Raw genomic sequence first — 72,089 nt, 5'->3', positions numbered from 1 at the left:
AGCCATACACTTACTCCAAAAACCAATGTAACAACAACCTGTCTCAAAACAAACGTGAGCCCTTACCACAATGATAAGACTCCTACAATCCATCTCTAAATCTAAGGGTGACACTACAAGTGACACTAACAATGCAATGCTCTCTCTACCCGAAGCATCTATCAATCGACTTAACCCCAAAAGCATCATCGCGCAAGGAGAACTCAAAGAAAATGGCAACTCTAGCTATACAATCAGACAACCAAATCGATCACTACGACTAATCCCCAAAACAACCATCATCATTATCGATCAAAAGGACTACACCTATCGGAACAAAACCTAACGCTGATTCCATCTGAACTGATCTCGTAGCTTGCCAGTACGGTAGCATGACAGTGCCATGCACCCGCCCATAACGTACCAGCCAGCGAAAATTGCAATCTCAGAGGAACCTTCCAAAACAACCAAGGATCCCAAAAGGTCCAAAACCTAACCATGGCCTAAAATCAACAAATCCAGTACTACGGTTGTGCCTAATGGCTCACCCCACGAGAGCCTAAACAAAAGGTGTCTCTCCACCTACCTTAAAACTAACTCTAGGTCAACAACAACCAAAACTACAATATAACCGTGACTACAATCACCATCAACCTCAACTCGAGCCTCAATGACCAATCTCGTGTCATGCCAAATATGCAACACAGTTATGCATATACAAATCTGATCTAGAATACATCATATGTCATGCTCTTTACATAATAATTAAATCATGTTAAACAAACGATATACCACATGTAGCACGTAAGCACATAAACATGTTATCAAATCAAAACATGTTATTATGAAGCATATAAACACATAGAGCAGGGCAACATAAGCATGATATGCACCCAAAACCCGTCGTCCAAGGTATTCAAACCTAGGAGCTCAGATACCACCTGTAACGACCCAGATTTCTCAACCCGGTGCGTTAGTGATGAACCGGAAGTTGACCCGATAACGGACCCGAAATGCGGAAGCGAAAGAAGCCAAATGACCTCAAGAGATGTACATCATCCCTAAGGCCCCAAAATGACTCTCCATGAAGCCACGGAACTCAAATGAGCTAAGCAAATGAAGCAAGAATGCCTAACCCAAAAAGAGATGAACTAAGGGCAAAATGGTCATTTCTCACTGAAAAGTGTGCCACCGTGCACACCATTAGAAGGACAACGAAAAATGAACAAAATTAGACTCAAGAATCGTCTGATTCTGAGTCCGAGCAGAAAAGATATGAAATTCCAACACCCGATGCGAAAGTTATGAAGCAATGACTTAACATTTTTCAATATTTTCATAATAAACTTTGAAAACAAAAGTGCATAGAAAACGAGATACATGTCATTAGTCTCCGGCCTCATCTCATACATGTTAAATACATTGAAAAGAGTGCACTTACGTACACTTTACATATACGAATCAACGAATACAAGTTTAAACAAATAGGGCTACAACGAGGCATCTTATGCTAACACTTGCATAAAATAAAAACATAGAAACTGTAAGCCATCCAAGGAGCAATGGAATCTTCAAATCCTGAGTCCTGTACCTGAAATATGCCCCAGTATCGTAGGGGTGAGTAACATAAAGCTACTCGTAGGAGATAAGCATGCATCGACCTAGCATTTTACAATTTTATCACCTTATGGTGAAACATGTTAAAGGGGCTTATGCCACCTAATGTCTATGTCAAGATGAGACCCAGGGAGCATCCTAAGCTACCTAGATCATTTCTCTCATAATCACATTGTTCATGTAATTCAAACAACATGGAAACATGTTATACAAGGCAACAAGATATAGATTCTCAAAGTCTTCAACTTGAAATCCAAAATACGAAAACAACAAGTGTGGGTTATGCCACCTAACGTCTATGTTCAAAATGAATCTATAAGGTCATTCCTAAACTACATTTGAACATCAAAACACAAATTATGATATCGATGCAATTTAACCAACAATAGAATTTTCAATACAACGCATGAAGCATGCTGTCACAAAGCTACATCTTAAGCTCAAAATAAGAAATCAAATAAGGAACAACAAGTTACGATATCATCTAGTTATCAACTTGAAATGAAATACAAAATTAAACAAAGTAGATACTCGGACGTCACACCGGATCAGACCGACAACATAATTACTTTAGGGTTACTAGCCCATGGGTAACCTCCTTATGTGCGCATTAGACTGTATAGAGGGACAATCCCCCGTACTAGAACCAAGTCCTAGCCGTAGCCAAACAACGACATCCCCAAGTTTCCAAAATCAACATATTGTGCAACAACGTATATATATTAACATGTATATACAAGATATCAACTATTTACCAAGTATAATCCAAATTTTGGAAACTTATATAATACATGCCCAAAATTCACAAGTACTATGGCATGTAAGATGTCAAATACAAAGTATGCAATTCCTTACACATAGCAACAATATATTCAATAAGGAAAAACATATTCTCATGAATATAAAAGTAACAACTATGTTATCCAATGCTCAAAAGTAATCAAGTGAACATACATCAAATCCAAATCCATGATTTAAATATAGAAACAACTTTCAAAATGCAATTAAATCCATGGAGTAATAAAGTAGAATTTAATTAAACATAAATAGTTAAATTCTCTAAATTCCAAGTTAATCGAAATAACCTCAATTTAATATATATTGAAAGACATGTCATGGTCATCATACATATAACATCAAATGACAAGTTAAGTGATTAAAACACTTGAAACAAAATTAATCAAGCTAATTAATTAATTTCCTCTAGATTTTTAAACAATTCCAAATGCCCTCAATTTAATCTATGTTAGAGAACATGCCAAGGCCTATTTAAATACCACATTACAACTTGATTTAATGCTTGATACAACCATGTGAATTAAACTTTCAGTAAAAATAAATATTAAATAAAAGTTGTAATTCTTAATCAAATGATCCAAATTTAATATATGTTAACCAACATATCTAAGCATAATTTTCTAGTATGTTACAATTCAAATCAAAGTTATACATCATCATAAATTTTAAATCTTATACAAAGAAATAAAAATTACTAGCATTCTAGATTTGATACAAGGCATACATATATGTTGTATAATCATGGCAAACACACAATACAACACACAAATAATCCTAAAACATTCCCTACCTCTATTGGAATGAAAATCCCAATTACCACCGAAATGAAATCGCCCCAAATTTTCGGTCCGCAAAACAGATTTTTCAGCTTGCTACCTTCAACTTGTAAAATTCATAAAAAATTCAATTCTAAACCAAATTGAATGAATCCAAAGCCCAATGAAAGTTTAAACACTGTAATTTGATAATATCAATTTAGTTTAATAAAATATTTTCCCAATTGAAACAGTTTTGAACCACAACTTTGAAACAAATTTTGCCCAGAAAACACATTTTCAACCTGTAGCTTCCAACTTTGAAAATTCATGAAAAATTCATTTGACATCCAAATTGGGCAAACCTAATTTATTTTGGAAGTAAACATATGAGAGTGTAAAACTAAAAATTTAAGCCATGATCCAATGTCAATAGTGTCAAAAAAACAAAAAATATGGAAATGACTGGGTCCTCAAAGGAAGTTGTCAATCCAAAGGAAAGAGTCTCAGAAACCATTTTCGAGCACTCGATACGACACTAAGAGGCGGGAAATTGAATCCGAAAAGGAAAAGACAATGAAAAAAATTTATTCGCAAAATTTGAAGAAAGGGAAAGAATTGAAAATGACCGGGTCATTTACATTGAGTGAATTTAGTAATGATGTTCAATTGATCTTCAATAATTAAGTTTAGTGAATCATTTTCAGAAATGAGTTTACTAGGATCCTTGTGAGAGATAGATTCTATTTTCTTTTTGAGAGAATTATTTTCATTTCTAGGTTTTTCAAGATTGTTTGAAAGAATAAAGTTTTCTCTTTTGAAAGAAGCACATTTCAAAACCATTTTTCCTAGTTCTTTATGGAGTTCTTGAAAAGCATCTTGTAACCCATTATATTGATCAAGTAAGTCATCAAAGGAGATGTCTTGCTCAAAAGAAGAGTTGGAGGAAGAACTTACCTCATCGTCATTTGCCATAAGGCAAAGATTAGCTAGGTTGTTTGTGTCAAGATCATTATCACTTCCGGAGGTGAGAGAGTCATCATCTTCCCACGAGGCATTCATGGATTTCTTCTTAGATTTTTCCTCCTTTTCCTTTTTATAGAGGAAGCAATCAGCTTTGAAGTGCCCTGGTTTTCCACAATGAAAGCATGTGGATTGCTCCTTTTGAGAGGAGTCACGTGATGATGATGATGATGAACTCTTTCTGAGATTGCCTCTTTTATTGTATTTCTTCTTTTGAAGATATCTTTTGTAAGAGAGTGTGGCAAGGGCAATTTCTTCATCATCTTCAATGGTATCTTTAGATACCTCTTCATTTATGGAGGCTTGGAGGGCGGTCGTCTTGGATTGAAGGGCTTCTTTTGCTGATTGGTCCTTCATGGTGATTTCATATGAAATGAGAGACCTAAGAAGCTCATCTAGAGGTAGCTTCTCAATGTCTTTGGCTTCTTGAATAGCAGTAACCTTCGAGTTCCATCCTTTTGAAAGTGCCTATAAGATCTTTCTAACATGATCGGAAGAAGGATATATCCTACCAAGATTCGTCAAAGGGTTAATGATGTTAGTAAAACGAGAAAACATTTCACTAATTGATTCATTTTCATTCATGCTAAAAAGTTCATATTGATGCACAAGTCTATGAATTTTGGTATTCTTAACTTGACTAGTTCCTTCTTAGGTGACAATGAGTTTATCCCAAATTTCTTTGGCCGTATCACAATCACAAATTCTATTGTACTCATCTTTACTTAATGCGCAATAGAGATTATTTTTGGCCTTGGAGTTGCATTGAACTAGTTTATGGTCATTTGCATCCCATTTGGATTTTGGTTTGGGAACTTCATTCCCTTCTACTATTTTAGTGGGAACATTGCTTCCAAATTCAATGACATCCCAAACTTCAATGTCAACATTTTCAAGAAAGACTCTCATTCTATTTTTCCAATAGTTAAAATTGTTACCATCAAATAAGGGAGGTCAATTGTTGGACTGACCTTCTAAGGAAGACAATGATCCAATGTTGGACATGATCGTATTATAAGACGGTTAAGTCGTATAGAGAGAATTTAGGCTCTGATACCACTTGTTGCCCAATAATGGACTCTAGAGGGGGGGGGGGGAATAGAGTCCTTGTCCAAAAATAGCTGATTGAAAGTTTTATGAAAATGTGATTTAAAACTAACTCTAACTACTTGAGCTGATATGCAATAATGAGTTAACAAATTCAAGTTAAACAAATCAGCAGATAAACATAAACTGTAATGTAAAGAGAAGAGTAAGAGAGATTGCAAACATAGACATAGCGATTTTATCGAGGTTCGGAAACTCCTACTCCTCGGCTCAAGACCCCTCTTGAGACTTCCCAATCTAATATGGCTCCTCCTTACGGGTGGAGAGCAAACCTTAAAAGAAAGAGTTCCTTCCTTCTTCTAGCTAACAGACACCCTCTCTTAGTCTTAGGGGCAAACCAGCCCTTACAATACCTTGGCTAAGAGAATTCCTTCTCCTAGTCTTACAAAGGAATATATAAGTGAATTACAAAGATCTCTCTCTCTCTCACAACTTGAAATTACAGTTTACACTCTCTAGAGAATCAAATGATATAAATGAAGCTCACTCTCTCTAAATGAAGTAAGTGTGTGTGAGAGAAGAAATATTTAAAGTTTATCTTAGAGAATCAAGGAATGGAGGATAGCCAAACTTTTTACTCAGCAAGATTGTATGAATAACACGCAGTAAACTAAGGCTCAAACAGACCCTTCAACAAACTTATCATATGATATTTATAGAGCTCTTCCAGAGTCAATAGCCGTTGTAAACCCTTGTCTTAGCCGTTGAAACACCTTCTCTTGATTAAGACATGACATAGTAACATTTGGCAGAGAAGCTTCTTATGACAGAGATACCTTGTATGACGGAGATGTTCAGTGCATACGGTAGATATCAGATTTGGAATCATGTGTATGGCTCTTTTATGGATACTGTGGCTGTTGACTTCAAGACAAGTATATTAATGCTGCTAGAAGACAGTCAACATGTCAGTACGCACATGTGAATCAAACTGCAACTGAATCACGGGTTGAAAGATAAGGGATCTATTTTGCAGATCTGTTTGACCAATAGAGAAGTCGGCTAAGTTAAGAACTGAGTTAGCTCAGTTTAAGAATAAGTCGGCTTGGTTAGTAACTGAGTCGACTGAGTTGTGCATTTTCAAGATTCTGAAAGTGAAGAGCCTCAGCCTGATTGAGTCAGCTGAGTTAAGAAGAGAGTCGGCTGAGTTGAGAAGGGAGTCAGCTGAATTATCAATTTAGCCGGCCGAGTTGCATTTTGATTTTGATGAGCCTCGGCCTAATTGAGTCGGCTGAGTTAAGAAGAGAGTCGGCTGAGTTTCAGACTAAATCTGAGTTTCATACTGAGTCGACTGAGTTAACTAAGTCTATTTTCTTGATGCTCTTTGATGTCTCAGAATGTGTATGTAATGGTTTGAAGTGTATGAATGATATACGACCTTAGAGTGAGCTTCAAATGATCACAGACTCTTTACATTTTGCTCCTAAGCCTCTCACCAACCTGTCTACCCCATAGATAGGTTTTTTCTGATCTTTTAAGTTACATGGACTACCTTGTGCCAATTGTGTTTTGCCTTGGTGAGATATTGACGTATGATTTCAACTGCAATGGCTTTGGAAGAGATCTTGTTTTTAAGATATCCTTCCTTCCTCACAATGTTCCTCTTAATCTAGAATTAAGCTCAATGTAGACATTAGTACATTGAACATCATTAATGGTTTGTTATCATCAAAAGTACTAGATTGCCTTTGAGGGAAATCCGTAAGGTTAACAATCTCCCCCTTTTTGATGATGACCAAACATTGATGTGTTCTTGGCTGAATTAGCTTATTTTGGAGATAGGCACCTAAAAAAGACAATAACACGAAATTAGTCCAAAACAGGAAAGTAAGATAGATAAAGGTCCTAAAATACCAAAGCTTAAGGGGTTTAAATGCACACTTTTCAGCGCTCATCACACCCCAAACTTAAATATTGCTAGTCCCTAGCAATGAACTACAAAGTAAAGGAATGAAATGAACAACTATACAAGTATGAAACTAGAAAGTATTAAATGGATAACGCCACTTTCGTAGGGAACACGATTGCATTTAGCATATGCAACAAGCCTTTTAAATCCCTAGGTTACCCCTAGTGGACGAGTGAAGTCTCGTGAGGGTTTCCAGAAATGATACGCACAAACATTAAGCTCATTCTCACCAAAGAGGCACCAATATTGCAAACAAGCATTGGGAGAAAACTACCTCAAGTATGCAATTTTTCAACTCTTTCTAAGCAATCTCCTAAAATCTTAACATCAAACAAACAAGTATGGTCCTCCACACATCAAGAAGATGATTATGCAAATCAAAACAACTCTAGAATTCTTTTTGAGTGGACCGGCATCAAATATGTTATTATCTAAGCCAACTAAAGAAATGATCACATCCTTACCCTCAAACTAGCACACAAATCTAGTACCGATCATCAAGACAAAGAGTGGACCTTTTATTAAAGCTTTATTGTTCTAGGTGCGCTTATTATTTTCACTCAATTTTTTTTTCTTTTTTTTCTTTTTCTTTTTTTTCTAATCCTAAAGATCAAAAATGGAAGCATGGTGCAATGTGTTGATCTATTAAGCTTTCTAGCGATGCATGAGGTCAAGCGTTTGGTCACTAACCCCCAAACCAGACGGCTTTAGGGCACTAGGTGTTCAAACACCCCTATGGACTTACAAGCTCAAATCAACTAGGTTACAAATCAAAACAACCTCCATCTAATCATTTCCCACTTCTCACCTTTTGGGAGAAGTTCTCACTTTTTTATTTACTTTTGCAACAACCTTTTTTTTTTTTTTTTTCAAGTTCAATTATTAACCTAGAGTTTAGGCCCTCCACCTTTCGGCGCGAGAAGTTCAGTGCTTAATAAGGCTAGAATCTCGACTACTCAATGAAAAGATTTTGTTATCCACCTTTATCAAAATGAAAGCTTTCAATGCACTACTAGCCTAATTAAGATATAACCAATTCAATAATCAACAAAGCATGCACCCTACAAATGAATGCTAGTGTATGCCTGTGCTAGTGTAGAATCCTAAAGTGAATCTCAAAACAATCACAAAATCAAGATGATGTGGACCACAAGTGTAAGCAAGATATCAATCTTTCAAAAAATTTACTCCTAAATTGCGTCCACAAAGCATACAAGGAGTATTGGACTCTCAAGTCAAGCAATTTTTAAATTTTAAGCAATATAGTCCTCAAAAGATCAAAATCATAGCTAGTTATAGACCAATCATAGACAATCCCTCCAATACACAAGTCATGCTTAAAATTTGAATTGAAAGCAAATACTGCAATTAACACCATTACCCCCAAACTTAAATGGCACAATGTCCTTAATGTGCAAAGAGAACAAAGGAAAGAGTATACTAGTGTAGCTATGGCAAAGAATGGCCGGGACACAAGTATCCAAAGTGGGTGGTATAACCCCCCCCCCCCCCCCCCCCCCAAAACTTGGGATTAACTGTGGTCTTGAAAAGATGGCACTTGGATAAAACTCATTAGATAACAAAAGGGATAATAATAGTGCGCAGTGAACATGCAAGTGTAAATGGGACAAGAATTGAAGTAAAGAGAGAGGAAAAAAAGGGTGGTCCTGAAAATTTGGGCAGCACTCTCTCTCACTAAAGTCACTAGGATGCACCTGATGGAGTCAATCACAAACAGATATATCAATACAAAGATATGACATCCAAAATATAACATGTCTAGAAAAATAAAAATAATGCACATCACAATGTCTGGGCCAATAGACTGGCCGCAAGAATAATATAATAGTATCAAAATAGCAGGAATGTATGACAGATATACAACATGATAAAAGAGAGGAATAGATATCAGGTAAATGAAGTAGGGCGAGTGGGGCATGATCCCCTGATATCATGCCCTGCAGCGCAACTAAGACATCGGAGCGGAGAGATGCCACATCTGATCGAAGAGAGACAACTGCGTCCTCTAAGGCCTGGATACGCTCTCCAAAGCTGGGTGTCGGTGCTGGAGCCTCAGGTACCACTAGATCAGGAAAATGATATACATCCTGAGCCTGCTCTTGGAAATGTAATGGTGACCTCGCTGAAGAGTGATGTGGGATCTCCTCTGCTAGAGGCTCCTGCTCCAAGTCTATATCCATATGTACGGCAGCCGGATCGACTGTTGGGTCGTTCGCTGCTACTGCTGCTGCCATCTCCTCCTCCTCAGCCTCCTCAGCTGCTATCACAGCATCCTCCACAAAACTCTTGATAAGAGCATTGTAGCTCTTATTCCAGTCCTTCTTACCAAAGTGGCAAGCTCCTGTCTCTCGGCGCTCATCTGGACGGAATGGATAGCGCTGATCTCGCAAGATCTGAGTGATAAAGTGGCCAAAAGGAAGGTACTTAGCCCGCTTTGGCTTGGCCTAGCTAATGTAGTCTGTGTAATGACCTGGTTATTTTCCTCCCTTTCATTTTCTTGAAATTTTACGGATGAATTTTTTTTCGTTAAATTTTCTTTTCTGAGTTCAGTTTCTCATCTCATAGTGTCGTCTTAAGTGCTCAAAAATGGTTTCTGAGACTCTTTTATTTGGATTGTTAACTTCCTTTGAGGACCGAGTTATTTCCACATTTTCACTTTTCGGACACTATTCACCTTTTGTCCTTTTCCCTATTTCGTCCTTTTCCCTATTCTGTCTTTTCTCTGTTTGTCAGTTTTTTGGCATAACCTCACTTTTCATGCTCGGAGTTAGTTTTTGACTTGGTTTCCACGAAATACGTATCTTTACTTTTGCAATAAAGTACTCTGGTTGCTCCCGGTATCCATAGGGGCATGGATGCATAATTCTTTGGAGTTATTTTCTTTTCTTGGGGTGTTTTTCGTAAATATCTTTTGAAGATATTTTATTTCAGGGGTATCTAAGAAAATATTTTTGGAAGATATTTTCATTCTGGGCATTAGTACAGTTAACCCTTTTTGCAGGAGCCATTGTGCAATTAACGAAAGTTATTGCAAAAATACCTCGTCTGGAGCCTAGATCCTCGTACGGGATTCATTTTCACATTTCATTGAGTCATGTACTCTTAGAATTTCATTCTGGCCGTTTTTCTCCAGTTTCTGAGTTTCTGACTCCAGTTGCCGCCGAAATTGTTCGAGGCATATCTCTCTGTAAGGGACTTGGTTTTCGATGCCGTTTCTTCCGTTGCTCATATTTTCTCATTTTAAATCTTTTTTGTTCATGGAGTTTTGTCATTTGAGCGCGTTTGCTCAAAATTCACTTTTCCGGACCAGGCGGGGCACTTTTTGAGATTTTCTATAAATAGGAGGTCTTAAGAGAAAATATCAGATTTTTCTCTCTCTCTCCTCTCTCTTGGCCGGTAGCCATGGCAACCAAGGGGCTGCCACCCTTCTTCTTCATTTTTCGGCCACTTCCCACGAGTGAAACATCGTAGTGCCTTAACATTTAATGCTTGTCTTGACGACGCGCATTTTTCACCCTTATTAGAACCCATTTCTGACCATTTATTGAGTTCGGGTTTGAAGTCAAGTTGTGATTTTCGTGGGGCTTCCTTCGGATTCTTGTTCATCATGTTGTCCCTGACAAAACCCTATGGTATCATCGGATTCGGAGCACTTTTATTTCGGTGGGCCTTTGAGGTTTTCATCTCAAATTGAGGTAGGAGGTGTTATAATTTAAATTATTGTTATATTGCATGTTATTGATAAATACACAACTCATTTACATGCTTGGATATCAAATCTAGAATTTTTAATTACTTATTTTCTAGTATGAGATTTTATTTTCCCTATGGGTTATAGCATGTTTTATACTTGTGGCATGACATTATATTACACCATGATATGTTGATTGACATATATTAAATTTAGAGTATATGGACAAGTAACGAAGTTTTTATTTAATATTTATCTTAAGTGAAAGATTAAATCATGTGGCCTTAAATAGCTTGAAATTAATGTGTGTTAGCATATTATATTATGTCATAGCATGCTCTTCAACATAGGTGAATTTGAGAGTAATCGGAGGTGTTTTAAAATTTAGAGAATATTTAATTAATTGATTAATTAATTTATTCCATGCATACTATTCACTCCATTTAAATTGATATGCATGTCAAATAGTTTCACATATGTTAAATCTAGAATATTTGATTAGGTTTTGAAACCTTTCAATTATTATTTTTCTAGTATTAAAGTTTAATACTGATGGCCGTACATTGCATGGAATTCACTTGTATCATGTTTTTAAATCAAGTCTTGACATGTTGTATAACATACTTTAAATTGAGATCATCTGTATGAATTTCAAAATCTAGAGATTTTAATTAAATGAATTAATTAAAATCTATTCAATGGTTCTATGAGCATGTTTAAGTCTGATTTTCTTGACAAGTTCCTTCATGTGTATCAATTTGAGAATAACCGGATAAGTTTTGAAACTTATATTCTATTATTTTCTTTGTATGGGATTTAAATCACATGGTCGTATATTGCATGAAATGAACTTATAATTTGATATTAAACTTGCCCTTGACATGACCTTTGACATGCCTTATTCGTGGAATAATTGGACTTACCTTGTAATCTTGATAATTTAATCCTTTAAGTAGATTAAATTTCTTTGTATGCTTCCATCGAGTTAATCATGCCTTCATATTAAATTCTTGTTAAACTTGTGAATTGTGCTTGTATTTCATGAACTTCTACCTTTTTATCAAGCATAGTGAACCCTTGTATCTTGATTTCATTAATGTACTTCATGAACTTGCACATTTATCTTGGAACGATTTAATTACTCATGTGTTGCTTAGTAGATAATTGAATCATGTATCTTATACTTGTGGTATATGTACTTCAATGGATTTCTTATGCTATATATCTTTTATATAGATGCATACTATGATTTCTAGACATTTCACATGAATTATAGTTGATGAACTTAGGGCATGACTTGTGTGTTCCAAAATCTTGGTTGTGCATGAAACGTGGTTAATGCATTTCTTGTATTTTAATACTATCTTGGTTTGCACAACCTATTGATTTTGGGACTTGGGATATCAATCAAGAATTGACATGGCTAGGACTTGGTTCTAGTACGGGGGAATGTCTTCCTATAGTGCGTACTAGGGGAAAGGTACCCATGGGTTAGTAGCCCTAAAGTGATCTCAAGAGTACGGTTTTAATCCGAGCGATATCCGAGTTTTCCACATTGGTTGATTTCACTCTTTAAATTTCAGGTTTCTATTCCTTGAAGATTTAAACTTGTCGTGTATGTGAAATACTCCAATCTTGTTACTTGCATAGATATTATGCCTTGTTCTTGATTACGTGTATAACTCTTTTCGCGTTTCATGGAATGTTCCATCCTTGTTTAATTGCATAGATATTATGCCTTGTTCTTGATTACATGTATAACTCTTTTCGCATTTAATGGAATGTTCCATCCTTGTTTAATTGCATAGATATTATACCTTGTTCTTGATTACATGTATAACTCTTTTCGCGTTTCATGGAATGTTCTATCCTCGTTTAATTGTATAGATATTATGTCTTGTTCTCGATTTCGTGTATTACTTCTATTGTGTTAATTGGAATGCTCCAATCATGTAATTGCATTAATAATGTAATTCTTGTTAACTTGTATCTGAGTATACTTCCTATCGTGTTAATTGGTATGTTCTAATCATGTAAATTGCGTAGATTATGTGATCCTTGTATTCTAGTATTCTCTTGTGTTGTATGGATTATTCCAAACATTGCTTAATTGTATTGATAATGCAATTCATGTTGATCTATTTTCAAGCATCCTTCTTATCGTGTTCCTTGGATTATCCCAACCTTGATTCCCTTCATATATGTATATATATCATGATTCTTGTTAATATTGTCCTATGGTAGCTTAGGATGCTCCCTGAGTCTAACCTTTGACATAGACATTAGGTGGCATGACCCCTTTGAATTGTTTCAAGTTAATGTAAAAATCTCAAAAGAAATCGAGTCCATGCATGCTCATTCTCTACGAGTAAACTTGTTTACTCACCCTGAAGTTACTGGGGGGCTGTTTCAGGTACGAAGACTTGGTTTGTGATGCTAGTCATTCATTGGGATAGCTTATAGCTTCAAGTTTCCATTTCATGTAAGTGTTAGCATGAAGTGCCATTGTTATAGCCTTTTGTATCAAACTTGTGTTCTTTGATTCCATTTGGGTATTACGTACATAAGTACACTCTTTTCATTGTATTCAACATGTGTGACATGAGGCCAAGGGCCAAGCGTGTTTGTATTTGCACTTGTATTCATTTAGCGCTACCTTTTGTTTAAAAATGTAATTTTATCTACCTTAGAGGTTTGGCATGTAAAATTTTGTAAATGGAATGTAATGAGGCCATAGGCCATTGTAACATGTTTAAAATGTCATATTACACTTACGTGTATGTTCATATCATCACACATTAGCTTATAATGCAAATTGATCAGGCCATTGGGGATTCCAATGAGACTTAGGAATTCTTTCATCATTTGGTGCATAGCAGGCCTGATTTTTAGTTTTTCTACCTGTTTCGGTCAACCGATGGCTTGTTTCGGTCGACCGGTTCTTGGTTCAATTCAATTGTTCAGCAGAAACTCCAAATCCAATAGCCATTTTCACTGTTGAGGCTCATTTCGGTCGACCGGTTCTCTGCTTCGGTAGCCATTTTCACTGTTGAGGCTCATTTCGGTCGACTGATTCTCTGCTTCGGTCGACCGAAGCACCATTTTTCATCTCGAGCCACAAACCGGTCGACCGGTTTGTCATTTCGGTTGACCGAATTGGGAGCTCTTTCTTCTCTTATCTCCTGGCTCATTTCGGCAGACCAAAGCTCCATTTCGGTCGACCGAAATGGAGCTGCCTTGTGGGTTTTGTTTGGTTATTACCTAGACAGGTTAACTTTATTCCGTTCATTCCCACTTGACCTCATTGATCTTGTTTAAGCCATTTAATGGTATACATGGTCTAATTTGAACTAGATCTTGTTCCCTTAGGTGTCATTGGTGCCATAGGGTACCATTTGACCGTTTTCATTCTAACTTCGCTTCCAGTTATTTCCTTGAGTTCCGTGACTTCATGGAAAGTCACTTTGGTGTCATAGGGATGGTTCGTATCTCTAGAGACCTAGGTTTATCCTTTGTTCACACGTTTTTGTTTCCCTTGAGTTCTTTGACCTCATGGAGGGTCATCTTAGTGCCTTGGAAGACCATTGTCTTGTTTCTTGCTTCAACATCTGGATCCGTTATCGGGTAAATCTTGGGGTTCATCACTGTTGCTCCGGGTTGAATCAAAACTCGGGTCATGACAAGTGGTATCAGAGCGTCCGGGTTCGAATACCTTAGACGATGGGTTTTAGGTGCATATCATGCTTGTGTTACCATGCTCTACGTGTTTAAATGCTTCTTAAAAACATGTCTTGTTTGATAACATGTCTTGTATGATAACATGTTCACATGTTTGGGTGTTTTGAGACATCTATAATTTGTTAAGCATGCTTTGTGTATATATATGCTTCCTAATAACATGGTCTGTGTCGCTATCATGTTTTGGTGTGATATTATGTTTGCGTACGTATGTTTGCATGACCGTATGTGATGTATGTCGGAAAACCTTACGTTTTTCATTCACAGGTATTGTCGTACCATGTACTTACGTGCTTCTTGATAACATTTTTTATTTGATAACATGTCTGCTTGCTTATGTGACACCTTGAGTAGATAATCCGTGCTATGTTGCATGCTAGCTATTTACTTTCATGTCTAGTTTTGACACTGTCTATTAGGATCTGTCGCATCCCATAAATGCATTCTTGTTTTACGAGTTTCTTCCTTGGATAGGAGAAATTCATTCTGCAAGGACCCATGTAGGGAACCTTCTTGTCTGTTCTGTTAGTTGATGTGAGTAAAGCTCATGTGAGTGTAGAATCGCAGTCCTTGTCTGGTGGAATGAGACGTGCGCCAGGGAGGTACCATTTCATTTCCTTTTCCTTCGTGGCTTTTAGATCTAAGGCCTTAAGCGTAGCGGTGCCTATGACATTGTTGTCAGAGTTTTGGGATTAGCTACCCCAACTCTCGTGGATGTCTGGTTTCCGTAGTGCTTTTGGTAATGATCATTTTCGACATTGATGTCATCCGTATCAATAGGTTTTCCGAGTTGACCTGGTTGGGGCATGTTATGAACTAGTGCCTTATACTACCTTACTGACGAGTAAGTGTGGGCAGGTTCTGGTCGCTGTTCATACTACCTTGTCACTCTCTTCTTTTGTCATGATTCAATGTTTCGTTGTCTTGGGATTCTCTCGGTGGTTGACGTTGAGTTAACGTGCCGATTCGTATGAGGTGTAGTCTCAGTTCGTGGTTTTGCGTTCCTTTAGTTAATCTTGAGACTTCTGGAGTTGTCCTTCAATTCTTTATGAGTTGTCCTTTGGTTTGACCTCGTGTTTGGTCTCTGTTCTATTCTTTTTCGGTATGTTCCTAATTTCGGGGATGAAATTCCGTTAAGGAGGGTAGGTTGTAATGACCTGGTCATTTTCCTCTCTTTCCTTTTCTTGAAATTTTACGGATGAATTTTTTTCCGTTTAATTTTCTTTTCTGAGTTCAGTTTCTCGTCTCATAGTGTCGTCTTGAGTGCTCGGAAATGGTTTCTGAGACTCTTTCGTTTGGATTGACAACTTCCTTTGAGGACTGAGTCATTTCCACATTTTCACTTTTCGGACACTATTCACATTTTGTCCTTTTCCCTATTTCGTCCTTTTCCCTATTCTGTCTTTTCTCCGTTTGTTAGTTTTTGGCACAACCTCACTTTTCATGCTTGGAGTTAGTTTTTGACTTCACGTATCTTCATGCTAAGTGGTTTCCACGAAATACGTATTTTTACTTTTGCAATAAAGTACTCTAGTTGCTCCCGGTGTCCATAGGGGCATGGATGCATAGTTCTTTGGAGTTATTTTCTTTTCTTGGGGTGTTTTTTGTAAATATCTTTTGAAGATATTTTATTTCAGGGGTATCTAAGAAAATATTTTTGGAAGATATTTTTATTCTGGGCATTAGTGCAGTTAACCCTTTTTGTAGGGGCCATTGTGCAATTAACGAAAGTTATTGCAAAAATACCTCGTCTAGAGCCTGGATCCTCGTACGGGATTCATTTTCACATTTCGTTGAGTCATGTACTCTTAGAATTTCGTTCTGGCCGTTTTTCTCCAGTTTCAGAGTTTCTGACCCCAGTTGCCGCCGAACTTGTTTGGGGCATATCTCTCTGTTCGGGACTCGATTTTCGATGCCGTTTCTTTCGTTGTTCATATTTTCTCATTTTAAATCTTTTTTGTTCACTGAGTTTTGTCATTTGAGCATGTTTGCTCAAAATCCACTTTTCCAGACCAGGCGGGGCCCTTTCGGGGCACTTTTTGTGATTTTCTATAAATAGGAGGTCTTAAGAGAAAATATCATTTATTGAGTTCGGGTTTGAAGTCAAGTTGTGATTTTCATGGGGCTTCCTTCGGATTCTTATTCATCGTGTTGTCCCCGACAAAACCCTTCGGTATTGTCAAATTCGGAGCACTTTTATTTTGGTGGGCCTTTGTGGTTTTCATCTCAAATTGAGGTAGGGGGTGTTATAATTTAAATTATTGTTATATTGCATGTTATTGATAAATATACAACTCATTTACATGCTTGGATATCAAATCTAGAATTTTTAATTATTTATTTTCTAGTATGAGATTTGATTTTCCCAGTGGGTTATAGCATGTTTTATACTTGTGGCATGACATTATATTACACCATGATATCTTGATTGACATATATTAAATTTAGAGTATTTGGACAAGTAACGAAATTTTTATTTAATATTTATCTTAAGTGAAAGATTAAATCATGTGGCATTAACTAGTTTGAAATCAATGTGTGTTAGTATATTATATTAGGCCCTAGTATGCTCTTCAACATAGGTGAATTTGAGTGTAGTTGGAGGTGTTTTAAAATCTAGAGAATATTTAATTAATTGATTAATTAATTTATTCCATGCATACTATTCACTCCATTTAAATTCTGACTTGATATTCTTGATATGCATGTCAAACAGTTTCACATATGTTAAATCTAGAATATTTGATTAGGTTTTGAAACCTTTCAATTTTATTATTCTAGTATTAAAGTTTAATACTGATGACCGTACATTGCATGGAATTCACTTGTATCATGTTTTTAAATCAAGTCTTGACATGTTGTATAACATACTTTAAATTGAGATCATCTGGATGAATTTCAAAATCTAGAGATTTTAATTAAATGAATTAATTAAAATCTATTCAATGGTTCTATGAGCATGTTTAAGTCTCTAACTTAGTATTCATGATTTTCTTGACAAGTTTCTTCACGTGTAGTAATTTGAGAATAACCGGATAAGTTTTGAAACTTATATTCTATTATTTCCTTTGTATGGGACTTAAATCACATGGTCGTATATTGTATGAAATGAACTTGTAACTTGATATTAAACTTGTCCTTGACATGACCTTTGACATGCCTTATTCGTCGAATAATTAGACTGGCCTTGTAATCTTGATAATTTAATCCCTTAAGTAGATTAAATTTCTTTGTATGCTTTCATCGAGTTAATCATGCCTTGATATTGAATTCTTGTTAAACTTGTGAATTGTGCTTCTATTTCATGAACTTCTACCTTTTTATCAAGCATCGTGAACCCATGTATCTTGATTTCATTAATGTACTTCATGAACTTGCATATTTGTCTTAGAACGATTTAATTACTCATGTGTTGCTTAGTAGATAATTGAATCATGGGGGGCTGTTTCAGGTACGAAGACTTGGTTCGTGATGCCAGTCATTCATTGGGATAGCTTATAGCTTCAAGTTTCCATTTCATGTAAGTGTTAGCATGAAGTGCCATTGTTATGGCCTATTGTATCAAACTTGTGTTCGTTGATTCCATTTGGGTAATATGTACATAAGTACACTCTTTCCATTGTATTCAACATGTGTGACATGAGTCCAAGGGCCAACTATGTTTGGATTTGCACTTGTACTCATTTGGCGCCACCTTTTGTTTAAAAATGTAATTTTATCTATCTTAGAGGTTTGGCATGTAAAATTTTGTAAATGGAATGTAATGCAGCCGTAGGCCATTGTAACATGTTTAAAATGTTATATTACACTTGCGTGTATGTTCACATCATCACACATTAGCTTATAATGTAAATTGATCATGCCATGAGGATTCCTATGATACTTAGGAATTCTTTCATCATTTGGTGCATAGCAAGCCTGATTTTTAGTTTTTCGACTTGTTTCAGTCAACCGATGGCTTGTTTCGGTCGACCGATTCTTGGTTCAATTCAATTGTTCTGCAGAAACTCCAAATCCAGTAGCCATTTTCACTGTTGACGCTCATTTCGGTCGATCGGTTCTCTGCTTCGGTCGACCGAAGCACCATTTTTCATCTCGAGCCACAAATCGGTCGGCTGGTTTATCATTTCGGTCGACCGAACTGGGAGCTCTTTCTTCTCTTATCTCCTGGCTCATTTCGGTAGACCGAAGCTTTATTTCGGTAGACCGAAATGGAGCTGCCTTATGGGTTTTGTTTGGTTATTGCCTAGACAGGTTAACCTTGTTTCGTTCGTTCCCACTTGACCTCGTTGATCTTGTTCAAGCCATTTAATGGTGTACGTGGTCTAGTTTGAGTTCCGTGACTTCATAGAAAGTCACTTTGGTGTCATAGGGATGGTTCGTATCTCTAGAGACCTAGGTTTATCCTTTATTCACACGTTTTTGTTTCCCTTGAGTTCCTTGACCTCGTGGAGGGTCATCTTAGTGTCTTAGAGGTGTGTTATACCTTGAAAGACCATTGTCTTGTTTCTTGCTTCCGCATCTAGATTCGTTATCAGGTAAATCTTCGGTTCATCACTGTTGCTCCGGGTTAAATCAAAACTTGAGTCATGACATCTATGTAGAGCTTCATCATGACGCTCCAATATAAGGCCGGAATATAAATCCAGTACCCTATGTAGAAAGCATACAGGGCAGTCAAATAATCGCCTTGCCTCTGGACCTTGTGGCCCGTCATACATACATTTTGGTACAAAACCGAATCAAAGAACCACAGATCGTCAGGTAAATAGGTCCGAGTAGCAAATGTCTCACCCTCACTGTAATGGCCTATAAGTGCCACAGCCATGTCTGCATAAGAATGCCTTGTCTCTAGAATGGGATAATCGAGCTCAAGCTTAGAAGGGCAAACATGTGGGCATCGGCAAGATCTCGCCAGACTCTGCACTGTAATGCTAATAAGATGGCCATCAACGGTAGTGCGCAGCTCCGTCAGATTACTCGGGGCAGGTCAGAGGTTATGGAAGAACATCCGAACAAGCCTCGGGTAAACTGGGGATGTGACAGGGGCTAGAATGGCTGAAATGCCCCTCCGGTCTATGTCCTCGTAGGCGGCCTGGGTCAGAATGTACCGGGAGAAGAAAGAAATATCGAAAACTGACTCATGCGCCACTGTAAGATATGAGTAACTCGGCAGAGGTCTGTCTAAGGCCTGGCCTGGCTATGCATGAGGCGGAGATGAAGAAGGTGATGGTGTATGCTCAGCCTCATCATGAGATGATGAAGATGCAGAAACAGAAGAGTGTAGTCTGCTATCTGATGAGGACTGGGCTGGAGCTGGTGATACAGGCTGCTCAGGCTGTTCAGACTCAACAGACTGCTCTAGATCTTGGACATGAGATGGTTTGGCCTGCTCCTCTAATCTGGGCCTGACTCGGCGATGATAATGTCTACGGGCAACAGTCTTGACCCTAACCATGGCCTGCAAAACAGAAAGAAAAACACTTGCAATATAAGTTAGTACTGGCATAAAGAAGTGAAGCACAATATATAAAAACATATATGTCAAATAAGATAAACAACACAGAACATGAATCTGCACAAGTGATGATGGGGCTAAATAAACAGTGACATTTAGTGAAGCATGCTAAACAATATAAGTATGGAATGCATCCAATGTGGAAAACACAGGCATTGGGCATGTATGTGATAGCATGGAATCACAAAAGAGAGTGTGTGAAGTGTAGGATGCAACTCTATGAAGTTCGATCGATCACAAAAATGTGAGATCGATCTGAGATAAGTTCGATCAATCTTGGAATGATCGATTGAAGAAAACTTCGATCGATCGAACTGGTACGGGAAATTTGAAAAGTCACAGATCTGTGACGTGAATGGCACGCGGGCACCCAAGTAAGCTTGTGGGGCCCTCTCACATAACAACACAACAGTATTGGTCACTTGTTTGGCCCTTGACCCCCAAAATCAAGTCAAAAATGAAATATATACAAAAACCTATACATATATATATACACAAGCTTGAAAACTTCAAATATGGTAAAGATTAAGCATAGCAACTCTAGATCTAACATTTAAAGCTCAGATTCATGAAGATTACAACTTGAAATCAAAAGAAAAACGCGGGACTTACCAAATCCGAGAGAGAGAGATGGAAATCGAGAGAGATAGACGAGATCTGAGACGAGAGATGATGTGGAAGCTTGGGATGGTCGCCGGATGGTTCGTCAGAGAGGTAGGATTTGCAGCGGCAAGGAAGATGAGGGCTTAGATCGATCTTGAAATCAATCTAATGACCCTAGGGTTTTATTTTTAAAACTTGGTCCCGACAAGTTCGATCGATCAGGGAAATTTTTCGATCGATCAAACATAGATCAATCTGAAAAATGTTGAGATAGATCTCCCTTCGCTAAACGACAAAATTTTTTTTTTAAAATTTTTTAATTTTTTTAATTTTGAAATATTTTGAATTTTTAAAAATTAAAATTAAAATTAAAACTATTTTATTATTTTTTTGAATTTTTGGAAAAAAAACAAAAGAAAATTGTTTTTGGGATTTTTGAAAATTTTAAAATAAAAATAAAAGTGAAAAATAAAATGAAAATCTTTTTGGAGTTTTTGAAGATAAAATAAAAGAAACACTAAAAATAAAAATAAAAATGCAGTCAAAGTCAAAGTCAAGGTCAACAAAGGGGCACAGATCAATCAAGCTGAGATCGATCGATCGAACATGTGAAAACCAGTAGAGAAGCTCGAACGATGCACAGAGAGGCCTTTTTTATGGATCTCAAAAAAAATTCTAAGTGTGGAGTGAAGATCGATCTAAGAAAAAGTTGGATCGATCTAGGAACTTTCAGATCGATCCAAAGAAATTCTCGAACGATACACAGAGGGTTGATTTATGCAGGAAATTTCAGATCGATGGAACAGAGCAATGATTGGATGCAGTAATGGGTGTTCGATCGATCGAACCTCTTTTGAGATCGTTCGAACAGGGACAAAATGCCTATTTTCAGAAGGAAAGTGCATGCATACTCAATCAAAATTCCTAGCCATGTGTATGAATTCCAAAACATATCTAGACAACGCAAGAAATGAAAGATAAAATAGAAATGAGGGAGGAATAGGGTTGTAAACCCTACGAAGCATTTACTAGTCTTTAACGTCTCTAGCAAGATATTAGGCTGTTTTAGCCTGGATCAAGCATCTTATAATGCATCCCCTCCTTAATGGGGTGATAGGTACTTTGAATTCCACCCAACAAACGGTTCCCTAAAGAACTTGTTGTTGGTCATTTGTCAATGTGATCTTTGGGCTGCCATGCCCTCTCAAAGTAAGTTTTTGAAACATCATTATTTAGTTTCAAGGTCAAAGATGAACTTTTTAAAGTTTTGGTTTCAAGCAAAGACTCCATTCTTTCACATTCATTGTCTAGACATTTTTCTACAACATTTACTTCTTCATGCTTATCAAATGAATTTGGGGTTGGATTGAAGATATTCAACATCACTTTCATATGCCCAAATGAGATTTTCATTACCCCCGTCCTATAATTGATGTTGACATTTGCGGTTGCCAAGAAAGGATGGCCAAGGATAACGGGAATTTGGCTCTTGGGATTTGGAACCGATTCAGTGTCAATGACAACGAAATCGACCGGGAAAAAGAATTTATCAATTTTAATCAAGACATCCTCAATGATACCCCTAAGCTTTTTGATGGATCAGTCGGCAAGTTATAAAACCACCGACGTCGGTTTCAAGTCTCCTAAGCCCAATTTGACATATACCGAGTATGGAAGAAGATTAACACTTGCTCCTAAGTCTAGAAGAGCCCGATTAATGACATGGTCACCAATGATGCAAGAAGTAGTAGGTGAACTGGGGTCCTTAAACTTTGGGAGAGTGTTATATTGCAACATTGAGCTCACTTGCTCGGTCAAGACCACTTTCCTAGGTGCTTGGCTCTTGTTCTTCCTCTTTTGAGTGCAAAGATCTTTTAAGAACTTGGCTTAAGCCGGAATTTTCTTAATTGCATCCATAAGTGGAAGATTAATCTTCACTTGCCTAAATATTTCAATGATTTCATTGATCTTGGTCTTTTGTTTATCAAGATAAATGGATCCTTTCATGGCATCCGGAAATGGAGCTCTTAGCTCAAAAACTTTTTCAAAAATTTTCTTTGAAGAATCTTCAACACAAGAATTTTTAAAATTATTTTTCAAAGCTTTGTTCACTTCATCTTTCAAATCAATTTTGGACTCACTTTTCAAATCACTTTCTAACACTTTCTTATTTGAATGATCATGCATATGTAATGAAGGAGGAATATGGTAAGAAACAGGACGGGTGTTAACTTTTGGTTGCACCGGTTCACTCTCTTCATTGGACATACCTACCTTGTTGTCCACAAGCTTCCCACTTCTCAAGGTTGTCACTGCATTGACATGCTCAATTGTGCGCCCTTCTAATGAGGAATGAGTTTTCGCAACACATTGTTGCTTTGTTAGGGCATTCAAAGGCATTTTCCCCTTCTCTCTAGCATTTAAGGTACTAGCTATTTGCCCTACTTGGGTTTCTAGCTTAGCAATGGATTGAGAATGAGAATAAAACAATTGAGTATTCACCTCTAGAGTGCCTAGAGCAGTCAAAACTTTTTCTTCAAAGGCAGGACTCTTAGAATTTCCTTGAGAATATGATAGTTGGTTAGGGAAACGAGAATTAGAAAATTGATTGCCATGTGATTGAAATGATGATGATTTAAAATCTTAGGAACCTTGGCCTTACATTGGTGGTGGAACATACTTCCCTTGAAAACCACTTTAGGGAGGGTTTGAGCCTTCCCCTTGGCTTTTCCAAGAAAAGTTTAGATGGTTCCTCCAACTTAAATTGTAATGAGTGCCATAGGGATTATTCCCTTGATTAACAAATATACCATTGACTTGCTCATGGGGCTCACTTTGCACATGTCCATGTGGACAATTGGAAGTAGAATGCAAGACACTTGAACAAGTCATGAAGATTTATTAGATGCACGATGATAAATATGAGTAGAGGATGAAGATTCTTGATTCACCAAATTTTGGTTGATCAAAAATTGATCAAACCTTTGAGATAAGGATTTCATCTCGGCGGCTATGTCATTGGAGTTGTTAACTTGATATAAGCCAACATTCTTCCTTCCACCTAGGTTTCTACCATTTTTGGAAGATAAGGACCTATGTATTAAATTCCTACTCATGCTTTCATACAATTGCCAAACATCATTTTCATGCTTGTCAAGATAAGAACCACCCATAGATGCATTAACCATACCCTTGTGATTATCCGGTAAACTTTCAAAGAAATATTGAACTAATTGCCACTTAGGTATGTCATGATGAGGGCACTTCCTAAGCAAATCATTAAACCTTTCCCATGCCTCATGAAACATTTCCCCATCCCCTTGAGAAAATTCTCTAATTGAAGTACTCATAGCATTGGTCTTAGAAACTGAGTAGTACTTTTTCAAGAACTCGTGTTGCATTTCCGCCCAAGAAGTTATCGAAAAAGGCCTAAGATTGTTGACCGGCATGTCCGTGTATTTCATGGTGGAACACACTTCAAGAAACTCATCCAAATGCTTATAAGGTTCTTCACTAGGAAGTCCATGATAGTTAGGAAGCATTTAAATGGTTTATAGTTTGATTTCATAGTGATGTGCTCTAAATGGAGGCAATTGAATGCAAGTGGGTGCATTATATTCATTAGGCACATAATGGTCTCTTAATACAATGGGAGGATTCACAATTGGTGGTGCTACACGAACACCTTGATTAGCTTGAACCATGGGAGGTTGTGGAGCAAAGATTGGTTGAGGTATTCCCAATGAAACTTGGCTTTGTTGTTGTGATGGAGTGAATGGTCTAGGCATGCCTAATGGTACTTGAACATTTTCATGATGCACATTAGGGTGGAGGATGCCTTGTTGGTCTATGTGACCAAGGTCCTCCACATGGTCGTCATTCAAATTCTCTATTGGTGAAATGGAGTGATGAGAACTACCTCTTCCCCTAGGATTATGAATAACCGATTCAAGATGAAAATTAAGAGGGACAAGAGTAGGATTTAATGACTTACGACCATGCATGCACTAGCAAAGACAAATAAGCAAATAAGCAAGTAACAAACACTTCGCCCCCACAACAAATCAATCAATAAATCTCCATATACAATGATCACATACTCCCATGCTTGAACTACATGCAAAGAAAAGTAAATAGCCTCCACGCGGGCTCACGATTTAACTAAGAAATAAAAAACAAGCCTCCACGCTGGCCGACGATTTAACTAGAGCTTGAGTTAGAAAGATCCACAAAGGGTCCTTAAGCAACTTCAATTCATTTTCAACTTCCAAGCTTTACTATGCTTTGCATTTTTTTTAGATTTTTAGTCCTCTTTGTGCTTAGCTTAGCTCCTTGCTTTGAATTCTCCTTTGCTCAACTTCTTTCACTCAATTCACTTAGCCAAATAAGAACAAACACAATAAGTAACCAAAAATAAAAATAAAGTAAAGACATGATCAAAAGAGTACCAATCCCTAAATGTTTCCAAAACACGGCGTTGCCAATTCAATCCACGGCAACGGCGCCAAAAACTTGGTGTGGGAGGGCATGGAAGCCCAAAGATCACGTTGATAAAGGACCAACAAATTCCTTTGAACCTAATCCAACAAGTTCTTTCGGGAACCGTTTGTTGGGTGGAATTCAGAGTACCTATCACCCCATTAAGGAGGGAATGCATTATAAGATATTTGATCTGGGCTAAAAGAGCCCAACGTCTTACTAGAGACGTTAAAGACTAGTAAATGCTTTGTAGGGTTTATAACCCTATTCCGCCCTCATTTCTATTTTATCTTTCATTTCTTGCGTCGTCTAGATATGTTTTGGAATTCATACACATGGCTAGGAATTTTGATTGAGGATGCATGCACTTTCTTTCTGAAAATAGGCATTTTGTCCCTGTTCGATCGATCTCAAAAGAGGTTCGATCGATCGAACACCCATTCCTATATCCAATCATTGCTCTGTTCCATTGATCTGAAATTTCCTGCATAAATCAGCCCTCTGTGTATCGTTCGAGAATTTCTTTGGATCGATCTGAAAGTTCCTAGATCAATCCAACTTTTTCTTGGATCGATCTTCACTCTACACTTAGAAAATTTTTTGAGATCCATAAAAAAGGCCTCTCTGTGCATTGTTCGAGCTTCTCTGCAGGTTTTCACCTATTCGATCGATCGAACCATCTTCTCGATCGATCTCAGCTTGATGGATCTATGCCCCTTTGTTGACCTTGACTTTGACTTTGACTACATTTTTATTTTTATTTTTAGTGTTTATTTTATTTTATCTTCAAAAACCCCAAATAGATTTTTATTTTATTTTTCACTTTTATTTTCAATTACTTATTTTATTTTCATTTTAAAATTTTCAAAAATCCCAAAAACAATTTTCTTTTGTTTTATTTCCAAAAATTCAAAAAAATAATAAAATAGTTTTAATTTTAATTTTAATTTTTAAAAATATAGCTAGAGTGAGTAGGAATCGTCTCAAGGGATTGGAGGGCTACTAGTAATGGATACAATGCTTATGGTTAGTAGGTCGAGTGATCAAAGGTAGATTATTTGGTTGATTAAACTACAATTAAGATTAAGCAAGCTCAATATAAAACAAGTAATTACATGATAGAGAAAATAAGAGAGAGAGATCTTAGGACTTAGAGATCACCACTAAGTATTACTTTTCTATACACTCAATTCACAATTGATGAGGGGGAAAACATATGTTGCAACAATAGTGAGTGTGTGTGGTTATTTTAACAAGCATGGATGACCAATTAAGTATATATTGTTTAAACAACACAATGAATAACACATATATATCAAACTAAATCATTAATCCTTCTTTAAGCTTACAATCTAAACACATCACATAATTAGAGAAATATACTACTTGCATTCATAAGTATGGAACATCAAACAACAAGCATGGATTGTCCTCCCATTTTACAATTAAGGTAACCACACTACATCTAAGCTAATGACATGGAAATTAAACTAAGGGAAAGGCACAATCCATCAAGAAATGAGTATGAACCATCAAATAAACCACAAGAGCATTCTATTAAGTACTATGTTTTGACAATCTGTAGATCTATAGCATCAACACATATAGACATGCATTAACAACACAAGAGATAGAGATAAACACATGAACATCTATTCTAGCATATATAGACATATGGATAGAATGAAATGATCAATTGGAAGAATTAAACTACACAAATCATTGAATAAATAAGATCTATATATATAAATATGTCAAAACATGTATTACAACACACATCCCCTCAAAAATACATAAATCAAGATAAAGAAAGTATGCTTAGGGCTAACTCTAGCCCCAAGAGGATATCTAGCCACTCATGAATGGTGTCCTCCAACCCTCAAGGGCTATCTCTATGGTAGAAATGCTCTTCTTTTTGAAGTAGATGGAAAACCTCCCAAGAATGTGTCTCTAGCCTCCCATTTTCCTTTCTTTATCTCTAAGAATACTAAAAAAAATTGTATCTATCAACTCCTAAAAGCATATCAAAAACTATGTGTAAAAGTGGCTCATAATCCTTATATAGGTAGCTCAAATGTCACACCTACTGGTCTAGGCTCGTACACAAGGGCTCCTCCAATGATTGCATAATGAGATAACTTTTAATGAGCTGGAAATTAATTTAATTCGCACTTGAGAGGGTTCGATCGATCGAACCTATGCTGAGATCGATCGAACTTGGCTGAGATCTATCAAACTTTGGCTGGATCGATCCTCCCATGGCAGCGCCTTTTTGGATAAGGACAGATCTGAGATATTTTGGGGAAAGAGACAAAAGTAGTAGGTAGGGTGGTACAACAAGATAAGATGGAATCTTTTCGATCGATTTGAGAATTGTTGGATCAATCGAACTTTGTGGGATCCTTGGATAAGGACAAAAGAGCTTGGATCCATATTAGAGAGTTTAGATCGATGAACTTTCGATCGATCGAAGTGGGATAATAACACGAACTTAGTCTAAAACGGGAAAGTAAGATAGATAAAGGTCCTAAAATACCTAAGCTTAAGGGGGTTAAATGCGCACTTTTCAGCGCTTATCCCCAAAATAAGCTAATTCAGCCAAATAAGAGCTTAAAAGAAGCTTACTCAAGCTGGATGGAAGAAAGGAGCAAAGTGGAAGCAGAATGAAGCAAAGTGTTGAAATCAACATGTTCGATCAATCTCAAGAACACTTTGATCGATCGAAAGTTCATCGATCTAGACTCTCCAAGATGGATCCAAGCTCTTTTGTCCTTATCCAAAGATCCCATAAAGTTCGATCGATCCAACAATTCTCAGATCGATCGAAAAGATTACCTACCACTTTTGTCTCTTTCCCCAAAATATCTCAGATCTGTCCTTATCCAAAAAGGCGCCGCCATGGGAGGATCGATCAAGCCAAAGTTTGATAGATCTCAGCCAAGTTCGATCGATCTCAGCATAGGTTCGATCGATCGAACCCTCTCAAGTGCGAATTAAATTAATTTCCAGCTTATTAAAAGTTGTCTCATTGTGCAATCATTAGAGGAGCCCTTGTGTACGAGCCTAGACCATTGGGTGTGACATTTGAGCTACCTATATAAGGATTATGAGCCATTTTTACACATAGTTTTTGATGTGCTTTTAGGAGTTGATAGATACAATTTTTTTAGTATTCTTAGAGAGAAAGAAAGAAAAAGAGGAGGCTAGAGACACATTCTTAGGAGGTTTTAAATCTACTTCAAGAAGAAACGCATTTCTACCATGGAGATAGCCCTTGAGGGTTGGACTACACCATTCATGAGTGGCTAGACATCCTCTTGGGGCTAGAGTTGGCCCTAAACATGTTTTTTTTATCTTGATTTATGTATTTTTGAGGGGATTGGTGTTGCAATACATGTTTTGACATATTTATATACATAGATCTTGTTTATTCAATGATTTGTGTGGTTTAATTCTTCCAATTAATCATTTCATTCTATCCATATGTCTATATATGTTAGAATAGATGTTCATGTGTTTATCTCTATCTCTTGTGTTGTTGATGCATGTCTATGTGTGTTGATGCTATAAATCTAGAGATTGTCAAGATATAGTGCTTAATAGAATGCTCTTGTGGTTTATTTGATGGTTCATACTCATTTCTTGATGGATTATGCCTCTCTTTTAGTTTAATTTTCATGTCATTAGCTTAGATGTAGTGTAGTTACCTTAGTTGTTAAATGAGAGGACAATCCATACTTGTTGTTTGATGTTCCATACTTATGAATGCAAGTAGTATATTTCTCTATTTATGTGATGTGTTTGGATTGTGAGCTTAAAGAAGGATTAATGACTTAGTTTAATGTATTGTGTTATTCATTGTGTTGTTTAGACAATATATACTTAATTGGTCATCTATGCTTGCTAAAACAACCACACACACTCACTATTGTTGCAACATATGTTTTCCCCCTCATTAATTATGAATTGAGTATATAAAAAGGTGATGCTTAGTGGTGATCTCTAAGTCTCAAGATCTCTCTCTCTTGTTTTCTCTATCCTTCAATTACTTGTTTTATATTGAGCTTGCTTCAACTTAATTGTAGTTTAATCAACTAAACAATCTACCTTTGATCACTCAACCTACTAACCCTAAGCATTGTTTCCATTACTAGTAGCCCTCCAATCCCTTGGGACAATCCCTACTCACCCTAGCTATATTTTTAGTTAGTGGTAGTAGTGGCATTTATAAATGTAAAACTTGGCCACATCATTTTGCAAACTTTTGGTGCATAGGTACGACGCCACACCAGTATGCATTCATGCCCTTTATGAAAAAGTAAGCAACTAGAATGTATTTTCTACGAAATTAAAAATACAAATATTATAGAAATCAAATATCGTGGATGCATGCAAAGCTGGAATCAAATCCGAGCACAAAAAGTGAGATTATGCAAAAAAATGATAAACGGGAAAAAGACGAAAAAAGAAAATCCCCAAAAAAGGAAAGGGAGGAAAATGACTGGGTCATTACACATCCACTAATGTTGAATTGGATTCCATCCCATAATTCCTAAGGACAATCTCTTCTTAATATACTTCATAGTATAAGTGTTTAGTGGCTTTTATAAATTATAAAAGTTGATGCCCACTTTGCACATTCCTTTAATATTATAAAATTAACACATTTTAGTGCACACACCAAACCAAGCATCACTCCTCTTAACGTTGTTTCTCTTAAAACATTCAGACCTGATAAACTGACACCAGTTGTTAGCATATTTAGACTTCTCCAAATATTGATTTATGTTTTGTGTGTTTGTAAGGAATAAAAATATTAGAGGGCTTTGATTGTGGTGACAGGATTTGATTATGGATTAGTGTCTGTTTTCACGAAGCACAAGAACAGTGATTTGTTAATTGCTGTTTTGGTGCCATATATTTGACAGCAATGGTTTTACTCCACTGTATTTTATCCCTTGTATTTTATTACTATCATAGAAACGTCTATGTTTTGGCTTAATTTTGTGTGAGAACATATCTCTTAGACGTTATGTTTTATCCACCAACATAGTATTATGAGACTTCTATGTTACACATTTATGTTCTACCGAATTTGTGAAAATAACAGTTACCTAAATCTGAAGAAGGCTCCTGCACGACATGGCTTTGCTTTTTGAGAAGTCCCGACTCTATCCCGTTTCCGTTTAGGCTTTCCATTCTCTTTTTTAGAGCTCCTGACTCTTTCATCAACATATTCTTCATCAAAACTATCATCTTCTGGAGAAGAAGCCATAGGGTCGAAAGGATAGTGGCTATCATCCTCCGTATCGGTCTTAAAAGGGGTCGTAAATTGGACCTGTTTACCTTTTATCTGAGGAATTATGACCATTACGAGTTTTTTTCAACATTAGAGAGGCCGTGGAGAGGCCGAATAGGAAAAAGAGGGACAAAGCTTCCGGATGGTGAAGAAAAAGAATCAAACCCTTGAATTTTCAATTGGAAACGAGGCGAAAAGAATTTTGGGAAAATCTGGGCCAAGCGAAAGTCGTTATAGTGGCTTAATTTGTGTCTAGTGGCTGAAACTTAGAGATTTTGAGAAGTAGGGAAGATGAACCATGGCTAAGTTAGGGAATTGGGGAAGGCTTCGACGCCGAAGGCGAAAAATGAATGAATGTGGTTTGGTGTCTTTTGGTTACTACAATGGCTGAAACTTAGGGATTTTGAGAAGTGGGGAAGATGAACAGTGGCTGAATTAGGGAATTGGGGAAGGCCTCGGCGCCGAAGCCGAAAGTAAAAGTGAATGAATGTGGTTTGGTGTCTTTGGTTACTACAGTGGCTGAAACAAGGGATTTTGAGAAGGTTTGACCGGGTTTGAAAATATTTGACCAAGTTTGAAAATGGTTTCAAAACAATTTGGGTCAAAATTTTCAATATTTGGGTTTAACCGTGGGAGGGTGAAACAAAATCAAGCTTGAACCTGGATTAATTAAGAGGGTGACGTGGCAAAATCTGGGCTAAGAAAATTTTGGACTGCATGGACTGGAGCACACTTCACTTGACTAATGAACATGGAATTGCTAACACATAGTAATAGCATGGGCCATGCTCATACCGTAGCACTGCTAGTTCACACGCCACCGACCACGTCTAACAGCTGGCTTTTCCGGCTGAACGAGAATCAACTTTCGGAGTAATATAAAATGTTTTTCCGGAAACTTCTTCCCGAGAGAATCTTGTTTCTCCCTTAAACCAACTTCAATTTCTCTGAGTATTCGTTCTTTTAACGGTGGAATCGATTCATTTGGCGGGAGGCATGTGGTTGGAGCTGATTTGTGGTCTCATAATCTACCTATTGTTCCGTTGTTTCTTCTACGACGATGATGTCGCTGAAGTTGAAACCACCGATTCCAGGGCCCTATTCTCCGTCGCCGATAGGTATCTTATGTCAATTTCTCAAATCTTTTATGTCCTTATATTCTGTTTGGTTGCTCAGAAAACGTTAGAAAAGAGAAGGAACCCAGTGATTCTGCTCGAAGGACTAAAACCCATTACTCAACTGAGAGTCTTAAGATGAGTTGGGTTTTACATTTTCTATATATATATTTTCCCTCTTATCCTTTTCTTTTCCTTCATTTCCTTCGTTTTTTCTTACAAACCAAAGGTATTTTCTTGATTCGATAATTTGATGGTGTATTTTGTGCCTTTGCTGACGATAGGCTTGAAAAGCTTCATGGTGGTAAAGTCTACATTGGACTTCGAATTCCAGATGCGGATACGGGCTCACGGCAGAATATTGATATGGTTCTTGTAACCAAAGGGTATCTAAATCTTCATTCCTTCATTATATCAAGTTCAATTCTGTAATGATTTTCTATAGTCTTGTTTGTTTTCAGAGAAAATATTGGAAGATTAGAAAGAAGAAAAAAAAAAAAAAGTTGAACTTTGAGAAGATAATTCATTGCTTGGAATTGGGACATTGGGATTTGAGAAAAACAATGACTTCATTTCACTCTACTGAGCTTATCACACACCTAGTATTCAAAATTCAGTTTTCGTTTATGTTTTCATGTTTTATTGGTAATGATTGTGGTGTATTGCGTGTACTTTTGTATGTGTCATTATTTACAGGGAGGTGGTGGTGATATCTGTTCAGAATCTGTCAGGGTTTGTATCAATTGATGCAGACGGAAGTTGGGTTTGCATGGGTAAGAAAAGACACAAGACAGAGCGTCATCCAGATCCTGTAAGTCATGGTCCAATGTCTGCTTATGCATTGAATTAAATTTGCATTGTTTGAGCATGTTCATTAACAGGGAGGTCTCTTTTTGTAGAATGATATCAGTTTTAGGCTTCTATCTGATTTTTAGTCTAAACTTTATGATTCAAATGCTTAATCAGTGTTCAAAGTATATATATAAAAAAAGAAAACATTTGATATTTTAAATCTTCTCAAAGGTCTTGCTTGCCCTGCACATTTGTAAACTGTTCAGGTCCCTAGCCAATTTTATCTTGTAGGAATTTTTTCCACTTTGACAAAAAATCAATAAGCTAAATACTAGGCCTTTATAACAGGTCCTCAGCTCTCTGTAAAGACCACTAAAACCTTATTAAGGAATTTATGAAACAGTCACATCAATTTTCTAATCTGACGCCACCTAGGCCAAGTTGTATTCACATATATTGTATAACAGGCGGTAGTTTGGTAAGGGGATGCTAAAGTTCTCCAGCTTTCGGTTACTTATGAAAAGTAGTGTTCTGGAACTCCATGGTTGCTAAAATTGGGATCTGGAAGGAAGTGCTAACCATATCCATCTCTTGCTTTCCAAATTGATTATGTGAACTAGCATCTCTCTCTCTCTCTTCAAAATATCCTATAAAAGTTTTGCATAATGTCCTCCATAACTCAAGTAACTTCACTTTAAAAAGGTGGAGAACCCCTGACCAGCAACCAAGATAATCCCTGTTACACTAAACATGGTTTTCCATTCATCATAAAGGAAGTGGTCATATACTGTCTCATTATTTACTTTTTTGCATTCTTTGGAAACTTGGGGAATGGACTGAATGGTCTTGTAACTTCTTCACTTCAGTAACATGTAAAAGGTGTTTATATTTTGGAAACAGTAATTCAAAATAAAAATTTGACTTTTGAAGATGCTTTAACGGACAATGAGCTTGTGGGGAAATTTACTAGATTGAGCAGAGTTTGTGGATTACTCAGTTGGATTTAATACGATATAGTTGCTAGATTGAAGATACTGAACTCATCATGTTGGAAGAATTTAATATATATATATATATAACAATTTATTAAGAGTATCAAGATTGGTGACAGTTTCAGAAATTGCAGTATTGGGGGTATGAAACTAATATTTCATGCATTGTATTAGGGATTAGAGTGGGAAAGAAGACTGGCTTTAGTGATACATATGTGAGGAGGACATTTTGAAGAGAGTATTCTCCCACAAAATTGTCACAAAAAATGGTAACAGACTAAGAACTCATTGCATGGCTACTATGGTTTAGGTAGGTGGATTTATGAAATTATAAGAAATTTATTTGTTTCTGTTTGCTGGATTCACATCAACCACTAGACTATAGTAACTTTAGAAGTTGCCACAAATAGATTGTAAACTTGGTGAGTTGAAGAAGTAGTAAATTGGAGAACTCACGAGAGTGGACCGAATGAGAGTGATACTGGCATGGTGTCGCCTACAAAAGATAAAAAATAAAAAAATTTATTCTTTTCTGTTATAGGGAAAAGTTTCACGAAAGATGCTAACCAATGCTACCACTCGAGGCCAAAATGCCAAGGCATAGCGATGATTGCCAAAACGGTGAGTCATATATATATATATATATCTTTGTATGTGTGTGTGTAGTCTTGTAGAATGGAAATGCCTTGTGAGGGGGGTTCTTTATTGAAGAAGTGCTGCATAGAAAGGAACTCAGTAAGTGGTTTTTATTCATTGTTTATTTTGGAGAAACACTTAACACAAGAATGCTTCATTACTGTGTACTTTTTTTTTTTCCTTTTTTTTTTATAAAAAATATATATATATATAACACAGGATTACTCTATAGATGACAATTGCAAAAAATAATGATCACATCATGATTTAAAGCTAACACTTGGTTTCTATGACTGAGCATGTACATTGAGGGGGATCACTCACTTGTATATATCAAGATTTGCAACTGAGAAGATTATCAAATGTTCCTCATCCCTGCATGCTCAATTTCTGCAGTTAAATGCTGCATATGAAATACCTAACCAGGGGAGAAAGTGGTTTCATTTTTGCATCTCAACAGTGAAATTTTCAGTTACGGTGAATGGGTTCCCTGCTGGCTTCTTCAGCAACTCTAGACGATTTAGATGGGGAGACCCTTTGTCTCCATTTTTGATCATTACGGTGACGGAGCCCTTTAGTAGGTCGATGAAGAGGGGAATGTTTCAGGGGGTTCGGGGTGGGCAGGAATGAGGATACCCGCTTAGAGGTCTCTCATATTCTCTTTGCAGACGATACTATTTTGTTTTGTGATACAGTGGAGGATCAATTGAGGCACTTGATATATGTGTTGGTATGTTTCCAAGCAGTTTCAGGGCTGAAGATTAATATTAAAAAGAGGGAGATTGTTCTGATGGGAGAGGTCAACAATGTATCCACTCTAGCTAGCATCTTAAGCTGTGGTGTGGGGGCCTTCCCTGGTGTTTTATTGGGGTTTGCCTCTGGGAGCATCATCGAGACTACTTTAATTTGGGAGCCAGTGGTGGATAGGTTTGAGAAAAAGGCTTGCTGTGTGGAAGAAACTATTTATCTAAGGGGGGCTGTCTTACTCTTATTAAGAACACCCTTCAAACCTACCAACTTCCTTTCTTTCTTTGTTTTAGATTCCCTTTTTTGTAACAAAAAGATTTGAGAGGTTGAAAAGAAACTTCTGTGGGGAGAAATAGGAGATGAATTCAAGTTCTACTTTGTGAATTGGGAGAAGGTGTGCAAATCTCTTCAGATGGGAGGATTGGGAATACAGAGTTTTAATTTGTTTAATCAAGCCTTGATGGGAAAGTGGCATTGGTGGTACGGGATGGAGATTTGGATACTTATCAAAAAAAAAAAAAAAAAAAAAAAACAAAAGGTCGTCTCATTGGAGAGGTATAGATTGTGGAAAATTATAGAAAAGCAATCTGGAGAGAAAAGGGGCAGGTGGTGTTTAAACTTTAAAAGAGGTGAATGCCTTTGGAAAAATATTCATAAAGGTTGAGTTGTGTGTTCAAAGCATGTTCAATTCAAGGTTAGGCGTGGGGGACACATTCAATTTTGGCTGGATGGTTGGTTTGGTTATAGACCTCTTACATGCTTATTCCCAAGATTGTTTGGGAACATACGTGGACAAGCAGGCTATGGTCGTATCTTTCTTTGGCTTGCTATATCAGCAGACACTGGTTAGACAGCAGTTTTCAGTTGGAAAGTGATATGGAAGAAGTAATCCCTCCTCAATGTGACTTTTTTTTGGGGGTAAACAGTGGTTTTGGGGAGGATTTTAATGCTGTAACATTTGAGGATGAGGCGTTGGGAGCGCTGCCCTTTTGAGCATGTTTTTAATATATTTTCTTTATTTATCAAAAAAAAAAAAAAAAAAAGAGATGCGCAGTCAGTGAGCCATCTTCTCTTGGGGTGCATTGGGTGTTACCGGCCTATGCAACTGATGTGCTTAAGTCTTGGAGGGAGGATTGCTGTGTGGAAGAAACTATTTATCTAAGGGGGGTTGTCTTACTCTTATTAAGAACACCCTTTCAAACCTACCAACTTCCTTTCTTTCTTTGTTTTAGATTCCCTTTTCTGTAACAAAAGAGTTGAGAGGTTGAAAAGAAACTTCTGTGGGGAGAAATAGGAGATGAATTCAAGTTCCACTTTGTGAATTGGGAGAAGGTGTGCAAATCTCTTCAGATGGGAGGATTGGGAATACAGAGTTTTAATTTGTTTAATCAAGCCTTGATGGGAAAGTGGCATAGCTGGTACGGGATGGAGAGATTATATTTTATTTTTTTGAAAAGGTCCTCTCATTGGAGAGGTATAGATTGTGGAATATTATAGAAAAGCAATCTGGAGAGAAAAGGGGCAGGTGTTGTTTAAACTTTAAAGGAGGTGAATGTCTTTGGAAAAATATTCATAAAGGTTGAGTTGTGTGTTCCAAGCATGTTCAATTCAAGGTTAGGCGTGGGGGACACATTCAATTTTGGCTGGATGTTTGGTGTGGTTATAGGCCTCTCACATGCTTATTCCCAATATTGTTTAGGAACATATGTGGACAAGCAGGCTATGGTGGCCGGTTATTATTGTCTTGATAATGTTATTTTATTTTTTTGGTGGGGGGGGGGGGGGGGGGGGGGGGGGTGGGGAGTTTGTTGGTTTGACATGGGATGTGTAGTTTGGGAGGCGACTCTAGGACTCGGAGGTGGAGGAAATCATATCTTTCTTTGGCTTGCTATATCAGCAGACACTGGTTAGACGGCAGTTTTCCGTTGGAAAGTGATATGGAAGAAATAATCCCTCTTCAAGGTGACTTTTTTTGGGGGTAAACAGTGGTTTTGGGGAGGATTTTAATGCTGTAACATTTGTGGATGAGGTGTTGGGAGCACTGCCCTTTTGAGCGTGTTTTTAATATATTTTCTTTATCTATCAAAAAAAACAAGAGATGAGCAGTCAGTGAGCCATCTTCTCTTGCACAGCCCAGTAACTAGAGATGTATGGGCTATGTTCTTTGTTGTCTTGGGGTGCATTGGGTGTTACCGGCCTATGCAACTGATGTGCTTGAGTCTTGGAGGGGATGTACAGTGAGGAGGAGGACTCGAGATGCATGCCCCCCCACCCTATTTATTTATTTATTTTTCCTGGGCTAGATAATGAAATTTTTCGATAAACAATAAAGAACTGGATACAAGAAGGACATACCCTTGGCAAAGGAGCCTAAAGGCTGGAAACAAAAGAGCACATCAGTGCACTACAAAGAACGAAATCCGAAAAAGGTCTGCTAGCTGCATATCAATAAGATCCAATGTTTCCCACCAAATGAGTCTTGCAAGATCTGAGGCTGTTCTAGATTTACTGTGATGCAATCTCGAATTTATCTCATACCATAAATGCCTAATAGTTGTAGATAAGATGAATCTATGAGACTTCTGAGCAAAATTCTGTGAAATAAACCAGTTAGAAAGCACCACTGTGGTGCGGAAGCGCTTTATTCTGAGTTTCTTTTCTTGGATAATAGGAGGGCTTGTATATTTAAGGATTTTGTTGATTTTTTGGATGGCTTGAGGTTATAGAGTTGTCTATTTTTTTTGTGTGTGTTTTTTTCCCAGATGTACTCCCCTTTTGAGCGCCATTTAAAAAAATATTACTTATATACGTGTATATATATGTGTGTATATATAAATGAAATACCCAATCAGTGATAAATTTGTGATATATTTGCTGGTAAAGTTCAGGGGTGAGAGGAGGCAACAGTTACTTTAACAAAGCCTTCTTGCACTACTTCGCATCTTGCTGGGTTTTCATTCTTTGAAAAAGTTGCTGTATTGAGTACATATCTCTCTGTGCTTCTATCACTGTAGATATATCTGTTCTATGATTGATTCAATCAATTGTGCTATATGGTTTTTGGGCCAGAAAATGAGAAATAAGGACTTTTGTTTATCTTTTCTATATGCTCTTTAATATTATATTACAATTGCAAATTTATATTCAGGTGGCTGAAATATCTTTTCTATATGCTCTTTAATATTATATTACAATTGCAAATTTATATTCAGGTGGCTGAAACTAAAAGACAAGTTGCAATTCTTGAATCATATCTTGAACAAAGGGGAGCTGCTCTTCCAGAAGGATATTTGTCATGTAGAGTCATATGTCCCAATCCGAATTTTCGGTATGCATCAGAATATTCCTTTTGATATTCCTCTATAACAGTATTTTTTATTCAACTAAAACTGAGGAGCATTAATTTTCTTGTACCCTTTGGACTTATGCTTGCACATCCTGAAATTATTGTGTGTCCTTTATTGCTATATTCTTCTCTAGCAATTTCATAATTCTCACTGGCTGAGATAATTATCTGCTCATTTTTGCATTGACTGTGGTAAAAAAAGCCATGCGATGCCCAATAATCTTCCCATGCATACTGATGGCTATATAGTAGTACAGTACAGGAGTTGGAAAGTAAAGCGTGCCATTGAATGTTATACAATAAAATATTGCAGTTATGATAATGACAGCAACTAATAAAGGCTAAAGCTTCTCCTGAGAGCAGTTATTGAACTAATTTGAAAATTGCTAGTTAAAAGATATTCCGAGGAGCATGACCAAGTAATTAGGAATAAGGCCACCGAGGTTATGTGAAGAAGAAGACAGCATCATTGAGGGGTTTGGGTTAATGTGGAAGATCGTGGTAGGTTGTTATGAAGGTTCAGAAAGTCAATGCTTATTCTTTCTTTCTTTAGCAATGGACAAAAACTTCCTGAAGAAATCTTCCAGTAAAAATTGTTCAAGGATGGGAAAGGGTTGTAAATGAAGTTTGCATGAATATGCCATCTAATATGCTGTGTCCTGATATGAGAATTAAGAAGTAATCAATTTTGATAAAGTTATTTGTGCATATTTTCTTGTTTTGTGTTGTTTTATTTTTGCGGCTGATAGTCATCCTCAAATTCACTTAGCATTTTAGAGTAATTTTAATTTTGATTTATTTTGAAGCACCATTCGTTCAAACTGTTTCTCGTCTGAGGTCATAACTTATGACCAGTGGATACAATTGAAACCAGAGCTGGAGAGCACATTTTCTGGTTGGATTAAAGGTGTGTTTCGCAGTGAAAAGAAAGAAATGCAGGAATCGATACATCAGAATCTTAATTTCATCCTCAGAACGGCTCCTGTATGGGACAGGTTTGTTGATGTTTATCCTGCCAGCATGATTTTATTACTGTTCATATAAAATGCTGATGGTTTTCCCAAGATATCATTGTGCACTACAGATCTTGCCATTGATTGTCACGCAAGATGATTTTGCAGTTCAAACTCTAGTAAGACGGTGAATAGCCGCACTGCTTGGTCCTTATTGAGGGTAATGTTAGGGAGAGGGTAATGTTAGGGAAAGGGGAATGCCAAAACTAAAATGGTTGAGATACCATGAAAGATGTGATAACATGTGGCTTATATGGGGCTGCAACCTTAGATAGAGGCTATACAGCAGAATAGTGAAAAAGGATTCATGTGAAAAAGGCTTTGTTGAATTGAGTTGAGTTAACAAAAATATATAATGAAGTGTGTTGAGGGTGACTGAGGTTTATGTAAAGAAGTGATTAGAAATTAAGGTTTAGGGGAATGAGCAGAAGAAAGCAGTACACACGTACTAGATTAAGCATGCCTTTGTGAATACTTTTGAGTGTCTAGGGGCCCTATTTGGCCCTTGTGTAGTTATTTGGATGTGCTCCCTTTTTAAGTGCTGTCTATAATACTTTACTTGAAAAAAAAAATAATGCCTTCTAGTTTGCAGACTTGGCATAATTGGAAGAATATAAAGGTGAACTTGATGTCACTTGAATCCTATAATCAACTAGGAGTCTTCGAATTCACAAGGAACCTTCAATCCACAAGGAAAAATAAGAGATCACTCACTCCCAGTATCATTAATGGAAACTGATTATTGAATTTGTCTTCTATTTAAGATAACATACTGAAAATCCCAATTAAACTGTTAAACAAGAAAACCTTGTAAAAGAAATGCACAAATAGAAAACCGGTTAATAATTTATTTATTTTATTTTTAAATTTGTGAACTCGCTCAAAATAATGACATTAGATGGACTGCAACTTCTCCTGAAACCAAATTGCAAACACAGCCATGAATGTAAACCTTGCCAAATTACTGCATATAGACCATATAAATGACATCAATTTAGGTCTGAAACAGTCTCCCTTATGTGGAAAACTGACCATGTTGTAAAGCTTGGCCAGCGCTTCATGGAATATGATTTAATGCTGTTAGCTTCTCTGCCATCAAAAGTTATCTGTTGAAGTATTTCTGTAGAACTACATTTAACAAGTGACCATGTGAGCTTCTGGTGATTCATTTTCTCTGGGTATATTGCTTGTTCTATATGTTACTCTCACAGGTCAACCAAGTCCATCTCCTGGTTTCAACTTGGCATTTTTTAATACTCTGATTTTAGATTTCCTTTTGTCTGTTTATGTTGCTATGTGTTTTATTTTTTTATTTTTTTATTTTTTTTATTTTTTTTATTTTTTATTTTTCTGATAAGTGTGTGTCTTGAGTTTTTATTGTTATTTCCTTCTCTTTATGTTGCATGTCACATGAAAAAGAAAACAAAGTTCTTTCCCGTGCCTTACAGATTGGAGCTTAAAGGTAACAAAAATCTCCTGGGAGAATTTTTGGAGTTCAAAGGGAAGCAAGATGATATCCAGGCTTTGAAAAATATCAGGAGATCAAAAGTTAGTCGTCTGATCATCCAAAAGTCAAGCATGTTTGGTTTAGGTAATTTCCGACTTTCTGCTGCTTTCCCTAATATCGGATAGTTATGCTTATGTGATTAAATATATCAATTTGAAGAGAGGAATTAGAGGCTCAGATTTCAGGGTTAAGAGTTTGCTTGAGATTCTTGGATGCTGAAATGTACCATACATGTCAATTTCTGGGTTTGCATGTTTCAATTAGTTGGGCATTTCTCATTTTTTGAAACTGAAATGATTTTACATTGACCGTTTTCCACTTTTAAGTTATCTCACATCAGAAAAATAAGAGAGGTGAGGGAATTGAGTTCTCTATAAGAGGCCTTGTCCCAACTCTTTACTTGAATCCACTGTTTAGGGCCTGCCTGTGGAATTGTTTGACAAAGCTTTCGATGAAAAAATAAAAAATGCTGAAGATCTACAAATTGTGTGATCCAGTTGGATCTCACTACCCTGTCGGTGGTTGGGCACTGCTCTGCCAAATCGGTTAAAACACCCTTCTCTCTGCTCGAGCTACTGCTTTCTCTCTAGCATGCCATAGGGTCTATCTTGGTAGATTAATAGCCGAGGCCAGAGAGGATTCATTAATTAGGTATTCATGGATTCTGATCATCACTTGACATTTTACCATGCCTCACCTAGGCATGAAACCCGTTTTAATCGTCATTTTTATAGTGCATGAATATCCTGTTTGTTGCCCAACCCAACAATGACCCATGAAAGGGGGTGGGGGTGTTTGAATTTGGTCTTTTGGCAAACAAATATGAATACAAGCAGAAAATAAACAAGCTGAAGGTAAAGAGAGATAAAGCGTAGAGAGATGGCACCAAGTCGTAATGTGTTTTGGCACCCCCACCTACGTCCACGCTTCAAGAGCACCTCTTGATGATTCCAAAATCCATTATCAACTGCCATTCAACGGGTGGAGAGCAAACCTTTGCAAAGTTTTACAAGCTTCTCTCACTTGCTAAGTGAATCCCTCACTTAGACTCAAGGGTTACACCAACCCTTTCACTAATAACCAAAGATAGAGAAGTGTTCGAGTACAACAATGAATCTCAATGGATAAATATACAAATCAAAGCTCACTCTAGAGTAATTAGATGAAACAAGTGATAAAAGCTCAACTCTTGAGGAACCGAAGGAGGGAGGGGGGGGGGGGGGGGGGGTGGGGGGGGGCTGCCTTGAATTAAAAACTTCTTTGCCTTAGTTTGGTCAATTACAATAGATACAATGTAGTAGGTTGAAAGCTTTAAAACAATAAACTAAGAACACACAACATTTACAAGGAAAACGCTATCAATAAGGAAAAACATTGGTTCTTGGCCACATCCAATAAAGCTCCACTAGTTGTATACAAGTAGTTACACACTAAGCTGTCTCACACTTTGCACACACCCATGTACAAGTTGAAACCCTAGTTTTCACAGCCTCTACTCACACACTAGCTCAACATAGTGCTCACAAGCACTCCCCTTGTCCTAAGCAACCCTGCTTGGACCCTATAAGCTCTCACAGCTCACCAAATACAATATAAAAGATGAATAACAACCATATTCGAGCATACACAAAAGATAAGAGTGGTTGTGCAACTCAAAACCTCAGACAACTTCAATAAGCTTCATTTTGCAACTCAACAAGTCTCGAGGGTAAAATGGTAAATCAGCAACATCACAGTCCTTCTTAGGGTTTCAGCAATCTTATATCAATTGTATACACGTGCTACAATCAATAGATCAAGTGATCAACTAGTACAGCAAGGTACAACAATTTCAGTCTTCAATCACAGCTTGAAATCCTAACTAGTATATCTATTATGATCCTTGTTGCGCTTAGGATTTGATTGTTTCTATACGGACTTAGTCTAGTCATACTTCAATTAAATATCGTTTCGGTTTAATTGATAAAATCCCATCTGTCTTATGCATGTCCCGACTTAACAGTGGTTTATCATATTTTGAGATAGCTGAAGTACACTCAAGGTAAAGATATATTGTTCTCTAATCAGTGTCATTTGAAACTAGAAGCCTTCACAGATGCAGACTGGGCAAGTTCAATTAATGATAGACGATATACCTTAGACTTTTGCATCTTCCTAGGAGGTAATTAATTACATGAAGGAGTGGAAAACAATCAATGGTGGCTATATCTAGTGCAAAAGCGGGATACAGGGCTATAACACATGGAATGTGCAAACTATTGTGGCTGCAGACCTTGGTGAGTCCGTGAATTGTGTGATTCTAGGAAGCAGACACCCCTAAAAAGGGCAAAGAATCATTGTCAGACACGTGTTGGACACCGACACGCGCCGGACGCACTGACACCAAAAAACATGTTTGAATTATTTTTATTTTTTTATTTTTGAATATTCGGATGTGGCACGGACACGCCATGGACACGTGTCCAACACACCATGGATATTGTAAGAGTATTTCGCAATTTCATCATAGGACCTTATTTGAAGTAGAGAAATCTTTAGTTAAGGTGGAGTTATGGTGGAACACATATTTTGATCACGTGTTGTTTACGTGAAGAATTGGGGTGTTTAAAGTTTCTGATTTTGGCTTATATTTGTCTATTGCCAAAGTTGAACCGGTTCAAGTGGGGTGAACCGGTTCAACCTGGGCGTGTAGTTTTTTTTTTTTTTTTTTGCTTTAGCTACTGCCAAAGGTCAACCGGTTCAAATGGGCTGAACCGGTTCAACTTAGATAGTGAGTTATTGAAAGTTACGAGAAACAGTTTCCTAGTTGGTTTTGGAAGCCAGAAGACTTGGGAAAAAAGCTATAGATTTGGGGAAGAAGTTGTATCTCTATTTTAGAGTTGAAGACTAATATGGTAACTCCTTGTAGGCAAGTTGATCCTTGTCCAACAAGGAATTGGGTTTGAAGACTATAAATAGAGATGGGTATGAGAGAGAAATTTTAGAGAGAAAAAGAGTGGGAGAGAAAAGATTGTGTAATCAAGTTTTTGAAGTAAAGTTAATCGTTCTTTGCCCGTGGACTAGGCAATTTGCCAAACCACATAAGTCTCATTTTTGTTTGTGTGTGGGATTTTTTATCTGTTATATTTGCCAATTGTGTGTGTGAAACCCTAACAAGTGGTATCAGAGCCATGGCGACAACTATTACAGATGGAAAGTACGTGGTCGAGAAGTTTGATGGAAGAAGGAACTTCAGTCTTTGGCAAGTCCAGATGCGGGATTTACTGATTCAGCGTAGTCTAGAAGATGCTTTGGGTAAGCAACCAGAAAAGATGGAAGATGTAGATTTGGCGAAGATCAACTTGAAGGCAATGAGTTCAATTTGATTAACATTGGTGGATGATATCGTGTATGATGTGATAAAAGAAGATTTGGTAGCGGACATGTGGAAGAAGTTGGAGAATCTGTATATAGGAAAGAATCTCACAAACATAGTTTTAAAGCAAGAGTTGTATTCCTTCAAGAGAAAAGAAAGGGTAAGCCTTTAAGAACATCTTGGTGAGTTCAACAAAATTATTTGTGATTTGTCTAACATTGATGTTAAGTTAAGTGATGAGGATAAAACAATTATTTTGTTAACGTCGGTACGTTCTACCCATTAGCATTTATTCAATATTTTGCTCTATGGGAGAGATACCATCTCGGTGGAACAAGTTAAGAGTGCTTTGTTCTCTAATGAAAAGTTGAATGATGAAGAGAGTCGTTATGCTCAGGCTCAAGTTCTTATTGCTCAAGAGAAGAAGAGATTTGGAGCTTCAAGAAACCTAATGCCATTTTCAGAGAAAAGATGCTACAAGTGTGGAAGAAAGGGGTATATTCAGTGGTATTGTCCAGAAAGAAAGGAGAGTGCATCCGTTGCCGTTGTTGTGTCTGAAGATACAAAAGAAGAGAGTGATAATGATGAAGCATTATCAATCATTGATAATGATGCTACGTTTGGTGTGCAGGAATAGAATAGAATGGCATTTTCATTCTATTGTTTGGTTGTAAATATAAAATGTGTAGGGATGGAATGATAATAATCATTCTAATGTTTGGTTGGACCAATTTCAAATATAGAATGGAATAAATTTCTAATTGAATTCTCTAAAAATATCCCTCTTAGTAACAAATAAATTAAATTAACAAAATGACATTCTCCAACAATTTTTTAAAAATAAATGGTGGGAGTGGCGGTGGTAGATGGTGGAAAGCGGTAGTGGTGTAGGTGGTGGTGTTAGAAGGCGGCGGTGGTGGAAGGTGGCAGTGGTGTTGGTGGAAGGCGGTGGCAGTAATGTGGTGGAAGGAGACAGTGGTGTGACTATGGTGGTAGTGGAAGGCGGTGGCAGTAAGTGGTGGTGGCGGTAGCGGTGGTGGTTGCGGCAAACAGTGGCGGTAGCAGTGGTGAAAGGCGGTGGCGGTGGCGGTGGTGGTGGTGGAAGGCGGTGGTAGTGGTGGTGGTGAGTAAGGCGGAGCTGGTAGTGGTGGAAGGTAATGGTGGTTTTTGGACTTAGAACATGAGGGTTTTTTAGGAAGTTTATTTTTAAAAAAAAATTACTTGGGAATGGAATGGCTATACCATAGGATTAGTTGTGGAATGGATTTTCATTCTCAGGAATGGATTTTTATTCCAATGGAATGGCCATTCCCACTTTAAATTGCATACCAAACAAAGGAATGGTTGGAATCGGCATTCCATTCCTACACACCAAACATAGCATAAGGGTGAAGCTAAGGAATGGATACTTAATTCTGCTTGTTCCTTTTATATGTGTCCTCATAAAGAATGGTTTGCTACCTACAAATCTATAGGTGGTAAGGTATTTATGGGGAATAATGCCTCTATCGATATTATGGGAATTGGAACAATTAAAATCAAGACAACGAATGGCTTGGTAAGAACTCTAACGATTGTATGCCATATTCCAAGTGTAAGAAGGAATGTGATCTCTGTGGGAGCATTGGATTCCAAAGGTTGCTGATGTGAAATGAATTGATAAATATTAAAAGAGGGCCACGTGTCATGCTTTTGGGAAGGAAGGTCAACAATCTCTATATTCTGTTAGGAAATTTTATACTGGGTGGAGCAATTCCAAAGACGGAATGGAAGCCTATTTCGAGATCTACTAGAATGAAGAATCAAGAATAGAAAGAGAAGGAAGTCTTGACAATTGCAAGAGCACCACCCTTTATCCCAAAAGCACAAAGAGTTCAATTTGGTGATGCGAAAGTGGATACCAAGTTTAATTATTTGAACTTGGAATTTGCTAAGAGTATATGAGTATGGTGGTGCGGCGAAGAACCACAAGAAGAAGAATGATGAATTTGAGAAAAGGTGGAGATTGTTAGAGTATTTCTCAATTTCATCATAGGACCTTATTTGAGGTGGAGAAATATTTAGTTAAGGTAGAGTTATGGAGGAACACGTGTTGATCACGTATTTTGGCTTATCTTTGGCTACAGCCAGAGTTGAACCGGTTCAAGTGGGGTGAACTGGTTCAACCTGGGCGTGTAGTTTTTTTTTTTTTTGGCTTTGGCTACTGCCAAAGTTAAACCGGTTCAACTTGGACGGTGAGTTATTGGAAGGTACGACAAACAGTTTCCTAATTGGTTTTGGAGGCCAGAAGACTTGGGAAAAAAAGCTATAGATTTAGGGAAGTAGTATCTCTATTTTAGAGCTGAAGACTAATATGGTCACTCCTTGTAAGCAAGTTGATCCTTGTCCAATAAGGAATTGGTTTGAAGACTCGATAAATCGAGATGGGTATGAGAGAGAGAAAAAGAGAGTTGAGATTGTGAGAGAGAAAAGTGTGCAATCAAGTTTTGGAAATAAAGTTAGTCTTTCTTCGCCCTTGGACTAGGTAATTTGCCAAACCACTTAAATCTAGCTTTTGTTTGCGTGTGTGATTTTTTATCTGTTATATTTGCCAATTGTGTGTGTGAACATGGGCGGACCTAGAACTTTAGGTAAGGGGGGCAGGACTGAAATTTTCTAATAATTTCAGGAGGGACATTAGCAATATTTTATGGGTATATATTGAAAAAAGAAAAAAAAAAAAAAAGCATGGTATAATAATAAAAATGAAAAAATTCAGGGGGGGCAATTGCCCCCCTCACTTGCACATAGGTCCGTCCTTATGTGTGAAACCCTAACAGATACGTGTCGAACACGCATGTTCCATTCTTGGGGATTTTTTATTTTTTATTTTTTTTATAAGGGATTCTTGGGGATTCTTGAGAAAGTTTTAGAAAAGAAAGGTAGGTTGAAGTGTAAATATGAGGAGTAATAACTTTCAGTAGTATGATAGTCGTTACATAATCACTTAAAAGTAGTTGTTTTTAAAATAATTTTATATTAAATTAATCATATATTTATGCTTATATTTTAGTTCAAAGGTTCAAACTCTGGCACGATTATCTTTCACTCTTTCTTATTCTCCCAACGACCAAGCTTTTCTACCCGTGGATGGTCTCTCTCTCTCTCCCCCTCTTTCTCCTCTTTTCTCTCTTCTTCTTCACAAACCCTGGATACGTCTTTTTTTCCTTTCACAACAAAATTCTTTTTCTCTGTTTCCTTTTTCCTCTCGTTTCGATGAACTTTTTCTCTTCTTTGGATTCTTACCTTTATTTTAACTACGCCTTAATTATTTCTCTAACAAAAATCTAATCCACTTTTTTTTTTTTTTTTCCCTTAACCCTCTTTCTATTATTCTTTCTTTGTACTCTTAATTTCTTAAAGTACAAAATCATATATATATATATATATTATTCGCAGTGTCCCTGTTGTGTTCGTGTCCTAATTTTTTAAGATTTGTGGTGTCATATTCGTGTTATGTCGTGTCATATCTGTGTGTCCCGAGGCAGATTCTCCCAAGATTCAAGAGTCGCTGTTAACAAAGAACCCGCAAGGTGAAAAGGAAATTGATCAATTGTGTTTTCCTCTTTTGAACCTCTTCTTGGAATATGTTTTTCTTACCCTAGCCTTTAACAAAATAGAAGAGCAAAATCCGCTTCTTTTTCACACTCGCGGGGAAACCCTTATTCCGCCTATAGCTGTTAAACTGGAAGTGGAAGGCTTGTTTCTGGGGGAATAGCCTTTCTCCTTCAAGAAATAGCTTCCCTACACCTCATTCCATTCCGGAGAAGAGAAAGGGTTCTTTTGTGTCAACAACACCTTATTCGTTTCCGTGCTTCTTAGGTGTGACATGACGAAGTATATTGAGATTTGTTGAAGGATTTATATATTTAAGTTACACCCTCTTTAATAGCTTAAGCTTTTGGAGTAGATGGTTGTTAACATGGTATTAGAGCCAAAGGTCTTTGAGTTCAAACCTCACCATCACCCTAATTAAAAATTAAAAAATACGTGTTTGACCAAAAGAAGGCCACACGTGAGGGGGCGTGTTGAAGGATTTATGTATTTAAGTTGCACCCTCTCTAACAGCTTAAGCTTTTGGAGTAAATGGTTGTTAACGTAGTATCAGAGCCAAAGGTCTCGAGTTTAATTTTTTAATCAGGTAAGTTTACTCGCACACACTTTGTTCATGCTGGGGCTCGAACCCCTGTCCTCTTCTTTGAGGATGGGGAGATTATTGTTGGGAAACGTGCAAGTTTTTAAAAACTTTTGAGGGATTTGCAATCATAGATCTTGATTCATCACATAAAGACAAGTTTTATGCAGAAACAAATAAAAGATGATATATCATTCAATAAACAAATTGAATACTTACATCAAAGGTCTGAGTAAACCTTTTAATCTTTCCTCTAAAGTGAATGTTCTCACTTATTGTAGATCCTTTTAGCAAGATCCTTTCTCCTTCTTCTTGATTATAATCTTCCCTTTAGGAATCACCAATATGCCTTGATGAATGACCTTGGAATCTAGGCTTGTGGTAGCCTCCTTTGGAAGAGAAAACAAACCCTAAAATCTAAAGAGAGAAAGTGTACTCCTTTTTCTTCGTTCTAAAAGTCACACCTAAAATATGCATGGACCCATGTATATATAGGCAACATAAAAATAAGAAAAAGGAAACATTAAATCATTCTCCATCTCTAATTCAACTTTCTCAATTCTAACAGGACTCCATTATCATTTTGGGCTATTGGTGAGAATCCTTTTGGGCTTACTATTTTCTTGGCTTCTATAAATTAATAATTGGTCCGGTCCATTAAATCATGGACCCAATTCAGTTAATTCATAAATTAATTTTTACTCCACTAAAAGAAATTAATTGTACTCCAATTAAATAGTAAATAACCTCTAAGTCAATGTTGCACTTTGACCCCTTTGTGCATAATTGTTTATCGGATAATTAAAGCCATCAATCCGACAACATAATTAATATAATTATTTTGTTACCTTTGATTATTTCTGGCTCGATCATAATAAAATATTTATTTGACAAAAATAATAATTTACTAAATAAATATATATAGAAAACATTTGTCTAAAACATACGAAGGCCTTTGAATATAATTTGTGATCAACCATAATCAAAATAAAATAAATACAAAAAGCACTGATGCAAATATTGATAATATAGACCTCTAACTATTAATTACATAACTACCCAAAGTGCCGATCTAAAGATCCCGATGTATCCGCCGAACAAATCAAAGTAATTATTAATTAATAAAAGAGTCTATACTTCTCTCATGCTTGAGAGTCAAAAGTCATGACTGTGATAGAGAGCAATTGCATACGACAACTCTCGTAATATATCTCAATCTATCGTGGACTCGGTTCAAGTCTTAACAAATTAAATGTTCATCCATAATTACTGACTTTGAACCATTTATGATTACTAATTTATAACTTAGTATTAATTGCCATTACATACATATATAAATATATCTTATAATCAAGTGGACACAATCAATTCCATAATGAATCGAAAAATAATACATTCCATTCACCAATTGTATAATGCTTTAATAATAATATTCAGATAAGGAATCATGACTTTTACAATCGAAAATAAGAATTTGTTATGCTAGGGCACACATATCCCAACAATTATATCATTAGGCCAAAAGCCCTTTGGTGGGAAGAGGCATTGCTGCTTCCGAACTCGCTTAATTTTCTCCAGAGTGTTCCGGTCCATATAGGGATGGTCTCACACTTCGAGTCCATGTGGACTCACGCTCGAATGCACCCATTTTGAACTAAACAGGATGACCAAGTGCATCTACCTTGTGCCTGAAACTGGGCCACAGATGGTGCATTCAACAATGAAAACATCAAAGTTCTAGTTTCTCCAGCTCTGAGCCAATAACCTGATAAACCTTCATTTAGTACAAGTACATGAAGATTTTTCATCATATGGATTCATCTCTCAGTCATATTTCTGCTATATGTTTTCCCATCTGTTTAACTTTTTGTTGTCCAACAAATATGCAGCCCATTCAAATCTTCAAGTTCTTTACTCTCCTCGTGACTACCGAAGTGAAGGGACTTCAGCTTCCGAGTGTAAGGAAGTAACTGTTAGATCAAGTACTGAGGCTCTATTTCGGCCCCAAAACTCTACCGAAGTACGGAAATTCAAGCTATCGGCAATCATTTCCATGTCACTGAGTGCTTGAGAATGTTTCGGCTGAGTAAACATGATTGCAATATGGAGGATGTAAAAATTGTTACCCTTGGATTCCTATCTTTGTTTTTGATATTGTCTTATCAATGTTGTATATGTGATGCAAGTATCCTATATATATTATGGTGGAAAATGATTTCAGATGAGTTAGGTTATGTACTTTATTATCTCTTCGGAAAAGCTTGATGCAGAACGAAAAGAGAAATTCATATAATATTAATGTAAATAAATGAATGGGGACATTATTTTACTTCAATTTCAGTTATGGCGACATAATTTATGGTTTCTAAACTTTTATAATCTATTAGTTTGTTGAGACTTTTAGATCAGAGTTTCAAAGTATTGGAGGAACTGCATAAAGCAAAAGTCTCTGTTTCGGTATTCCTGATTTACCCACTTGGTCGTAGGTTGGTCTTCGAAAGGTTGAAAATGAAATTATTTCAAAATTTTCTATTTGTATCTTTGTTAGAGATGTTCTAGAAATTCTAGTAGTTGATGCACTGCGTCTATTCATCGTGTTGATGAAAGTAATGGCCGGTGAAAATCACACTTATATTTCGGAAATATAGAAACAAAAAGAATTTTTGCAATTCAATTAAGAGTGGTGATATTGGTACCGATTTATTGTGAAGTTTGTAATTGATTATTTATGCATAAAATAAGTGTAAGATTTACTCCCTTATTTGTTGCATAGGTGAACCAATTAAAATAAATAGGCCTGACAATTCACTACAACACAACAAATTGAACAATTGACTGCAACACAACAAATTGGAACAAAAATGATTTTTTCCTTGGATTAATGGAATAGAGTGGTAACCACTTTGAGGTTACTTAAAAAAATGAGCCAGGAATTTGATGTTGCCTACAAAATGAAGCAAGAAGTGATATCTTAGCTCTCAACGGGAAAAGTGACGGTACAGTTCCTTTAGAGACAAATGACAACAAGTGTTAGGGATAATTCCAATACTACCCCCCATAAAAGGAGGGGACAATCAACCTAAAAGGTATACTTCCATACAGAATGGTCCAAAGACTGACTTAATAATTGGAGAGTATCTAATTAACACCGCGTTGATGTTTGTCTGGATAACTTCTTTTACTTTCTTTCATCTTTTATAAAAAAGACGTTTACTTTTAAATAGTGCAGAAACATGCATCAACAGTCACCATATTTTTTTTTTGTCCAATTGAAAATGACAATGGAAAACCCGAGCTGGATCTTTTGTGACATGGGATCCTTTATAAGTTATAATCTGAGCAGGCTTACCAAAGAATATCATGGGTGGCAAGCTAATTTAATGCCCATATTGTATGCCTTTCCAGGGCATTGGATGAGAAGGTAACAATATAGCATTATACACTTGAAAATAGCTAATAAAGAACTAGACCACTATATTTTGTAAAGTGATGGACAAGTTGCTTGAACTTGGTTGATGAAAACACAAAAGTGAGTTAAATTAAATGAATCCGGTAAATGGAGGTACATTCATCACCCAGGTCAACCACCAAATGCATAATTAATGGATTGGACCAGGTTCATTGTTAGTGATAACCAAAAGTCATCATCATTGCTCCACTTCAATGGATCTATCATCTTTAATCACCTACCTAATAAACATCACTCTCCTTGCTACATCACCATAATCAATCATTCGGCCATTCAGGGCATCAACTTAAAAAAAAAAAAAAAAAAAATCATATAGTCAACAATTGTCACTTGCAAATCTAATCCTAGTAAATAAATGTCACCAAAATCCCCAATATATATACGCTGGACAACCTCTTTCTCATAGAATGTGATTGCCATCTCACCGTCAATGCCAATCAATCAAGTTGAACCCCACTATCAAAATCCACCATTAATTTATTTAGTTTCTTGTTGCTTATCCTCTGTTGGTAGACTTTGCTGTCCGCCAAACTGCAAGACAAATAAACAACCAACATGAATAAATAAAAAATACGGAGTATCACTTTTGACACACTTCTCAATATTACCATGTCTTGAAAATAAAATAAATAAAAAGAAGTAAATTATGTTCAAGTAAAAATCTGAAAGAGGAGATGACTTACAATAAATTCCATATAAAAATAACTATTAACAATTTTCTACTCTTTTTTTTTTTTTTTTTTAATTTGTCTAAGTATTTAAGTATATAATTTTTTTATTTATTATTATTTTTTTGTGTCGACAAAGTGCTTACCTATGAGCTGGTGATGATGTTGTGGGCGGCAATAGCATGTGAGCGAGCTCAAGGGCATCTTTGTGGCAGTTGATGACGTGGTCGAAGCAGAGATATCGTCCGTACGATGAGACGTCTTCAAAGACGCAGATGTGCGCATCCACCATGAACCTGAGATCCATGGTAACAAACACACCATCTTCGTACATCTCAGCCGCTCCTTTCAAATACGGGTCAGTGATGGTGAGATCGGGTCGACCCATCAACAAACCACAGTTGATGGACACCATGTTCACTCCTCTGTCCATTGCTAGGGCCCACGCGGTCTTCTCTGCCAGTGTTTTCGATAGACCATGCCATAACTGCACGTATAAATTTACTACTTTCATTTCCACCCAAAACCTTCAATTGTATTAAGTTCGACACCAGTTTAATCTCTCTCTTAGTAGGAAAAAAAAAAATCTCTCTCTCTCTCTCTCTCTCTCTCTCTCTCTCTATATATATATATATATATATATATATATATATACACACACACACTCCTTCCATCAAACAAATGTTCACATTTCCATTTTTAATTGTCTCAAAATATTCTCTCCCGTTACAAAATAAATATCCTTTTTTTACTTTTAAAATAATAAATTTTAATATTTTTTTATTATATTAAAAGTGAATGAATTATCAAATCTGAATGTGATGATTTATTTTTTATAAATTCAATATAAGAAGGTTTAGGTATGGCAATTTCTCTCGATCCGGGTTTCCACCCCGCCCCGTTCCTATTGGGGCTGATTTGGTAGCCCTCTAAATGGGTTTGAAACAGGTATGGTAAAATAATTAAAAACTCGAAACGGATTAAAAGCAGATTTAATGATAAACCTAACCCGCCACGACTCTGCCCGATTATATATATGTACCTATAAATTATATATATATATATATATATATATATATATCTAAAATATGTATATTTAATATTTTTAAGATCCTTGTTACTTTTAATATATTACTTCAATTTTTAATATTTAGTAATTTAAAAATTGTACTAGTTTATTTATCATCCCAATTGGAGCACATTGAACAAATTTTTTTTTATTTATTATTATTTTTTATTAAATAATAAAAATGGCATAAGCCGCCCTACAATTAAACGGAGTATGTGATGGTGGAGTCGGTACTTGGTCTGCTGGAGTAAGGGTGAAGATGATAAACCAATTACAAATTCATACCGGAGTAAGGCGCGGAATTGGTATGACAATTTTTTAATGGGGCAACGTATTATTTTACCAAACCAAACCCAACCCAACTCTGTTGCCATCCATAAGAATGTAAACTTGATAATGTTACCAAAAAAAGAAAATACAACATTAACTTTTTAAATGGGACATTTATTTTGGTACAGTCAGAAGTGGAAAGTTTATTTTAGAACTAAAGTAGTAATTGTCCAATTCAAAATCCAATGTATTATTTGTTTTAAGAGTAGTGATGCTCACACAATAAAAGAGAGAAGATAGTGTGTGTAACATGTAAATAATACTTATGAGTAATGATACTGACACCGAACATTTGCATGAATTGCCTAATCGAATAATTTTTAATGAGGTATTAATACCACTAAATATAACTAAGTGAAAGGCTCTACTTTTTTATTTGTTACATAATTGATCAATTAAAAGAGTAGGTCTATCAATTCACTTTTTCAATAATTAAAGAAAAATAATTTTTACATTTCAGTAAATTTTAATTGAACATCTATATAATAAATAAGGGAATATGACCTTCTACTTATATGTATTTTATATAAATAACCAATCAAACATTCCCTTAAGCCTATCAAAAACATTATGTTAAATGAGTGTCATTAGTCATAATTAAATGAGTGTTACCGTAGATAGTGTGTGGAACATGTAGACTAAAAAGAGAGGAGGCATGAAGGAGTAGTACCTTAGATTTTTTGCAGAAATTAATGTCACTCCAACATTTTTCATCGACATCGGATTGTAATGTGTTACGGTCACCTTTCCAAACAACAGCTGTTACAGAAGACGTGAACACAACCTTGTCTATGGTGTCTGTTTGTGCACACGCTTCCAGTACATTGTGAGCTGCTCGTACCTCTACCTCCGCCATAAATTCCTACACCAACACACATATCATTTATATATTATATACATATATATTATATTTATATATATATACCATTGTCAACTTATATGCACATTGTGTGAAAAAAATTCACCTGATCCCCCTATGTTAGAAGAAGACATTTTGGCTATATTTGGTACGGTGGATTTGAAGAGAGAGGATAACATTAGTTACGAGGGAATGGGAAGGGAAGGATAATTTTAACCTCCTGTCGTGTTTGATTAGTTAATGAAGAAAAAGAAAGGAAAGGATAATGATCATGTTTGGGAAAAGAAAGAAAAGGGAAGTATTTTAGTAAATTTATTATTATACCCTTTTAATTTTTAAAAGAAAAATTTATAAATTTAAGTATGTAATATTTGCAAAATAAAAAAAAAAAAAAAAAAAACAACCCTAATATATATATATATATAAGAAATCTACCGTAGAAGCCTTGTGTTAACCCTCCAAACCCTTCCCTCTCCTTCCTTTCATTTCTTTCCACCAATTTTACCCAAATATAATTTTTTAATCACCCTCCATCACTTTCCCTTCCCTTTCCTCCCATTTTCACTCTACCAAACTGAGCCTTTGGGTCTCACTTTTGGTACCAATTAAGTTAAGTGCACTAAGAATTTAAGTGCGAACGTGCGTGGGGCGTGAGAGCGAGAGCGCGCTCGAAGAGTGAAAGCGAAACCTGTTTGAGAAGGATTGTGTGATGTAGGTCTCAACAAATAGTTACCAATTGACACTTGATTCAAATAGTGTGTGGTTTGTAAGTGATTGGTACCAAAAGTCTTTCTTACTGAAAGAGTTTCTATTTTTTTCTTTTAAAAAAAAAAAATCTAATTTTAAAGTGTGAATTCCATGTTGCAAAAATGTACTCCCATAATGAGAAGTGAGAACAAAATAAATATAAAATGAGTCTAGAAATCAGGGGCATGGTCAGAAATTAGATATAAAATTTAGTATAAATTCCATATTGAAAAATGAGAAAAATAGGTAAAAGTTTTTTTTGCTAATTTTGCCAAAACAATTCTTAGGGTATTTTTAGTATATGAACTGACAATGGATTTAAAATTGAGCATAGTGTATTATTGAGGGTTGACTGAATTTAAAAAATATTTATTTAGATGCATAAATAAAGAAATTAATTAAATGTACTTACATCATAGTTTGGCTGGTCTGAGGGAGGCTCAAAGGAGTAAAACAATCCACAACATCCCTTCAATGCATCCATAATGCTGTGGTAATCCAATGGGTCTAAATGGAATACTCTTAATTTCTTGTTATCACAACCTACCCCCTCAAAACACTTCAATCCACCTGAAAATGCACCGCGCAAAGCTAGATTATTAGAATATGCACACCTATATATATATATATATATATATATATATATATTTGTGTGTTTGTGTATAGACATATCCCTCTTCCTATATATATATATATATGATATTGTCACTATACTAGTATTTTTCTAACAAGAATGGCAAAATTATCCCTTGAAAGTGGAGTGTAACAACCATGCTTGGGATTTGACAATATTTGAGATATAAACTTAGATTCCTATTATTTGAAATGAATGTAAATAAAAAATTGGATTAAATTAGAAATGATATAGAATCTCAAAATACACAATAATAATAATAAGAAATGGTTGAATTTTAGGGGAGTTGGATTTTTAATTAACTCAAATTTTTTTTTCTAAAAGTTTAAGCAAGTTGTATTAATAAAGTGAGTTGAATTACAAGAAAGGCCTTAAGCCCAAACAGCCCATCGGCAAACAAGAACTATAAGGGCAACCATAAAACAAAAAGCCCAACGTAAATCCCTTGCAAAATATCAACAATTAACGGACTAGATTTTAGTCCTTAAATGTAGATATTCGGCTACAATTTTAGTCTTATTTTTAAATCCCAAATTTCGAAATCCAATTTCAATTCCAAAACAACTTAAGAATACTTTTTTTTAGTGTTTTTGAAAGACAATTATATTATTTAATTTTTTTGAGAAAAAAAAAAAAAACACAAATGAAGTGTAAATGATACTAAAAAAAGTAGTGTGTGACCATAATCGTACAGAACAGATGGATAATAAATGTAAAACCCATTATTGAATTTGAACCAGCTGTATCAAGGATGGATTCCCGATATTCACGGGCTCCACCAGACCGGCCGGTTCGGTTCAACTGGGTTTTCATTTTTTCATTTCAGAAAGTAAGGAAGAAGAAGCTAACCATGGTTCTGAACCGATGCGTGTACGGTGTAGCCTCTTTGCAAGAGCCGTTGGACGAGGGTCGAGCCCAGATGCCCCGACGCGTCCATTACGCAGACCGTCGTGTTTTTGGAGGACCCATTGAACAAAGTTGCTGCCACAGGTGACATGGTGTTTTTTGATCTAGAGAGAGAAATTAGAGAGAGAGAGAGAGAGAGAGAGAGGAGATTTGGAGGTGAAAGGAGGCTCGGTGGATGTGTATTTATGAGAGAGAAAAAGAGAGGATAGTGAAAGAGAGCATTGAAAGAGTGTGGTTAGCAGATGGTTAGGAGGGTGGTAGTTACCGAGAGGGAAGAAAAACACAAGGAGAGAGGTTACGGACGGACAGGAAGATGCATTTAATTGAATCCCCAATTGATAAGGTGTTTTCAAATCAAAAGTGGTGTTTGGTAGGAACCAACGTGTGAAACGATTACTCGCGACATTTTACATTGGAGAAATGTTATAATGATGCGAACCTCATTATGGCATTTTGAGGTCCTCCAGGGGATCAAAATCCTATATCGGCAACACTAGTACCCTCCAATTGGTGATATAAGAGTCATGAAGATATTGTTGATTAAATATTTTTATAAAGAGACAGATTTTAATTCCCTTTTTATTTTATCTTAATTTATGTATAATTTTTTAGACAAAATAGAATTGTCAAATTTGTGTTGGTATAACTTTAATTTAAAGAATAGTTTAATATATATATATATATATATATATATATATATATATATTTGCCTTAATAAAAAATATATTCATATATTAACCTTATTTATTTGTGTCTACATAGATTTGAACTCTTAAACATTTTATTTAAAAAAGTGAAAGAAACGGACCATATCATGAGTTGCATCTCATGCTAATCTTTTGCTTATAGAGTAACATATAAATATTGTTGAGTATGTGGTGGAGAAAGGGAGCACTGATTGGACCCCACACCATTGATAATCATGTGAAAGCTAAGGCCTTTGGATCCACATAATTTTAGGCATGACTGGGGAGAGACACTCGACGAGGGTGAGGAGGACACCAATGGGACCAATATGTTCGACTTAGGATTGGCAAACCCAACCCAACCCAACTGTTTGCAAGTTGCAGCTCATTCTTGGGTATCTCCTGCCCTTCGATTATACAGCTTAATGCCAGAAAGGGAGACAGAGAGAAGCCTCTGTAATAAAATTTTGGTTCAAAAGCTGGCGTGTGCTTTCATGGTCAACCTCAAAGTGCACCCTTGACAAGTCTTAAATGCATTTCAATCCTATCCCATTATTATCTAGCTCATCTGTTTTGGACCTCCTCAATATTGTCAATATTTTATATGCATGCATATCCCAGTTCTACACCAACTTTGGAATAGGAAAATAGTATTTGTGCCTAATCCATAGAGACCCTTGTGTATCTTGTCAGGCCTCCCGACTCGGCAAGAGTAACTCGGCTCTTTGGAATATGTAGGGGTTCTGTTTCAGGTCATGATCTAACCGTATTTACAAATACAACTACATTTTCTTCTTCTTCTTGTTTTATTTTATTTATTTAGAAAATTTTCAAATCAAATAGGTCACCTCCAATGGTATTTAATAGTTTGATATCATCAAAATTACTAGGTCTATCTTGGAAATATGAACAAACTATTATATTGAGTATGTTCCAGATATGTTTGTTGGGAAACGTACAAGTTTTAAAAACTTTTAGAAAGATTTTGATTTATAGATCTTGATTCATCACTTAGAGACAAATTTTATGCAAAAATAAAATATGATGTATCATTCAATTAATAAATTGAATACTTACATCAAAGGTATGAGTAAACTTTTAAATCTTTCCTCTAAAGTGAATGTTCTTACTTATTATAAATCCCTTAGCAAGATACCTTATCCTTGGATCTCTATCTTCTTGGTAATTGTTTTGTCATTAGAAATCACTCATAAGCCTCTATGAATGACCTTGAAAAACTAGGTTTGTGGGAGCCTCTATTAGATGAGAACATTAACCCTAATTTTCTAGAGAGATAAAATATATATATCTTTTTCCTTCTACTAAAAATCACCCCTAAAATATACATAAACCATGTATATATATAGACAACATAAAGATAAGGAAAAAGAAACAATAAATCCTTCTCAATCTCTAATTCCCATGTCTCAAATCTAATAGGATTCCAATATCAAGTTGGGCTATGAGTGAGAATCCTTTGGGCTTATTATTTTATTGGCTACAATGAATTAATATTTGGCCCGATCCATGAACTCGATTCAATTAATTCATAAATTAATTTCTACTCCACTAAAAGAAATTAATTGAACTCCAATTAAATAATAAATAACCTCTAAGTCAATGTTGCACTTTGACCCTTCTATGCATAATTAGTTATCGGATAAATAAAGCCATCAATCCGACTATTTAATTAATATATTTATTTTGATACCTTTGATTATTTCTGGTTCGATCACAATAAAACATTTGTTTGACAAAAATAATAATTAATTTTGTCTAAAAACACACGAAGGCCTTCGAATTTACTTTGTGATCAACCATAATCAATACAAAATAAATACAAGTAGCAATGATGCAAATATTGAAAATATAACTCTCTAACTATTAATTACATAACTACCCAAAGTGTCGGTCTAAGGATCCCGAAATATCCGCCGAACAAATCAAAGTAATTATTAATTAATAAAAGAGTTTATACTTTTCTCATGCTTAAGAGTCAAATACCATGATGGTGATAGGGAGCAATTGCGTACGACGGCTCTCGCAATATATCTCAACCTAACGCGGATCCAGTTTAGGTCTTAATTAATTATGAGTCCATCCATAATTACCGACTATGAACAATTTATGATTACTATTTATATTCATGTATTAACGCCATCATATACATATATAAATATCTCTTGTAATCAAGTGGACACTATCAATTCTATAATGAAACAAAACATAATACAATGAATTCACCAATTGTATAAAGCATAAATATTTCAGAAACGTTAGGAACATATGTCACTATAATCCAGATAAGAATTTGCTATGCCAGGGCATATAAATTCCAACAGCTCCCACTTGCCCTCATAGCCAATTCAAATTGCATCTAACTCTAATGTTATTCAGGTGATGATCAAAATTATTGATCGATAACACCTTTGTTAATGGATCAACAAAGTTGTGTTCCAATGCAATGTTCTAGCCACGAGCATATTTTCTTGCCGGATAATATCATGTAGGACATGATACTTTCCTCTCAGTGTATCTTGTTCCTCTATGGAACCTTGGATCATTGGTTTGGACTACTTCTGCACTATTGTCACAATATAGCTCGATAGGCAGGCTAGTATGCTCTACAACCTCTAAATCAGTGAGATCAAACCAAAAGGCTTCCTTTGCTGCCTTTAAGGCTGCAATGTACTCCACCTTCAGGTTTGAGCTAGCAGTTGAAATTTACTTAATAATCTATTAACTGATTTCCCCTCCATCGAGTGAACATACACTAAGTCATGAACTTCATAGTATCTACTTCTGATTGGAAAACAGAACTATCATACTTGACTGGAACCACATCATCACATCCATAAATGAGTATGAGATCAGTGGTTCTCCTAAGGTACTTTATGATATTTTTCACAACGGACCAGTTATCAAGTCCGAGTTCGGACTGATATCTACTGACTATCCCTATCATATAGCGGATGTCTTGTTTGATATAGACCATGGCATATATGAGACTCTCTATATGCCAAAACATATAGTTCCAGTCTCATTTGCTCAAGCTCTTCTGATAGTCTTGGAAAACTACTTACTAGAGAGAACAATCCATGTCAATAATGCAATAACTCATTTTTTGAGTTTTGCATACTAAACCTGGTCAAAACTTTATCAATGTAGGATTATTATGATAAGCTTATTTTCCTTTTAACCTGATCTTGCAAAAGCTTGATCCTAGAAATATAGCTTACATCTTGAAAATCCTTCATTTCAAAATAATTGAACAACTACCTCTTTACTGATGACAAAACTTTCCATATCATACTAAATGAGTAGGATGTTATCAATATATATAGAATTAGAAAAATAATGATATTCCCTTGTACACTCATGATTTATTCACTAAGAAATCTTCTGGTATCCTTTTTGTAGATTAACTTGCCTTCCATAGGTATCACCCTACTAGAAAGTTTTACAAGGTCCCAGATTTTATTAGACTACATAGATTCCAACTCTGATTTCATAGCAACTTGCCAAAACGATCTGTATCCATATCGGTTCACGCTTCCGTGTAGCTCACTGGGTCTAACTCATGTTTACCAGGGATATCCATAACAGTCTCACCTAAAAACATGATTCTATTGGATTGGATGATAATCCTCCCACTACATCAATGTACCGATGCATGAATCTGTGTACCAAATGATGCCGACGCACCAATAGGGAATTCATATATAATTCTTAATCTCTATAATAAGTATGTTCATATGTGGTACATCTGGTACTCATACCATATTCTCTAACAATATTCTACTAGGTATATGATCCATAATATGATCCTCCTATAGATAAAAAGTGAGTGTAAACAATTAACTTTTATCATTGAGATCATAAAATAATCCATCCTAGTGCTTTTTAAAGTAGCTATCAAAACTATCATGCGTATGATCTGTTTCCAACTTACTTGTCTATATCAAGCGCACATGTGCAAGACTACCCCATATGTGCATGTGATTCAAACTAAGATTTAGTCAAAAACACAACTCAAACGATATCCTCGAGACAGACTAAGATGGAATGCAGTTCATAATGTGCATTAATATTGTTAAGGCTAAACTCTAAAATGAAAGAGATAATGTAGCATAACTAATCATAGATCTAACCATGTTAAGCGGAATTCTATTATTCCTATTTGACACCTCAATTCACTGAGCGTTAATTGCGGAAAACTAGTACATAGCACCCTCATTGACCATATAGTCTTTGCACTATCCCAAGAAATACTCATATCTACGATTAGATCGAAGTATTTTGATAAGTTTACTTAATCTGTGCTCCACATTAGTCTTGACACTTTCAGAATATACAAAAAATTTAAGACTTGTGTTGCATTAGGTAAATTTATCCAAAACGTGAGTAATCTTGCTTGGATGTTCATAAGACCACACGTGTTAGTGTACTGACTCCAATTGTTCTTTATGTCTATTTCATTTGGCTGATTAAGCCCTTAGGGTTATCTATCCTTCAAAATAGGATTCACAAGTTTGGTTTAGGTTCCTCTACTTCACTAGGTTATAAATCTTCTTTGACCAATCTTTGAATCTCATTTTGACTGATTACAATCCAAAAATAGACATTAAAAATACAGTGAGTCAGGAATAACAAATTTTCTCTTAACATTCAATCTAGAAGATGCAACATTAGTTTTTACATCCTGCAAATATTAAAAGCTTGTGGGTATAGTATATTGACCATCTTTCAATGCACCAGAAATAATCGCACATCTATTCAATTTGATAAAACCAGTTTTACAAAATAATAATACAGTTTTTATAAACCAAAAGTGAAACAAGAATTAGATTGCGTCTAACATCTGTGCATAAAGATAGTTCTCTAATACTCATATCATCATACTCTCTAATTTCAGATGTAATACTCCCACTAATTTAGCTACAACCTTGGCATCAGGTCAAAAGACAAATATATATTCATATCATCGAGGCTTCTGGATTCCTGAAATCCTTGCAAGGAATTGCAAACATATTTAGTGGCTTCATAATCTATCTATCAGGAATTAATAGATACAAACACATAACATGGCTCAATGATTAAATATATATTTTCCTATGCTACATCATTGCTTAGACAGTTCGTCCTTTAGTGTGTTAGTTAGCGGCAAAAGAAACAGTTTCCTTCGCCCAACATACACTGCCTTATTCCCTTTAACCTTTTGGATACCCATGTTTTGTGCTAGCCTAGTCCTATTATCATCCTTCTCCTTTCCTTTGCCCTTCCACTTGGGCCTAGAAGAAGATGGTATAAACTAGGTTAGATTGATAGGAATGCCCATACTTTTGATTATCCCTTCATCTGTTACCAATTCTATAAGAATATCAGCGAGTGTGAACTCAAACTGGTTCCTTAGTTCACTCTAAAAGAGTCGAATGAGTTTGGTAATAAGGTAATAATTATGTCAATTTCAAACTTACCACCCAAGTCAGCCCTTTTGACCTCCAGTTCATTTTTTTTTTTTAAATAAACAATCATTTCCTAAAATCCGATCTCATACTGGAGTTCATTAGGCTATCTTGATGGTATTTAAATTTGACATAGTACTTAGGCATATACTCTATCTAATCTCAGCAAAACATCTCATTGATATTTAACATGATGCTTGAAGAAAATAATACAAATAATAACTTTGGAACGTATTCAAGATAAGTTCTAGAATATAATACCGAATCAAATCATTTGCCTTATTTCACTTATTTAAAGCATTAATGTTCTCTTGGGTATCTTAAAGTAAAAGAATTAGGTAAGTGAGTAGTAAATATATTTTGTACCACTATATTGTGAATAAAATATCTAAGTTCCTTTTCCAGTCAATATAAATGAGGTCCAAATATATTGAATATGTAAGCAAACAGATAAAATGGATTAGACATAATATCTGAATATAAATGCATTCATACAATATGCAAGGTGAATTATTAATATTATCATGCATATTTAAAATTAAAATGAGTTTGTTAACCACATAATATAATAAATCTCAATCAGAATAAGAGATCATTATCATTATTGGTGAACAATCCCTTTTAATTAATGCAGGTCCTTCAACTTTGTAGCATAATAAATCATACAATCAATGCGTCAATAACTTATCCTGATGGAGGAGTTCATTATTACTATTGTTGGGATTCATTTGCTATTAGGTGAGCACTTCTATAAAAATAATAATATGTGGGTCCCTTAACCATTGCATGAAAAATCGAATAACTAATACGCCAATAACTTATTTGGTTGGCGAAATTCATTATTGCTATTGGTGGGCAAATCCCATCATTTCCATATCTCTTAAGACAATGCCTTGTCTATCTATATGAAATGATTCTCGATTTAGTTTAGCCTTTCTAAAATCACCTAGTGTAGACCACTTCGTTGGGGAGCTAACACTATTGATTTTAGATTGAGTGTATAACGTTATTAATGCTCCAACAAAAAATAAAACATTAAATATCTTGTCATTATAATCTAGACTCTTTAAATCATGCGTCGGGCCTTATTTTTAAAGATCTAATTACAATGAACATTTAATAGTATTATTTTCATGAGACAACCATTCTTGTAATATTAAGACTCTTCAAATTATGCGTGGGGTCTTATTTTTGAAGATCTAATTACAATGGTATTAATAACGAAGGCCATGGGGTAATATATAAAAAATCCCCACTCTCACTCAATTTTTAATCATTCATAATTAGGGTTTTTATTTTATTCATTTATATGATATAATGCATGCAAAACGTCTTGATTTTAATCTAATTAAATTTAGAAAATATTTGGACTTTAAATGATTCACTAATATTTAATTTGAAGCACACTTTAAAAATAATTTACAAAAATAATTTTTCGTTTCCTAATAAGTGCCCTCAAATTAATTAGTAATCAAATTCAATTAATTTTCATAATTTAATTAATATAAATCAAGTCATTTAATTAAATATCATAGATCTAATGCATGAATAATAATTAATAAAATATTATCTATTCCATGCATTTCATAATTCACATAAATAAATAAATGACAGGCAAAAACAAATAAATGAAATGGCCAATAGATTTAGTTTTTAACATTAAAAACTAAATAATTATTAAGTGCTATGATGAGCACTGAAAAGTACGTATTTAAACCCCTTAAGCTTAGGCATTCTAGCACCTTTATCTATCTTACTTTACCGTTTTAGATTGATTTCGTATTATTTCCATTTTCAGGCACTTATCCCAAAAATAAGCTAACTCAGCCAAATAAGAGCTTAATTGAAGCAATTAAGGGATTAAACAAAGAAAGGAGCAAAGTTGTAACGACCCGGTCATTTGCCTTCCTTTCCTTTTTCCTGAAATTTTACGAATGAATTTTTTTCGTTTAATTTTCTTTTCTTAGCTCTATTTCGTGTCGCTTAGTGTTATCTCGAGTGCTCGGAATTGGTTCCTGAGAATCTTTTCCGTGGATTGACAACTTCCTTTGAGGACCGAGTCATTTTCATATTTTTCGTTTTTCGACACTATGCGCTATTTCGTCCTTTTCCCTATTCTGTCTTATCTCCGTTTGTCAGTTTTTGGTACAACCTCACTTCTCATGCTCGGGGTTGGTTTTTGACTTCACGTGCCATCATCTTGAGTGGTTTTCTCGAAATACGTATCTTTACTTTTGCAAGAAAGTACTTTGGTTGCTCCCGGTGTCCATAGGGGCATGGATGCAAAGTTCTTTGAAATTATTTTCTTTTCTTGGGGTATTTTTCGTAAATATATTTTGAAGATATTTTATTTCAGGGGTTTTTAAGAAAATATTTTAGGAAGATATTTTCATTCTGGGCCATAAGTCCAGTTTTCACTTTTTGGAGGGGCCATTGTGCAATTAATGAAAGTTATTGCAAAATGTCTTGTTTTGAGCCTGGATCCTTGTACAGGATTCATTTTCACATTTTGTCGAGTTGTGTACTCTTGGAATTTCCTCCTGGTCGATGTTTTCCAGTTTTAGGGTTTCTAGCCCTAGTTTGTGCCAAACTTGTTTTGGGCACAACTTTCTGCTCGGGACTCGGTTTTTGACGCCGTTTCTTCCGTTATTCATATTTTATCATTTTGAATCTTTTTCATTCACAAAGTTTTGCCATTTGAGCGCGTCTGCTCAAATTTTACTTTTTCAGACCCGGTGGGGCCCGTTCGGGGCACTTTTTGAGATTTCTATAAAAGGGGGGTGAGATATTTCATTTTTCATCTTCTCCCCTCTTCATGCATGACCTTGAGCTCCCATGGCAGCCCAAGGGGTGCTGCCATCTTCTCTCTCCTCTTTTGGTTCACTTTTCTTTGATGGAAAGTCTTCGGCCTTAACGTTTGTTGTTCCCCTCGCTGTGCTCTACCTTTCCCCCTTATTAGAATACAGTTTTGACCATTTCTTGAGTTTGGTTTTGAGGTCAAGTTATGATTTTGATGGGGCTTTCATGGGGGTTATGTTCACGGCGTTGTCCCCGACAGAACCTAGTAGTTTCGTCGGATTCGGAGCCGTTCCATTTTGGTGGGCCTTTGGGATTTTCATCTTAAATTGAGGTAGGAGATGTTCTAGGTTTAAATTCTTGTCATATAGCATGCTTGTGATGCTTATACTACTTGTTTGCATGATTAAATATAAAATCTAGAGATTTTATTATTTATTTTTCTTGTACGGGATTTAATTTTCCCGGTTGCTCATGACTTGGTTTAAACATGTAGCATGATTTTATATTGCCCCTTGATATGCTCATTGTTGTGTATTAAAATTGGAACATTTGAATAAGTATTAAAGATTTTATTTAATATTTATCTTAGGTGAAAGATTAATTCACATGACCTTAACTAGCTTAAAATAAATATGTGTTAGCATATTAAATTAGGCCTTAGCATGCTCTCCAACATAGTTGAATTTGAAAGTGATTAGAGGTGTTTTGAAAATTAGTAATTATTAATTAATTTGATTAATTAATTTGCCCCGAGTGCACTATTCACTCTATTTAAATTCCGACTTGATATTTTTGATTTACATGCCATATAGTTTCACATATACTTGATTTAGAATATTCGGTTAGGTTTTGAAACCTTTTATTTAATTAAATTCCATGTTTAAGATTTAATCCTCATATGGTGATATATAACTTGGAATTGTATTATGGCATGCTAGAAAATTAAGTTTTGGTATGGTTGTTCACATGCATTAAATTGGGATTTATTGCATAAGAATTGCAACTTTTGTTTTATATTTAACTTTAGTGAAGGTTTATTTCGCATGGTCGTAAATTGAATGAAATAAACTTGTAATGCGATATTACATTAATCTTTGGCATGTTTTCCAACATAGGTTAATTTGAGAGCATTTGGTTAAGTTTGAAAATCAAAAGATTTTAATTAAAAGAATTAATTGAAATCTATTTTGTGGTCCCATTAACTTAATTAAGGTTTTAACTTGATATTTGTATTGGCCATGACTTGTTTACTAGTATATATTAATTTGGGACTATTAGAAGTTGTTTTAGAACATTGGTAATTAAATTAGCATGATTTAATTAAAGTTCTACTTTGTTGTTCCAACAACCTAATTGAATTTTATAATGGATATAAGTGATGACCATGCCATGTCCTTTAACATGTATTAAATTGAGGTTATTTGGAATTGAATCGGAATCTAGAGAATTTAATTGTGTTTATTGTTTCTAAGTTGATGGCTTTGAGAACTTAAACCTTGTTGCATTGTATAACATGCTCTTTTGTTGTTGAATTGCATGGATAATGTGATTCTTGTTAACTTGTATTCAAATATGCTTTTGTCATGTTGTATGGATTACTCTAGACCTAGTTCAATTGTATTGAAAATGCAATTCATGTTAATCTATGCTCAAGCATTCTTCTTGTCGTGTTCTTTGGATTATCCCAGCTATGATTCATTTCATACAGGTATGTATATCATGATTCTTGTTGCTTAGACTCTAAGGTAGCTTAGGATGCTCCCCGAGTCTCACTTGGACATAGACGTTAGGTGGCATGAGCCCCTTTAACATGTTTCACTTTAAGGTGATAAATTTGTAAAATGCTAGGTCGATGCATGCTCATCTCCTACGAGTAGCTTTATGTTACTCACCCCTACGATATTGGGGCATATTTCAGGTACGAAGACTTGATTCATGAAGCCTAGCATTCCTTGGATGTCGTGTAGCTTTCAAGTTTCCATTTCATGCAAATGTTAGCATGAAATGTCATTTTGTAGACTTATATGTAAAATTTGTATTCTTTGATTACATGTATGTAATGTGTACATAAGTGCACTCCTTTCAATGTATTTGACATGTATGAGATGAGGCCGGAGGCCAATGATATGTGTATTGTATTCTATACAACTTTTTAACTTCATGAAATATTATGAAAACCTTAAAAAATCGCAAGTCATTGCTTCACCACGGTTGTATCGGGTGTGGGAATTCCATTTTCATTCTTTCATAGGGTCTTATTAATCTTGTATGAAGTGTGGCCAAGGGCCAAACGGTCATTTGACTCCATTTTATATTTTTGGATTCCATGTTTTTCATTCCACGTTCATTTTTGCCTTTTTGCCCGTTGGGGGGTCGGATTTTGCATCGGCTATATTTTTAAGCCATGGACCATTGTAGTGTGTCTAAATAGGTAATTTACATTTGCATGCATGATTGTTTCCGGGCAAAACCTTATCGTTTGTGTTTTGAGCTTCCTATGAACTCATTTTGAAGTTTTGTTGCATAATCTTATTTTAGGGCACTTTGGGGTTTTCCTTTGGGAAATAAATTCCGTTCTTGATATGGTCACTTAGAAAACGTGATTTTAGGGGGGATTTCTTCTTTGTGTTTTTCCAGAAAATGTCATCTTGGTACCGGAAATCCATCGTGAAGTTTCAGCTTCCAGTTTTCATTTAGCAGCTTTATGACCCTCTTGTTCAGTTCTGATCTAGGTGCATTTTGGGGATTTCACAGTGAGTTTTTTTCGATTCCGTCTGTGTGGTCGGGTAGAAAACTCGATTTTAGGGGGAGTTTCTTCTTCGTGTTTTCCAGAAAAACTCATCTTGACCTCCGTTTCAAGCCTCAGTTCTGGGCAGATAAAAAAAAAATGTAGCAGCAGCCAAGGGCTGCCACTAGCCATGTCTTTGGGCGCTGGCATGCGCGCCAGTGGGCTCGCGCATGGGCGCCGTGTGTGCTATGGCCCTCGTCGGGCTACTGCGATGTCAATTCTTCTTTTGGGCTTTTCTCTTTCGTCCGGATTCCGATTCAAGTGAATTTTTTTTTTGAACTTGACCAATTTTTCGCTGTCTTTCCAACGGTGTGCTCGGTTGCACCCGGTTCTTCCTGGATAATTACCAGTTTGCCCTTACAGCTTTAAGTGTCCGTTTTTCGTCGTCATGTCGTTTCTCCTTCGTCCAGACTATGAATCATACAATTCTTGAGTCCATCTTGATTAGTTTTTCGTTGTCCTTCCAGCGGTGTACTCGGTGGCACCCGAATCCACATTTTTTAAAAATGACTATTTTGCCCCTGGGGGCTTATTTGTCATATTTTGACCTTTTGCTTCCGCATCAGTTGTCATTGAGTTCCATGACCTCATGGAAGGTCACTTTGACTTCTTAGAGTCCTGTTTTCTGTTTTCGCTTCCACATATCGGATCCCTTATCGGGTCAAATCTTCGGTTCATCACAAGAGACGCTGGACTAAAAACCAGGGTCATCACAAAAGTGGAGAAAGAAGAAAGCAAATGAAGCCAAAGGTGGGAAGCAGCAAAGTTCGATTGATCCAAGTTCAAAGTTCGATCGATTGAACAATGATCGATCTCAGCACTTCAAGATAGATCCAAGCCTTGGCTCGAAAGCATAAAGTCCAAAAGTTTGATCGATCCAACACCACCCTTCGATCGATCGAACACTTTTGTCATTATCCAAATGTTTGATCCTATCCACAGCTGTACCACCCACTAACCACTTTTGTCCTTTTCCCAAAAATATCTCTCAAAATATCTCAGATTTGTCTTTTCCCAGAAAGCTCAACCAGTTGGATCGATCCAGCCTAAGTTCGATCGATCCAAGTCCAAGGTTCGATCGATCGAACTTCCTCTAGTGCGAAAAAGTTAAATTTCCATTTCATTGAAAGTTGTCCTTTATCCAATCATTAGGAAATATTATGTGCACGACCCCAGCTCATTTTAGGTGTCATTTTGACCTAACTATATAAGGATAAGGATTGCTTTTTACAAAAGGGGGCCAATATTATTTTCATATCATCTTTTGAAGAGCAAGCTTAGACGAGGAGGAGGCTAGAGACACCATTGGAGTTCTTCATCAACAAGGAGCAGATTTCAACCATGGAGTTAGCCCTTGAGTGTTGGAGCAACATCACCATGAGTGGCTAGATATCCTCTCGGGGCTAGAGTTAGCCCCAAGCATGCTTTTTTTATTTTTATTTTTTTATTTTTTTTTTTATCTTAATCTTGTGTATTATTGAGGGATTAGTGTTGTAATTGATGTTTTGATACTTTGATATATATATAGATCTTATTTATTCAATGATTTATGTGGTTTAATGCTTCCAATTGATCATTTCATTCTATCCAAATGTCTATGTATGCTAGAATAGATGTTCATGTGCTTGTCTCTAGATTTTGTGTTATTGATGCATGTCTATGTGTATTGATGCTATATATTTAGAGATTGTCAAAACATAGTGCTTAAAGGAATGCTCTTATGATTCTCTTGATGGTTCATACTTATTCCTTGATGGATTGTGCCTCTCCCTTAGTTTATTTTCATGCTAGTAGTATAGATGTAGTGTAGTTGTAGTGCAGTGTTAAATGGGAGGACAATATAGGCTTGTTGTTAGATGATCCAAGCTTTTGAATGCAAGTAGGATATGTCTCTATCCTTGTGTTGTATTTGGATTGTGAGTTTAATGAAATGATTAATGACTTATTTTGATCTATTGTGCCTTTCACTTGTTGTTTAGACAATATATGCTTTATTGCTTAGATATATTGTGCCTTTCACGTGATGTTTAGACAATACATGCTTAACTAGTCATCCTTGCTTGTTGAATCAACCAAACACACACACACCAATATTGCAACACACCATTTGCCCTCATTAATCACTTGTCAATGGTATAAAAATGCATTACTTGGTGGTGATCTCTAAACCCCAAGATCTCTCTCTCTATTACTTACTCTTAATTGCATTCTTTGCTATCACTTAGTTTAATTTAGTTGTTCTCTAATCAACCAACCAACTAATTATTTGATCACTCGACCTATTAGCCCTAATAACAATTTCACGACATTGCTCGATCCTCCAAATCCCTTGGGACGATCCCTACTCACCCAAGCTATATTTATAGTGAAAGGTAGTAGTGGCTTCAATAAATGTAAAACTCTTGGCTTTCGCCTTAGAATCCACACACTCTTCAAGCCTGATGTGGTGGGGCAGCGACACCTCCCGCGCCAGCAGTTTTTGGCGCCGTTGCCGGGGATTTGATTGATTAGATTTGGCAACGTCGGATTTGTGAAATTGATTAGGATTAGTACTCTTTTAATCGTGTCTTTACTTTATTTTTATTTTTCTTTTTGGTTACTTATTGTGTTGTTCTTACTTAACTAGGTGCATTGTTGGGGAGGAAGCAAACAAATGAGCATTCAAGCTAAGCAAGCAAGGAAAAGTGCTAAAAAATTCTAAAAATTTGCTAAGCTAAGCTATAAATTTGGAGTTGAAGTGCTGAAGGACCTTTGTGAGACTTTCTTTACTCAATCCCTTAGTTGAATCGTTGGCCCGCGTGGAGGCTTATTTTTAATTGTCTTGCATCATTATTGTTAAAGCATGGGAGTATGAATTAAGTGTTTGTGGAAGAAGTCTAATTGCATTGTTGTGAAGGCATAGTGATTGTCATTCTTTGTGCTTGTTGTGTTTTATATTGTGCATGCATGAACGTCGTTCATTGAGACTAACTCTTGTCCCTCTTGATTTGCATCTTGAATCTATCGTTAGAAATCCTAGGGGAAGAGGAAGTTCAAATAGAACCAATCTATCAATGGATGACCATAATGATAATCATGTTGAGGACCTTAGTCACATAGACCAACAAGGTATCTTTCATCCCAATGTGCACAATGAGAACATACAAGTACCATTAGGCATGCCTAGGCCATTCATTCACCAACCACCACAACAACAAGGCCAAGTTCCATATGGAATGCCAAGGCCAATGTATGCTCCACAACCTCCCATCGTCAATCAAGGAATTCAAAACCAAGGTGTTCATGTTGCACCTCAAGTAGCTAATCCACCTCTTGCTTTAAGAGACCATTATGTGCCTAGCGAGTATAATGCACCTACATGCATCCAATTGCCTCCATTTAGAGCACATCATTATGAAATTAAGCCACAAACCATTCAAATGCTTCCTAACTATCATGGACTTCCAAGTGAAGAA

General features: G+C 36.0%; 2 protein-coding genes and 1 non-coding gene across 3 annotated transcripts; 2 read left to right on the top strand and 1 right to left on the bottom strand.

The window, feature by feature from the left end:
• The first annotated feature begins 24,005 nt into the window (after nt 1-24,005).
• LOC132272145 (small nucleolar RNA R71) lies at nt 24,006-24,107 on the top strand. The gene has a single exon (XR_009469977.1). It is a non-coding gene; the product is annotated as a small nucleolar RNA R71 (small nucleolar RNA).
• Nucleotides 24,108-31,324: 7,217 nt separating this feature from the next.
• Nucleotides 31,325-50,549, top strand: LOC132268278 (uncharacterized). Its single transcript, XM_059769105.1, has 7 exons — nt 31,325-31,655; nt 31,937-32,038; nt 32,349-32,463; nt 38,032-38,147; nt 38,972-39,160; nt 40,627-40,769; nt 50,104-50,549. The coding sequence occupies exons 1-7, from the start codon at nt 31,534-31,536 to the stop codon at nt 50,283-50,285; spliced, it is 969 nt and encodes a 322-aa protein (XP_059625088.1). The 5' UTR covers nt 31,325-31,533; the 3' UTR covers nt 50,286-50,549.
• Nucleotides 50,550-51,726: 1,177 nt separating this feature from the next.
• On the bottom strand, nt 51,727-57,349 carry LOC132268277 (cinnamoyl-CoA reductase-like SNL6). Its single transcript, XM_059769104.1, has 5 exons — nt 56,840-57,349; nt 55,769-55,926; nt 54,421-54,612; nt 52,498-52,838; nt 51,727-52,214 (listed from the first exon to the last, which is right to left on the bottom strand). The coding sequence occupies exons 1-5, from the start codon at nt 56,985-56,987 to the stop codon at nt 52,121-52,123; spliced, it is 933 nt and encodes a 310-aa protein (XP_059625087.1). The 5' UTR covers nt 56,988-57,349; the 3' UTR covers nt 51,727-52,120.
• Between the last annotated feature and the right edge of the window lie 14,740 nt (nt 57,350-72,089).

Source organism: Cornus florida, unplaced genomic scaffold, assembly GCF_030987335.1.
Source record: "Cornus florida cultivar Cherokee Brave unplaced genomic scaffold, ASM3098733v1 CherokeeBrave_3.0.0_Hap2_Chr08, whole genome shotgun sequence".
NCBI lineage: Eukaryota > Viridiplantae > Streptophyta > Magnoliopsida > Cornales > Cornaceae > Cornus > Cornus florida.
The sequence above is the reverse complement of the archived record's forward strand: the minus strand, read 5'-3'. Positions and strand labels throughout refer to the sequence as shown.

Coding starts and splice junctions, on each gene's coding strand:
- LOC132268278 (XM_059769105.1), top strand. CDS start 31,534: ATGTGGTTGGAGCTGATTTGTGGTCTCATAATCTACCTATTGTTCCGT. Junction 32,464..38,031: donor CAGAGCGTCATCCAGATCCT/GTAAGTCATGGT, acceptor ATTTATATTCAG/GTGGCTGAAACTAAAAGACA. Junction 40,770..50,103: donor GTCAAGCATGTTTGGTTTAG/GTAATTTCCGAC, acceptor ACAAATATGCAG/CCCATTCAAATCTTCAAGTT.
- LOC132268277 (XM_059769104.1), bottom strand. CDS start 56,987: ATGTCACCTGTGGCAGCAACTTTGTTCAATGGGTCCTCCAAAAACACG. Junction 55,927..56,839: donor CGCATCGGTTCAGAACCATG/GTTAGCTTCTTC, acceptor GTGCATTTTCAG/GTGGATTGAAGTGTTTTGAG. Junction 52,215..52,497: donor ACATCATCACCAGCTCATAG/GTAAGCACTTTG, acceptor TTTGTCTTGCAG/TTTGGCGGACAGCAAAGTCT.